A 60,948-nucleotide genomic window follows, 5' to 3' on the forward strand; every position below is an offset into this window, starting at 1 on the left:
CTAGACCGATAGGCCAAGCTTCGCTTGGCATAAGTTTGAAGAACTAAGCTAGACCGATAGGCCAAGCTTCGCTTGGCATAAGTTTGAAGAACTAAGCTAGACCGATAGGCCAAGCTTCGCTTGGCATAAGTTTGAAGAGCTAAGCTAGACCGATAGGCCAAGCTTCGCTTGTCATAAGTTTGAAGAACTAAGCTAGACCGATAGGTCAAGCTTCGCTTGGCATAAGTTTGAAGAACTAAGCTAGACCGATAAGCCAAGCTTCGCTTGGCATAAGTTTGAAGAACTAAGCTAGATCGATAGGCCAAGCTTCGCTTGGCATAAGTTTGAAGAACTAAGCTAGACCGATAGGCCAAGCTTCGCTTGGCATAAGTTTGAAGAACTAAGCTAGACCGATAGGCCAAGCTTCGCTTGTCATAAGTTTGAAGAACTAAGCTAGACCGATAGGTCAAGCTTCGCTTGGCATAAGTTTGAAGAACTAAGCAAGTGCGATAGGCCAAGCTTCGCTTGGCATAAGTTTGAAGAACTAAGCTAGACCGATAGGCCAAGCTTCGCTTGGCATAAGTTTGAAGAACTAAGCTAGACCGATAGGCCAAGCTTCGCTTGGCATAAGTTTGAAGAACTAAGCTAGACCGATAGGCCAAGCTTCGCTTGTCATAAGTTTGAAGAACTAAGCTAGACCGATAGGCCAAGCTTCGCTTGGCATAAGTTTGAAGAACTAAGCTAGACCGATAGGCCAAGCTTCGCTTGCATAAGTTTGAAGAACTAAGCAAGTGCGATAGGCCAAGCTTCGCTTGGCATAAGTTTGAAGAACTAAGCTAGACCGATAGGCCAAGCTTCGCTTGGCATAAGTTTGAAGAACTAAGCTAGACCGATAGGCCAAGCTTCGCTTGGCATAAGTTTGAAGAACTAAGCTAGACCGATAGGCCAAGCTTCGCTTGGCATAAGTTTGAAGAACTAAGCTAGACCGATAGGCCAAGCTTCGCTTGGCATAAGTTTGAAGAACTAAGCTAGACCGATAGGCCAAGCTTCGCTTGGCATAAGTTTGAAGAGCTAAGCTAGACCGATAGGCCAAGCTTCGCTTGTCATAAGTTTGAAGAACTAAGCTAGACCGATAGGCCAAGCTTCGCTTGGCATAAGTTTGAAGAACTAAGCTAGACCGATAGGCCAAGCTTCGCTTGGCATAAGTTTGAAGAATTCTCTTATGAAGCTAGACCGATAGGCCAAGCTTCGCTCATAAGTTTGAAGAACTAAGCTACCGATACAAGCTTCGCTTGCATAAGTTTGAAGAACTAAGCTAGACCGATAAGCCAAGCTTCGCTTGGCATAAGTTTGAAGAACTAAGCAAGATAGGCCAAGCTTCGCTTGGCATAAGTTTGAAGAACTAAGCTAGACCGATAGGCCAAGCTTCGCTTGGCATAAGTTTGAAGAACTAAGCTAGACCGATAGGCCAAGCTTCGCTTGGCATAAGTTTGAAGAACTAAGCTAGACCGATAGGCCAAGCTTCGCTTGGCATAAGTTTGAAGAGCTAAGCTAGACCGATAGGCCAAGCTTCGCTTGGCATAAGTTTGAAGAACTAAGCTAGACCGATAGGCCAAGCTTCGCTTGGCATAAGTTTGAAGAACTAAGCTAGACCGATAAGCCAAGCTTCGCTTGGCATAAGTTTGAAGAACTAAGCAAGTGCGATAGGCCAAGCTTCGCTTGGCATAAGTTTGAAGAACTAAGCTAGACCGATAGGCCAAGCTTCGCTTGGCATAAGTTTGAAGAACTAAGCTAGATCGATAGGCCAAGCTTCGCTTGGCATAAGTTTGAAGAACTAAGCTAGATCGATAGGCCAAGCTTCGCTTGGCATAAGTTTGAAGAACTAAGCTAGATCGATAGGCCAAGCTTCGCTTGGCATAAGTTTGAAGAACTAAGCTAGACCGATAGGCCAAGCTTCGCTTGGCATAAGTTTGAAGAACTAAGCTAGACCGATAAGCCAAGCTTCGCTTGGCATAAGTTTGAAGAACTAAGCTAGACCGATAGGCCAAGCTTCGCTTGGCATAAGTTTGAAGAACTAAGCTAGACCGATAGGCCAAGCTTCGCTTGGCATAAGTTTGAAGAACTAAGCTAGACCGATAGGCCAAGCTTCGCTTGGCATAAGTTTGAAGAACTAAGCTAGACCGATAGGCCAAGCTTCGGCGATAGGCCAAGCTTTTGAAGAACTAAGCTAGACCGATAGGTCAAGCTTCGCTTGGCATAAGTTTGAAGAACTTGATAAGCCAAGCTTCGCTTGGCATAAGTTTGAAGAACAGCAAGTGCGATAGGCCAAGCTTCGCTTGGCATAAGTTTGAAGAACTAAGCTAGACCGATAGGCCAAGCTTCGCTTGGCATAAGTTTGAAGAACTAAGCTAGACCGATAGGCCAAGCTTCGCTTGGCATAAGTTTGAAGAACTAAGCAAGTGCGATAGGCCAAGCTTCGCTTGGCATAAGTTTGAAGAGCTAAGCTAGACCGATAGGCCAAGCTTCGCTTGTCATAAGTTTGAAGAACTAAGCTAGACCGATAGGTCAAGCTTCGCTTGGCATAAGTTTGAAGAACTAAGCTAGACCGATAAGCCAAGCTTCGCTTGGCATAAGTTTGAAGAACTAAGCAAGTGCGATAGGCCAAGCTTCGCTTGGCATAAGTTTGAAGAACTAAGCTAGACCGATAGCTTCGCTTGGCATAAGTTTGAAGAACTAAGCTAGACCGATAGGCCAAGCTTCGCTTGGCATAAGTTTGAAGAACTAAGCTAGACCGATAGGCCAAGCTTCGCTTGGCATAAGTTTAGCAGACCGATAGGCCAAGCTTCGCTTGGCATAAGTTTGAAGAACTAAGCTAGACGATGCCAAGCTTCGCTTGGAAGTTTGAAGAACTAAGCAAGTGCGATAGGCCAAGCTTCGCTTGGCATAATGAAGAACTAAGCTAGACCGATAGGCCAAGCTTCGCTTGGCATAAGTTTGAAGAACTAAGCTAGATCGATAGGCCAAGCTTCGCTTGGCATAAGTTTGAAGAACTAAGCTAGATCGATAGGCCAAGCTTCGCTTGGCATAAGTTTGAAGAACTAAGCTAGATCGATAGGCCAAGCTTCGCTTGGCATAAGTTTGAAGAACTAAGCTAGACCGATAGGCCAAGCTTCGCTTGGCATAAGTTTGAAGAACTTAAGCCAAGCTTCGCTTGGCATAAGTTTGAAGAACTAAGCTAGACCGATAGGCCAAGCTTCGCTTGGCATAAGTTTGAAGAACTAAGCTAGACCGATAGGCCAAGCTTCGCTTGGCATAAGTTTGAAGAACTAAGCTAGACCGATAGGCCAAGCTTCGCTTGGCATAAGTTTGAAGAACTAAGCTAGATCGATAGGCCAAGCTTCGCTTGGCATAAGTTTGAAGAACTAAGCTAGACCGATAGGCCAAGATTCGCTTGGCATAAGTTTTAAGAACTAAGCTAGACCGATAGGCCAAGCTTCGCTTTAAGTTTGAAGAACAGCTAGACCGATAGGCCAAGCTTCGCTTGGCATAAGTTTGAAGTACGAAGCTCCACCATAGGCCGTACAGAATCCTGGACAGAATCAATACATTGAATTTTATGAAAGAACACAAAATTTTCGAAAAAAAAAAAGAAAACGCTTAAAAAAAAAGTCTGCTCTTGGCCTAGGCTTGAACTCATGACCTCGTGTTTACTAAAACCTGCACTCTAACTATTACGCCACCACGACATTTTATTTATTTCTACTATATGGTTAAATTCGTAATATTAATCAAAAAGTATTTATTTGATATTATTGTTATAATTATTATTATTATCAAGAAATTCACATATTAGCTTTAATTTAAATTTGATTTCTGAAAAAAAGGAATGGTTTTTTCGACTTTCTATCATGAGGACAAAAACATAAAATTTTATGTGACAATACATGATGAAAAATATTAAACTCCAAGAAAACATTGAAAAATAGCGTATAAAAGTGTGAAAATGGAAAACTTTATTTTAAAACATTATAAATTATCAAAAAAGTATGAAAAAGAATTGAAAAGTACGACAAAAAAAGTTGGAAAATTCGAGACTTGAACCCTTGACTGGCTTGGAATTTTATAAAAATTATCTTTTTAAGGACTGAAAGAATTACGTACGTAATACGCACGTAATACGTACGTCTTTTTTTTTATAAAAATTAATTAATTATAGCATAACTAAGCTATATTGTGATTAACTAATGCTTAAATATTGCATTGTCATCAAGAATACACATGCTTGAAAAATTTCAGCTCGATTGGAGCAGTAGAAGTGGTCGAAAAATCGATCGCAAGATTTGACCTCGACAAACAGAAAGACAGACAAGAAAGCAAGTTAAGAAAAACGAGGCAAGAACTGCTTAAACTTTATGAATATTATTATTTTATTCTCAAAAAAATATCTCTTGACGTACATTTTAATGTTTATGAAACAATTGCGTCCGATTTTTCTGTTGATTGTTCCTCAAAACTGTTTTAAACACATTCTATTTTTTTGTGGATGGTCATCAAATATTTATTGAGTAAACTTTAGCTTCCATTTCTCACATAAATTTTTTTTTTGCATAGTCATCATAAAGTGTGTCTGAGATGATGCAAATCTCCACGATTGACTGCAAAAATCAGCATTTTAAGAGGATTAAAATAATTTTTTTAAAAGTTTCATACCTTTTGCCCTATTAGCTGCTTCAGTTACACTAAAATCAACTGAATCATCAAAATCTGCAATATAATCCACATTTGGTGCCATCGAAAATGGCAATCTATTAAGATCATCGACACTTTCATACTCAAATGATGACAATTCAGATCGTTGAGTTGTGAAATTTTTATGACTTTTAGTCACAGGCATTGAAGTCACTGTGAAATGTACAAAATAGAAAATTAAATGTTCACTGCTTCTGAAAATTTTGTATTTTACCGCGCAAAATCACTAAGAAAGTGAGAAAAATGATGAATTCTCTTATGAATGTCATCTCAGTGGATCTAAACGGTTGCAAAGTCTGAAAACTTGTGACGATGAAAGTGGAATTTTGAGTGCACGATTTTTTATATAGTTTTTGCAAATTGGAATTAACGGAAGATGTATTTCAAGGTTGAGACACTGTTGATTGATGTCTGAGGTTGATTTAGTTTCTGGAACATTCTGATTTATTTTGTTTACAGTTCTATTTCTCTTGAAGGTAAAGAGACCACTTTTAGGTACCGTGGTGGTCCTTCTGGATCATGAAAGCATGCTTTTGGCCTGTTAGGGTTTAAAGATCAGTTGTGGAGTTCTCTACATCTCTCCAACGCAACGCTTTGCAACAGAATCATGAGCCATAACGTCTAATCTGGAGGCACAACACCCATATTATTATATCAATGGAAGAATTTGCAAATTTGTTCTTCTAAAATTTATAATAGCTATGCATAAAGCTGTAAATATTGAAATAGGAGGCATATTCATGGGTTAAGTGTGCATGGGAGGCAGTCCATCTTCCTTAGTTTTTGCACAAAAATCAAAGAGCACAACACGTTTTTAGTATGCCACTACATCGTCGTATCAACGATAGGTGTACAGTGCCCTAAAGACACCGAGGTTGCTGATTTTGACCCATTTAAAAACAGGATTCATCTTATCACACCGCTCTCAAAGTTATCCAATTATAAGGGGTTTTCGAGAAATTTCCACAAAACAAGAAGAAAGATTTAATTACAATTCCGATACTATAGATAAAGATCATCTCTCCCACTTTCCCCAACCTCTAGTAAATCAGCCTTGACTGCTACTTTTTTTCATGTCAACTCATTTCATTATTATTATTGTTTTTCTTCTGTTTTTAATTTCTCAATCTACCGTAACGGTTCATTGTCATTTTAACCCAATTTTTCATCAAATCATATTTAGCTTTCTTGCATATTTTTGACTAAACCCGAAAAGACATTAAATAAAAATTTCTTTTTATAGCTTTTTACTTTATCAAGTAAACAAAATATCAGATTATCACAGCACCATGACATAATGTCGCCCAGTAAATTGAGGAGAACAAGTTTTGCAAATTAATACACATAAAATGTGAGAAAATTAAGAAGAAAAAATTGTTTATGGGAATTTTTTTACGTATGAATATTCTTCTATTTTTTTTTTCGTCTGTCATTCGTAAGTTGCAGTTTTAAATGTTTTTTTATTTGGGTGTGAAAGAAGATTTGCAATAAATTTTAAATTAATGAGTAGACGGAGGAATTTACAGTAATTGTGACGAATTTTAAAATTTTACTTTCAAAATGTGGACCTTGGATGTGATTTTGGCAAATATTGCTGGGTATCCGATAGACACAAATGAAGAAGGTTCCGACACAGAGCCAAATGGGTGTCATATGCATGCCAAATGAAGGCAGCTTCCATTTGGTGCTTATTAAAGAGCTTTAAATGCTCTGTGGCGGAGCCTTATTCATTTATGTGACTGGAGATATTTCGGCTCGTAAAATAGTCATAACGAGAGAAAAGCTCTGGTTTTTGTAATCATCTGCTAAGCATCTTAGTCCTTTAGAGCCACTAGAGACATAGCCAAGTTTTGAATTTATTCTAGACTCTTGAATTAGAGAATTTTTGTTTTGAAAGTCTTTATAAAATTGAAGAATTTAGTCCAAATCGAGGGGTTCGATAACTCCTCCGATTCCCTACCCCACCTCCTCCTGATACCCCTCTAATAACCACATAAATGTCTTTGGTACCCAAATACTCAAAACTACCTTGTTCCTCTTATTTTCACAATTTTTTTTAATTTTTATCATCATCCCAACACATTTTACCAAATATCTAATGTATCCATATTTGTAAGATATTTCAACAATTTCAAAATCTCACGAAATCCACTTAGTATATTCACTTAACAATTTCATCAAATATCTTTACACCCGGACGCCATATGAATGATCAATTTCATCGTGTACATCATGAAGATTAACAAAATTGCTATTTTGAAAACAACACATTCCATCATCTATTTACGCGCGCTCTACAAAATCAAAAGAAATGAGATGAAAGAATACACAAAAAAATATAAATTCCATTGAGTATGAATCAGTCACAATAAGGCACAATGTAATTCATTGAGAAATTCTACGGTAAACGCTTGGAGGTCAATAAAGGAATGGGAAACAAAAAAAAAAGATCGGAATGTGCGAAAAGGAATTTGTGCTTTTCAGTTAAATCGGAAATAGTCTCTTAGGTTCTCACAATAATGAAATATCAATTTATGAATATATGATGTTGTATAATCGGTATTTAATAACTCTTTTGGCTGTTCAATCTCCGCATAGTAAATGAATTGATTCATCAAACAAATAAAAACCGCTCTTGCTGCTTTCATTAATTTTACGTGTAGGCAGGCACATAAATGAGCGAAACAAATTCTGTTGTGTTAATCTTGTTACCTAAATAGGATTTATTATTAATGGAAATTATGTTAATTATATTTATTTCACATCCTTGGGAACCTTAATAAGATTGCTTGAATTTGGAGGTAAAGAACTGAGTCAGCAGAATCTGTTGCTTGTTAAATAGTTATGTGTGGACATGGTATTTGTTTTTGGATGTTTGTTATGCTGATAAATTGGCATTTTGGTGGGTCTCTGTTGAAATTTTAAGAGAGTTTTTCAAATATTTGCTTTTTTGTCGTTTGCTGCTGGAAGTGTACCGTAAATATGCGTGAATCATTGATTTGAATTTCTGCATTTGTTAACGTAAAATATATTTGTTGGATCAATACCCGAATGGACAAAAATACTTTATAATTACTTGATGGCAAAATGATGCCCAATTGATGACTAGTTCTAACGTATTTTTGTCCATTTGGGATATATATTAATAAATTTATTTAAAGAACGTTAGTGTACTAAATGATGATCAAGCACATTATACCCAATTAGTCACAAAAAATTGAAGTAGGTTTCCTTAACAGACATGGACCTGTTTTTGAGAGCTTGCTAACTTTTAATAAACTAGATGAGTAAGCTCGTAAACGTTACTTTCACTATACTTTGCGATTGAGAGCATGCTTTTTGCATACTAGGATTCTAAAAAATTTAAAGGATTTTTTGATAATTACGTGAAGCTTAGTGGAGGAAGGGGGCTTACAATTTTGCTACGAAGTTCAATTTTCGGTTCATTACTATTGGACTATCTATAAAAGCAATTTTAATTCCTCAGTAATTTAAAAACCTACCCTAACAGCATTCAGAAATAGGTCAAATTAACTTTTAACTATAGCATTTAAATAATTTTTATCGTTTTGTTTACTAGCTCATGTGGAACTTCCAGTAACAAACTTTTCAATTTACATAAATATTACTGACTTACTACCAGAGGTATTATTATTTAACAATTATTTAAATACAATTTTAATACAAATGTTTTAAACAAATGAAGGCTGTGGGCAGCGTTTTTACTACTAGGTGGTGTCGGTGTTGCAATAATTAGATCTAAAAAACTTAACAAATTCGCAACCGACTGAAGTTCAACTGGCTGGACTCAAATTTAAGATATCTTTAATTAGTAATCTACTAACAAATTCGTCAAATTAACTAAAAGACTTGGTAAAGACATGTCAGATTCGATACATGATTTTGATAATTTATAGATGCATGCCATTAAATTTTCCTCTAGATAATTCTAATGGGTTTTTCCAAAATATCATATATTACTAGAAAATCCTAAAAGTGCAGTGTCATAAATATTTTCAAATTATGAGTATTTTTTTGGCTGTAAATAAATTGACTTTAAAATTAATTAATTATCTTTCTACACACAAACAGTTATCCCAGACACCAGAAATAATCAACAAAAAATCAGCATAATTATCTAATATATTTCATAATCGGAAAGCCCAAAAAAAAGTTAAAGTTCTTATTACAATTCCATTTATCAACTTTATAATTATCATTATTGTGAATTGTTGTAAACTTCACACAAATCAGCAAAAGACAAACTTTCCCACTGACGTTTACTTTCAATATTTGTGATATTTATGAATGAACTCATCTCATACGAATTTACTATTTACATTATTCGTGTGAGAAGTGATAAAGATTTAGAAATGAAGTCATTAACAGTCAACAAGCTATCCCTAATAATATTAAATTTAGTAAGATGTTGTAATACTTCTGGACGTTTTCGATATTCTCACTAAATAAATAAATAAATATCCGCAATGATTTCCCTTAACGGATCTTCTAACGTCCAATCTGTTCCATCATTCATCCAGCAATAATTTATTCTATCCACAATGGCATCATTCCGTATGTGAAAAGCTTTCATGTGATGTAATATATTCTAGCTATTTACAAAAATAATAAACAAGCTCGGGTTATGATTGGCATGTGCCAAAAAAATCTATATAAACAACAATCAGATGATTACGATCATCGATATTTAGTGACTATAACTTCATTAATAAATATGATAATGCCAAATAATATTTGATGAAATGTCAACGATCTGTGGACGTCATTGGAATAGCTTATGGCTTATATTATTGTTTTGGTTGCATCGATAAATAGTCTATTGTTTATATTGTCATACGCATGATAGGCAAATGCTTATTGAATCAGATGTTTCAACATGAGGATTAAATAAGCTTTGATAAACTCAATAAGATACTTTTGTAACAGTTTGATTTGTTTTGACATTAATAATGCAAATATAGCATTCATTTACGCATATAACATAATCAGAATTTAGAGTTGATAAACATTTATGTCCTGATTGAGTACCGGTTGTTGTATCTTTTAAAATAGCACGTTAACAATTCCTCAACTGTAAGGATTCTTAAGGTGGGATCTAAATCAAGATATCCTGAAGGTGGATCTCATAATCTGAGGATCACGAAATTTTCTCGAGTCGGGAGTGAATTTTTGGTCAACCAAAGCGCGAAAATTCTCAAAAATTTCAAAATATTCAGAACTTCCTCACATAACTTTTGAAATATCATGAATATCCAATTTATTCTTATGTATCTTAGGGATATTAAAAGATTTCAAACAATTTTAATGTTCCAAAACATAGAGAAGGAGATCAGTGTAAATCTTTGAAAATTCAATCAACTCTATAGACAGGTTGATATTATAACAAAAGTCAAAGTGAACAGGCATCGATAGACTGTGCCATTAAAGACCATTAGAGAAGCTCTATTAAATAACGTCTATGAATTTGACTTTGTAGACAGTATTGTCCTTGGTATTGGGAATTAGAAGGCGGAAACTAGAAATAGAGTCAACTTTAGACACATTTGAGGAAAGCCTTGGATCACAATTGATCTGCACGGCCAGCGATGTTCCAAAACATCAGAAAGCTTCAAATCAGCAGCCAAATTCTGACACATTCCCTAAATGCATCAATGAATCTCCGTGCACTGTTGTCAAAAAGTATGTTAGTTAGATAATCGAATGGCCTTAACCTAGAACAACACATCCGGCTTTGATAAATAAATTTTCTTAACGAAGTCAATAGACTTCGCAAAATGTATTATCTCTAGCCCAGATGTGCATTTACGCAAGCATTGTCTGGTCTAGACAAAATTTCCATCGAATAGCATCAGCATCTGGATAGTTATTATATTTATAAATATTCACATTCCATCATATGAAATTATAGTCTAATAAAATCATATTATATCCAATACAATATATTACAAAATATCAACTTCGTACCATACCAAACATGTTTGTTCATTTACGATAATTTATTTACTCACATTTTATTATTTCATATCCATATGACTTACCATATATATTTTTAGCTTCACATAATATTTCACTTCGATATTCATTCATAAAATAAAAGAAAGAGTCAGCCGAACGAAACAGAAACACTGCGTTCGATTTTTCGTAAACATAATTTCCTATGAATTCTCTGTTACGTCATTATCGGAGTGCGAAAAAGCAAAACCAAAATAAAAGTAATAATTATTAAGGGAACGTGGCGCCGGCTGATAAGGAAAGCACATTGTTATTGTGAATGCAGCCGCGTTATCTTTTGTAAAATAAAAATAAAATTGTAAAAATGATAAGGAATACTATTTTAAGAAATAATTGAATGAATGACTTCAAAAAAAATTTATGAATGAAAAAGCAAGTCGCTGAGTCATTTGTGACCGAGTGTGCTCTTGAATTGGCTCAGATAATCATTTGATCATGCAAGAACAGCAGTTATTTTGGGAATTTTTGATAGTTCCGATTACGTTAGATCAGTGGTGGGTCATCTATGTGATGCGGGACACTTATGTGTCATGCCGCCAATGCCATGCTCCGTTTGTGCAGTTTAGGTCGAGGCTGACCATCAAAGTATGCCACGAATCATAAAAGGTTGCCAACAACTGCATGACAGATTTTATGATCAAGGAACTAATGTCAAAAATCTTGACAGTCATTCCTTAATAGTAATTAAGTTGTATGTTAAAAAATTTCCAGTAAATTCACCGAAATGGCATAAAGCGAGCCGCAGTGCTGAAAACAAACCCGGAGTAGATAAACAATAGAAATGATTGACATTCAGAACATCAAAAATCCATCGCTTCTGATACAATTGTCATGATATATGCCAATGAGAATGCGTCATACCTAAGTACACATGACGTCAAGCACAAAATTACTGGAGGTGAAGAAAAAAAAATTATTTTCTGTTGACTCCAAACAAAAAATTTTTCTTGTCTGTCTTTGATATTTAATTCCATTTAAGGAACTCATAGTATTCGAAGGTATAGCAAAATTACATCATCATTCGAGTGGTTTCGTCTACATTCACAACACGTCACCGTTATGACAGCCCACACATGTCTTTCAATGAGTCTTTTATCGTTATCTTAAAAAATGTCAGTGATTATTATTTTGCAGTAGTTGTAGATACGTAACGTCATAATTTATTTCGAAAGGAGTCTAGAATGCTTAATGACACATAGTGGCACACGAAGATTATATGATAACAAAAAAATTACATTTCTTTTCCGTTGAAAAGGCATTCAGTTTCGAGGAAAATTGATATGACGAAAGCCTTTATATCTTTTGTTATTGAATATGACGAGGCGAATTTAAAATTTTATTTTTTAACTGTCGAAAAAGTTTATGGAAATGATCAACAAATGTTTTGGTGATGTTTCATAGGAAGTTATGAATAAGTTCTCAATTATGTGGCAAGGAATTATTTTATGCAATATTTTGGAATGTTTACTCAGCGATTTTCCGCGTAGTGCAGATGAGCATTAATTGACTATGATGATGTCATGAGATGCCCGCTTGTGGATTAGATTACTATTTAAATTGAATGCATGTGGCTCATGTTTTGTTGCATTTTTATTAAGCGCTATGCATTGCACATTATCTTATCATTTTTGCAGCATTTTATTAGGAACTTTATCATATCAAGGTAGTTTATAATGCCAGTAAGCCAATATGCACAATAAAGTTATCTCGAATTTTATCAGGCTCTTGTTCTTTTAATAATTAATGCCAGTATGAACTGGTTAAGAATCGAAACATAGAATTAAGATTGTGGACTAATTGAGTGATTTATTGCTAATTTAAGGGTAAAGCTCGGAAGACACTTACTTACTTATTTCACCGTACAGATCAATTGTGATCCAGGACTCTTTAAGATGTCACCTGAAGCTAGTTTCCACTTGCCAATCCCCGATTCATAGTGCAATACTATCTCGTTTGACTGCTTAGGACCATAAGTTATTTGGACCTTTACTTTATCTTTTGCCGTTCATCTTTTAAAAAGTCAAATTTAAATATCATAGCTTCAATAGCTCTTCTAAAAAAATGTCCAGTCCACCGAAACCTGTTCACTTTAACTCGATTTACAACGTCTGCATCCCTAAATAACTAATATCAACTAAACATCTATAAACTTTTTCTCTCCTATCAAATATTGATTAACACATTTTTACTACCGAATCTACAGTTACTAAGGCAAATATTTTATGCTAAATAATATGTGTCATAATATGGATGTTGATGGAATAGATTGAGTTGCTTCAAACTGATAGATGCTAATTGGTGTTATTTAGTACAAAATATGATAAGATTAGATTGACCTGCTTATAGCCAAGATTTTTCCAAAGCAGCTCGTTCCAGACAGTTTTAGTTAATGTTAAAATCATTATGATATATTTTTTTTATTTTTAAATGAATCATTAATTCATTAAAATCTCTTAAGTCAAGCAGGAAACAATTTTGAAAATATCGGATGTAATTGTCAAAAATGTTCATTGACAAATGATATAAACTGAGAAAAGATTGTATTTTTAAACACTTATAAATGAAAATGTAATAATGATAGTGAGTTACTTGACTATTTTTAGCAACAACTAAGTTATTAAATTAACCATATCAGTTTAAGAGCTTTAATAATAAATAAATCATAAAATTTCTTAAGAATCAATTGACATTTTAAGTGGATTACTTAATTAATAGATTGCAATGATTTAATTCAAATGATTTAACACTTATCAAAGTCTAATCATGATTTTTCTAAGATTTTCCCTTCAAATATGACAAAGCTTTTATGGTTCTTTTAAGCTAAAATATATGGAGTAACTGCTTTTGGTTCTAAAAATTATTAATAGTTTTTTATTTTACAACAAAGTTTATGAGTATATTATTAATAGATAATGCAGAAGAAAAACGGAAATACATTCCCGAGTGGAAAATTTGACATAATGTCTAGTTTATTACTAGACATACGCATCGTTCCATATATAACATGTCATAAGTCGACCACAGGTCTTGTTATCAACTGGACATTTGTCAACTCGAGATTAGTTCTTTAAAGAGTGTCATCCGGATCGGTTAATCGATACAAAACCCGGCTCCAAACAGACCTGAAATGTTACCAGATATAAATCGAATCCAGCACTAAATCAGGGTTCCATCGGTTTATTGTCGACTAGCCGATTTGTGCTATTCGGGTGATTAAGTCAAATATTTTCCAGTCTGACTGGATGGCTAAGATGACACAAGATTATGTGATGTCCAAAAACTCATGAGAGAAAGCTGTCGATGCACAAAGTATTTGAAATAATAAGGGGGTTAGCTAAAAGGTCATGAATCATAATCGATCAGTAACAAAATAAATAAAAGCTTATTATTGATACTATAGTATTTTCATGCGAGAACAAGATCATTTTTTAATTATCAATTGATTTAGCACCTGAAAATGATCATAACAGAACTGTTGATATTCTCAAAAAATGAAGTATAATTGACCATACTTATTGACTTACGTGGAATTTCCATTTCGTTACATTCGAAAATATTTTAGCAATAATGTGAAATCAATTTATCTACAATTGACACCAAATCGCGTGACTTGTGGCAAATTTTTTAATTGCCCAATAAAAGACATCGCTAATTTTGGTCTAATAAAATTGCAACAAAATTAACAAAGCAAAATAAAAGCTTCAAACGATTTTTTGTGATAAGAAGTGGAACATATGAGCGTGTGACACAAATGTGGAGGACATGAATATCTTATCAGCTTCATTGATATTTCTCTCAACTACTTTTAATCATAATAAGCTTCTTAAATAATAGCTGCAATTAATTAACCTTTATCTAAAATCAGTAAGCAAAATTTCCTGGCATTTTATTTCATAATACTTCAATTTCAATCTCTTTTGTAAGCTTCATAATCTCTCAAGTGATAAGCGGAGTCCCCGGTAATCATACATCATAAAAAGTTGATCACAAAAGTCATAAGTGGCATTAAATGGCAAAATTCAATAATTAGTTAATTGTTCCAAGTAATTCACGGTATAATTCTCGCTATTTTTCAGTATATATGTCTTATCAAATGATTAATTTCGCCATCAGTTGCTTTATTTTTTTTCTATATTCATCATGTCACCAAGTACTTGTTTAATTTTAGCCAAGCACTTATAACTTTGTTTTCTTAATGAAATTGAAGATATAATCTTGACAAGAAAAAGAATTGTGTCGAGTCCGGGTGAACCCCAAATTCTTACCGCTTTAAAATTTTTATTTATAATGACGATAATTTGAGCCAAACATGTACTTATGAGTGGCAACGATAAGGAATAGTCCACATATTGTTACGAAAAAAATAATTGACGAGTTATCAATTTATTACGATTGCTAGACTTTTATATAGCTATAGTCTATTCAGAGCTTGAAGTCGATTCGGATTTTGCATGAAAAAATCAACTTAATTCGATTTTGAGTTCTGGCATTTGCAATTGAAATAAATTTAATGAAATTAAAATTATAACATCATGACTTTGTTATAAATTAGATCCTTAGGAACCTTAAATGGACATATTTTTTATCAGTGAAAATAAATACCTGGAATATAAAGTAACATGATATAACATTGAATGATGACAAAATTTCTGTGTCATATCTTAGTCAGATCGGAAGCCCCCAAAAAGCTGAATCCATCAAAAATTCAGTCCCAGGATGACGTGACTCTGACTAAGTAACGGATTCAGTTAAAATCTGCCACTATGGAAGAGTAACTCTAACAGTTTCGGGTTGGATTTCAGATCGATTAACCCACTGATCAATTAGTCGAAAATCAATTGCTTTGAATTCATAAATTGTTTTATAACGGTTGCTCACTAACTTCTTAAACAAAAGAAGAATATTTTAAAATAAATGCCATGAATCGTCTTTTTTGTTTCTCGACCCTCATATTAGCATCCTTAGCAAAAAAAACACTCCTCCTCCCTCTCATTTCTTCTTTTTTTTATCAATTTCCAAGGGGTTGTTATACCAAAAGATCATTTTAAAACCATCCCATTGCGGAAATTAATTAAAACTTGTTGTTGATCATGGAATATCAATTATCACATCAATAAACTATGAAAGCAAGGATACGGCTTTCGTCCTTAATCATATGCAAATATTGCCATATTAAATTAAGATTCGATAGTCAAATTTAACTAAATTCCAACAAATATTAATATTATGTATGATATAAAAAAAATGAATTAGCCAATCCGGCTTAATTTTAACTTAAGAAGCAATTGAAGAAATTATTATAACACATAGCATCCGAAACCAGCATGTTGTCAAATCCGTCATCAAACCGGAGTCACACCGGCCTGGGGCTAGATATTTGATCGATTTTAACCTTTCAGGGAAATTTCACTAAAAATGAAAACCAGCAACTAATAAAGGTTTTGGGAAAATACGTCATTTTTCTAGATTTAAAATAATTTAGAATTGAATTTAATAGAAACATACATGTGCAATTTCTAGCAAGCGGAAGTAAAATCCATAAAGAACCGAAGACTGAGTTACGTTTCTCGAAACATTACATGAAGTAATAATTAACCCGGAATAACTATCCCAGTCATTCTTCAATAAAAATAGCATATATAAGTAATTCAGTACTGATAACAATCTGCATTAAGAGTCATACATTAACAACCTATTTTTAAATCCGGAATTTAAAATGATTCAAAAATAACCTAACATGTTCATTGGTTATGGATTGACAATACCAAACTTGGTAACAAATTTTCAATTGAAACTCTTTTACTTATTACAAAATTGATAACGCCCCTAGCGATAACGCTCACCACTGAAGCATTTTCTTCGTAACTTGACCGTAGATTTTAAATTGGATTATTAATTGAGTCATTGTTTCGTATTGAGATTACAATTACTTCCTTCCTTCCTTCCGAATTCTTATTATAATCTATTTAATTTTATCGTTATGAATCAAGCAACAACTAATCATCTGGTAATAACATGTTATAAATGATTTTCAATTTTTTCGCACATGTTATTCAATTTTAATTTCAAATTTTATGAATTTACAGCTGATTGTTATCTAACCAAAAAAAAGAATCAATAACGGTGGAATCCCCCTGAACGAGATCATAAAATTAGTGCAATTAACTTATCAGATCACATAAAAAAGATATTAGATTTTTATCAAATTCCTGTTTCAAAAACTTGTATTTTTGAGATATTTTTAGATATTTTGTCTATATTTTTAGACACGAGATACGCATAAATAGAGCATTTATAGCTCTAATTTCAATATATCAGATAACAGAGATTCTATTTTGGAACTGAATGATTTTTTTGTTTACTAACAGTCGTATCTGATGAGCCAATTCATGAATTGCTTAACCCATCCCATAATGAATGGAAAAATTTGGCGCTGTTTGTGTAAACAAAGACTTTTATAGACTCTCAGCTGAGTTTTATGGATCCACACGAGTCAATATGATTGTCAAGCGGAAAAAAAAGTTTGTCCAATAAAAATACAATTTGGAATGTCATGGCTCATTAAAGTTCAGCAAAATTTTATCGTATTATATAATCCAATATGTAATATTAAACAGAATTCCCATGGTCTGATTCTTTATTAATATTTATGAGCACAGATATTTAGATTATGCGTTTCATTAATAAAATTGAACTGTCATACGATATTCATGCAAATTTTTTGGATTGCGATTGGTCGAATTTATGAATGGACCACTTGACATAATGGCTGGTTGATAACTAGACATACGAGCGACTAATGACATTTTCTTCGGAAAGATCCGTAAAACAGGTCGACCGTAGGTCTAGTTGTCAACTAGACATTATGTCGAGTTGTCTACTCAGAATTGATTTATGCTGTTTTAAGATATTTTGGGAATAGCCCTCGAATAGGGACAATATGCTCACATAAGCACCGAATTAACTGTAACGGTATGTTGCACTAATGCCACCATGACTGCTGATTTCGACCCATTTTTGATAAATCAATTATGATCCATAGTCTTCCTCAGATGTCCCATGAACCATTTTCTATCAATATTTGCGAATCCTTGCCAAAATCTTAAGTAGAGTTGTTAGATAAACTACCATGAGGGTAATGATCTACCATGTGAAAATTTATATCCAGACTATCATGAAATTCTAAATTCAAAATTTATAACATTGGAACTTTATTAGGATTAAGTTTTTAAAATTCGAGAATTACTGATAAATTAGCATCCCGAGTAAAAAACTTGACATTATGCCTAATTAGTAACTAAGCCTTTGGTTGACTGATGACAATATAGTTTCAATACAAGGCATTACGTCAACTTGTCCATTTGGGTATCCATGCAAATGCCATAAATTAGTGTTAATTTTATTTTCAAGAATGAAATTACAATTTTCATAAAATTCCTAAACTTAACAATTCCTACTCGTTATTTCATATTTCCAGAATAACATTAGGTTAGTAAAATGCCAAAAATTTTATTCTAAGCTAATTACTATCCACCTCCATAAAACTAAAATCTAAGGATTCTAAGGACGCACGATAACTTTTAAACATGAATGCATCAACAATTTGTGAATGAAGGCAATAAAATTCTATATAAATTACGTATGTAGAATTTGCCTACTCCACCTACATCTAAATCAATTATTTTTAATTACATTTTTATCTTAATATATTTCCAGGAATTTACTCCTTAATTCTGAGATGTCAGGTGGGCATACTATGAAATTGAGTCAGTAATAATTGATCCATATGAATCATATAACGGAGTCATAGGGATGATTTTTAGGATGTCTCGAGAGATGAGATGCCTACACACAATTTCAACATATACATTTATGCGCAAATTTTACTGTTTTTTTTTTTTTTATTTCTTTTCTTTCGTCTACCAAACCTCGTTCGACCAATCAGCATTGATTTTACTTAAAAGGAACCAACACAAAGGAATGATGAGCAATTTTTCCATTCATAAAAAAAGTATAGAAATTCACTCACAACAACAACAAAACAAAAAGCATTTTTATCCACCAACGCACAGGCACGGAAAAGAAGAGAAAACGAGTGATACGAAGAGGTATCGTCGTCATGAGTATGTGAATGTGTTCGTGTAGAGTTTTGCACAAAAATAAAGAAGAAATAATATTGAAAAGGCAACGTGTGAAAACATTAACAATTTTACCGGCACTTACAAATCCCAACGTGGTTCTTTTCTCCTTTTGCGATTGTGAGGCGCGCAAATACAAACAAAGCCACGATGACGCTTGTATACGATATATTGTGTATAACACATATTAATAATGCGAACCATGCGGAGCCTTTTGCTTAATGCCGAGCGAATGTTTTCTTTTCACTCTACTGCTTTAGTATATAAAAGTTGGGTTTATTATGAATTTTTCAAGTCAATAATCAAATGCCAAAGAATAAATATCTAATAATTTTAAGTGAACAAAAAATAAATTATTTTTTTTCTATCCGATATATGAAATTTATTATTGTTCAATACAAATTACATTGTGGATACATTAACAAGGCACCCAGATCAATGGATTAATTTTTATGAAATAAATAAATAATTATTATTATGTGAAAAAAATTAAATTTTATATCCAAAGTGAAATCCGAGAAAGAATTAAAAAATAAATTGGAAAACCCAAAAAAGTATTCAAAAACTCATTAAAAAATATTAAAGTGATCAATTAAAGAAAAATCGAACGGAAAATCATCAGAAAATTTTCCCAACATAAAAAAACACATCTCATCTAAAGTGATTTAATAATTTTTTGAGAAAACCAGACAGCGATGGAACAAAAAAATACAATGAACGGTAAGTGGAAAAGCCGTTAGGGGATACAAATGGGGTTCTAACAGACAGTGAGGATGGTCATCTGAATGTGCGTGGTTATGGATATAATCCGGAGTTTGAAGTCGGCTGTGAATTTTGTATGAAGTCAAGTCGACTTATCCATCCAAAATCCGAGTCAATTTCAAGCTCTGATCAATATAATCAATCATACTCATGAGCACCCTCGTTGTCTGTTCAGTGAAAATTGTAAAAAAAGTTGTGTCATTCAAGATGAGTCAAAAAAAGTTTAATTGTTTCCGGAAGTGAAATGTGATAAGCCACAAATCACAGCTGATAAGCCAAACTATATCAAACTATTGATTCGCTACCTTTGGTCCTCAAGTACTCTCTTCAAGATTAGATATTAGTTCCAAAAAAAATCACCGAATCATTCACTCAAGGTCGCCGACACGCAAAATGCCCTACATCTTATAACGCAGCCAAATAATGCACGAAAAATGATTTTAATTCTGAGAATTTTTTGAAGCCACTTGAAAGGCGAATCTGTAAACAGGGAAGTGATTTGTATTTTTCGGGAATCGTTGTCTATTAAGTGGCCCGTGAATCATTATATTCAGTGTTTGTTTGTCTGAGTGACGCAAGCCACAGTGCTGCTTGCTGCTTTTTACTACCGATCATTAAATTTTCCAATTTTTTTCTCGAGCCGCATTTTCATTTCTTTGAAAAAGTATTACTTTAGTCCGTACATTCAATGCTGTTGACCGTGAAAATCAACAAGTTACAATGCACACGATGCAACAGCTGATTTAATTATGTGTGTGATATAATCACACTTGCTCACTTTTTCGTATAGTCTCATATTGCAAATATTTTGTCTCATCATTATTTACATAATTTTTACTTTCTTCTTTCATTCTCTCTTTGTGCATTACGTGTTAGATCTCTTGCTGTAGCTGATGACATATACTTTTAAAAAATTGTTATTAATATGGTGAAATTTAAAACCTCTTTAAGAATTTCTGATTTTTTTTAATTGTTTTATTTTATTATATCGAGATAAGATCGTGAGGCATTCAAAACACGTGAAAATGAAAATGCAGCAATAATAATATTCTTTTTTTGTGTCTTTTAAGCTATTTAATAAGCTATTTGATAAGACATTTTCTTTGTCGGATCGAATATTTTCTGGGATTTTTTTTCCACTTTTGATAAATCAATTACCAAGTGGTTTTGATATGGTTTATCTGCTATTCGATTCCTTTCAACTTTTTAAACGTTATTACTTTTCTATTGTAATTTGTTTTCAAACTTTTATAAATAAAATTCTAAATATTATTTTGTTTAAAAAAAAGACTTCTAAGGCTTGAATTTTATTTTTTTAAAATTTTAAGCTTCTAATTTTAAAAGAATTTTTATTTTTATTTTTCAAAAATTTTAAATTTGATTTTTAAAATTTTTCAAAATTAAAAATTTCAAAAATCAAATTTAAAAAAAAAATTGGTTTAATTTTTAAAAACTTCAATCGTAAAATATTTCAATTTTTAAGAGTTTTAAATTTTTAAAAATTTTGGTTAAAAAAATTGGTTAAAAAATTTCTTCAAATTTATTTCCCTCATAACAAAAATAATGAAGAAGAAAAATCGAAGTCGATAACTAAATCAAATAATTATTTCATTTTTTTACAAAATCACACAGGTAACAAGTTACCTAATTACGAACACCCACATTATAACAAAATAGCGACGAAGTCAGTTTGTTATTGTTCTTATCATTTTAAAGTAAGATAACAATAATTAGGATTTATTTCATTTATTATTAAATTCTTTTGGTTTTTTTGCAATAATTTGAAGAATTTTAAATTTTTGAAAAATTGAGATTTTATTTTTTGAAGCATTACCGAGTATTGACTCAACCCCATCCCCTTTAGAGCATTACATAACACGCAATTAATATGAAAACATACATCGCAATTAAGTCTTCAAAACCATGCAATTTCTGAATGAAAATGCCCCCAATTCACAAAAACTCTCCTAATTATCACTAATTACTTCATTAATGCCTTGGATTTTCCTCTAATTAATTATCATGTGGGCTTGCATCACATCTTGTCCACGTGTATCACCCACAAATATCTCAAGATAATTAATTCGTCAACCGAGACTAACTTTTCAGACATAGAAAAATGCGAAAAATTTCCTTTTTTTTCCAAATGTCACACGACATCTCAGCTCGGGCCTTCAAATCTCATTTTACTCGTGTGATCGCAATTTTATATTTAAAATAAACAAAATCCTTTGTATATTTATTGTCGCATAAAGGCTCCACACTTCTGTTTATGCTAATGACAGATAGGAACACATAATTTATATTTTTTGACGATTCCAACTGGCGTCTCACTGGATTTATCATCACACGTTGTACATGACACTTTGTTTCGTTCCTATGCGAACCGAGATCTTGTGAGTCATGAATCGGAATTGATTATTAATTAACAACATCAAAAAAAAAATCTGTCTCGACTTCCCACACATCTTTTGTTATTTGATGCGAGCAAATTGATTCTTTCTAGTTATTCCAAAATAATAATCTTTAAGTTTCAAAATAAATAAAAAACAGACAAATCGGAAGTTTCATAAAATTACGTTAAACGTGTCTATTTTTATCGTGTTACGGATTGCCGCGAGGTATTTACGGTGAATCACATTAAAAAAATTGTAAAAGAAAATATAAAAAAAAAATATTGTGTTTACTATAGCTTCGCTGTCTCTTTCGTTTCTGTCGATGTGACTTGTTATCTTCAATACTTTTTTTTTTGTATTTTCGACTCAGTAAATTAAATAATTTCGACTATCTCTCGGTATGCTTTACTCTTCATGTGGACCAATGAAAACTTACTACATTCCACCCACGATTTTGACCAAAAAAATATTTTTATGAATGAAATTTTTTTTTGCTTGCTTGCTTGAACATGCAACAGATGCTATTTGCTTTGATTTATACACACATGACTTGGGTGTCAGAATGTCGTGACGCAATAACTGCTAAATAATTCTTTCATTTGTTGATAAATAATAGATTTTGTAGTGCTAATTGCTGATGATATTTTTTCATGTCCGGTGAAATGCTGGCAAGTAGAGATGAAGAATGTGATTAAGGGGAATTTTTTTTTGAGGAGTAATTAATATGTTGGCAAATAGAGTGGATTTAAATATGGGAAATTTATTTTTGGGTGGAATTAGCATTCAATTGTTACATATCCAAAATCCGGTGATTTGACACAATTCGAATAAGATACTCAGTCAGAGTTACACAGATCTGAGGTATTCGGACCATACTTTCCTGTAAAAAGACAAGTATAAATTGAAAAGATTCAAAATAAAATTAGGGTTTTAAAAATTATAAAATTTAAAACTTGAAAGATGAAGCTTAAATCAGCAAAAGAAATTCAAGGTCAGATCAGAAAATTCATAAAAATTGTGATTTTTTAAAAATTTTAACAATGCTGTTTTTGAACTAAAAATCGCAAATTTATGATTTTTGATTCAAAACAAAATTCCAAATCTAGCACAAATCGATGAAATTTTAAATGAATAATTGGTTTGGCAAAAATTAAAATTTTTTTTGCAAGTGTCTAAAAATGTCCCAAATAGCACAAATCGGTTATTGATCATAAAATTAGATTGAGGTCAGCAGGACTCTGAAGTAGATTTAAACCGAATCAGGCATCAAGTGAGAGTCATCCTAGCGTGTGGCCTGATTCTCAATCGATCAACCGTTGTGTGCGATTTTAGACAATTTTTGACCATTACAAACAAAATTCAAATCATTGAAAATTATTGCCAAACGAGTCATTCATTCAAAACTTCACACAACCTTCTTCCCTCACATCATACAACAACAATAAAATGCCTAAAATAAATTCCATGATAGTACACATCAAATGCCTTATGAATGACAAATCCATCCATACTACAACTACAGTAAAGCCACATTTATGAATGAATAAAATTTTTGTGACTCTTGTGCACTTAGTCAATGAATAAAAAAAAAATATAAAATTTGTCATGCATACATTGTGGATGGAAAAAAATGATTCATTCAAATATTATTGAGAAAAATAGTTTTTTGGTAATTTATGTACGTATGAAGCGTGGCAGTAAGAGAAGAGAACATAAAAAAGCATCACAATTGAATAGCATATAAATGCGTGAGTCAGCAAGCGAGGGAATCCCAAATTCCGCGAAAATTCTTTGATTCACGTTTTTTTCATGCGAAAAATGAAAAACAAACTATGCAAAAAAAAAAACTTTGAGCTCAATTGCTTGTCTCTCTGTCGATGACGTCGGTCTGTGGACGAACTCGAAACGATCGGATGTAAGATGAAAAAGATATATGTTTGTTCCGTGAGAGACAAAATTAACATAAAGCGGAAAAATCTAATTTTGATTTTTTGAACATTGATAAGCACAAATGTTTGCACATTGCAATGTGTTACCGTGAGAAAATTGGGAAAATCCGTAAAAATAAATAGAAATGATTTTTTTTTTTTATTTTTTGTGTATCTAAAAAAGTACGGCCCAAAATCATCATTTCTCATTCTCGCACTCTCTCGGGTTGTGCATCACACGATTCTCTTATTTCTCATTCATATCCGAATACATGACTCGGTGTAAATGATATTGAGTAAGAAACGCCGGTTGTCTATGTATTAGTGAGAGAGAATATAAAGCTTTAAAGTTACTACTTTTTTCCTTATTTTATCGTCAACTGTTCTCACTCTGAAGCTGGACAATTTTGTGTTTTTTTTTTTTTGCTTCGTCTTTTACACAAGAAAAAAAAATCTACAAAGCTGATCATAAACTGACGAAAAGTCAACGTGAACGGACGTGTCTTATTTTATCTTATTCCTTATTTTTTTGTAAATGTTATAAGAAGAAGTGTGAAGAGCAAAATTAAATAATATATTTTAAAAAAAAAAGTCGAAATAATTGTGAAATTAAAAAATTAAAAAGGAAATTTTAAGGAAAAAAAAGTGAAAGGAATTATTAAAAAATTATTGTGAAATTGCAAAATTGTGCAAAAAAAGAAAGAAATATTTAAAAAGAATTAAAAAATCAAAACTTATGCATATGAAATATCAAAACGATAGCGAAAATTGTCAGCACTGCATAGAAAATAATTGTTGGATTAAATCATTTTTACCGAAACGAAGGAAATATCAGACAATATGCAGAGAAGTGCGTGGTAATTAGAAATTAATTTCTAAATTTGTTAAAGTTGCTCAAAAAAATTGTTAAGTGCAAGAACTTTCTCAATTAATTCGCATAGCGCAAACTCATTCAGGTGGCAATGTTGTGTTGTGAAATTGACCATCAATAAATCATCGAACGCATATACATGCGGTTTAATATCTTCATGAATCATGTGTCAAAGTTATTCTTGTGGAAAAGAATTTTTTTTTTATTTTACGTTCAATGCTCTTTTTACCTTTCACCCGACGGATGAAAGGAGTTGACGGGTTTTTTGGTTTTTGGTGTTAACTGTGAGACCTTTTTATTGATGATTGAGTGGATTTTGGAGTTGATTTTATTGGTTTATTGGTTGTTCAGTGATTTATGTTGAAGGACTTTTGTGATAAATTTGGAAAATTAATTTGAATGCAATTTAGAGTTTCAAATTCAATTTAGAATTTTAAAAATTATTTTAAATTCATTTTAGAATTTTTAAATTTAATTTGAATTCATTTTGAAATTTTCAAATTTAATTTAAATTCATTTTAGAATTTTTAAATTTAATTTGAATTCGTTTAAGATTTTTCAAATTTAAAATTAATCATAGAAATTCTGACACAAATTTGAATGAGTCTTAGATTTCAATATTCAATCCTAAATAAGACCTGTTGCTCAAATAATTCACAATTTGCGATCATTTTCATAAAACTTGAAATTTATAACAATAAATTCGATAACAATATTACATTAAATATGATATCAGCATTCAATTAATAGAAAGGAAGTCACAAATTAACCAACAATAAATTGAATATTATTCAATGATTCAAGATCAACTTCTGTGCTAATTTAATCAATTTTGATTCAAAAAACATATTTTAATACATTTTAATTACACTCATCATATGATGTTGACTTAATTGTCATTTGTGGATGACGATATCAATCAAAATTCTGCTAAATAGTTTACACAACTTTCATTAAAACTAGTAAGTTTTATAAAAATGAATAGTCAATGTGAATCAATGAATGAAAAGAAACTTTACAATTAGTCATCGCATAAAATTCGTCATCACAACGTCACTAGACCAATGAATGAATATATTTTTCATTTTTTTCGGCTATAGAGTCCATATCATGTGGAAGAGAAATTGGAAGTTTTGAGTTGAAATTCATTAGGCAATGCGTTGTGAAATTGCGATAAAGGAATGGAATGCATGGCAGGAAAAATAAGTCGTAAATTTTGATTGACGCGATAAGTCAATTTGGAATGGATTTATATGCCCAAAATAATGGCTTTTGTTCCCTTTTTTTTCGCAAAAAAATTACAAATTGAGCATGGAAAATTTCATTCACTAGACTGGAAATATTTTTGAGAACTTTTATGACTTTTTATGCAACTTTAAATTTTATTTTCTAAATTTTTTAAACTAATAAAATTTAAATTTATTTTTATTCCTTATCCAGTTGCCAAAATCATTGCCTGCATCTTGATAGTATCATACCTCACATGTTCAACAGTGGCAGCACCACTTGCTGACAGTTCTCAGCAATCAGGCAGCATAGAGAAAAAACATAATAAGAAAAGTTCAGAAGAGAAAAAGAACATTTTTACAAATAAGGACGTCGAAATGTGGACAAATCCATGCAGCTCTGAAAGTATTATGGATTCAAGCATTTCCGTATCAGACATGAATGCAAATTTTGAAGAGGTAAGTTTTCGGTGTGACAGGATTGAATAGCAAAAAACAAGATTCTTGACACAAATTTCCCTTTTTTCCCATTTTATTTTTCTTGACAGACTTATTCTTTGTTTTCACAGATCAGATTAACAGCTTCTTACATTGATGTTGATTTAAGAGACAATGAGAAAATCAACACAACAAATTATAAAGCATGGGATGAATTTAATGCTCGTGATTATGAATTCTTGCCACAAAAGCCAACGGTAAGTTGAATTTATGAATATTTTGGGGATATATTATAAGAATAAGACATGATAAGACTAGAAGGGCACCCAATAAATCCCAATACCAAACACATAAAAGTCCTCGAAAAGCGATACTTTAGAGAATGAAAACATAATTTTTATATAATAAAAAATTATGGTGATTAATTCGCCAGATGGATTGATTTATGTTTAAAATTGAGTAAATCGGAAAGGTTTCATAAATATTAAAATATATTTTTTTTTCCAATCGATCGCTCAAACTCCTCGTCAATATCTGGGTGAGAGCGAACATAATCATATTTTTTTTTTGTTGCCACAGCCTTCATTCAACCAATTGTCCCGTCGGCGGATGCGCATAAAGTTCGAATGTCTCGCAATTTATATTGTGAATGAATTTTTTTTTTCTTGCTGTGCTTTCGGGCGACTTTCTTTCATAATTTTTTATTATTTTATATATGCAAATTTTGAAAGGCTTGTTGTTGACTGGCGCATCATGTACACCATTTACTCTTTTTTGGTGCGATATATTCACATGATTTGCAATCTTAATTGAAAAAATTCAAAGTAAAAAAAATTACGCAATATTGAAATTGCCCGCAAAAACTATCACGAAAAGGAGAGCGTGAATAAAAATATCAAACACTTATTCCCGTTTTTATCTTACGACGAGTATCAAGATCATAGGCGCTCACACACTTGTATCGCATAGAATAGAGGCCCGATGGGAAAAAAAAAAGTTATTTGCAATATTTTTTTTTGATCGATGCAAGCTGATAAATAGTCAGCTCTGTATGGTGTTCCAATTTAATTACGCAAAAAAAAAAAAAAATTATCATGAAAGATCATTTAATAGCTTGCAATTTACTGCCTGCGCACATTATTGTTATCCGACGACAGACCCAACTTTTGAATATGTATATATGGAACAAGATTAAAAGGATAAAATAATCACCGCAAATTTTCGATACTGAAACGGAGGTGGATGACTGCTGTTGCCGCACCAATAAATATGCTTAACAACAATATGTTATGGCATGTATATGTTATTAAATTATAATTTTCAACATTAATATTTTATCGCATTACTAAATATTGCCAATAACAATAATAAAATAAAGGCTTTAGTGACGTTGGAGGTTCTTGGTGTGGCTTGAGTGACTTGAGCGCATTTTTCATAAATATTTCTACCTTAACAAGTCCAAAGTGCAACAATCACCTTCCATATCCTATCAAAAAGTCATCCACAACAGCAACCATAAAATCAACTCCATCACAAACAGGAGTTGAAAATTTCAACAGTCACTAAATCGATCGCCATAATCCATAAAAATATATATATAAATATTTTTGTAAATGTTTGATAAAAAGGCACATTGAACCTTTCATTCTCATGCATCAAACTTTACATTTCTCCCTCGCACAACAACATAATATCCAATAATAAAAGTAAGAATGAAGTAAGAATTGCGCAGCACAAAAAAAGTTTAACGATCGTTCCCATAGTGTCCATACAATACAAAAAAAATATGCTCCAGGCAGCGACGCATTTATGATGCATTCACGAGTGGGCAGCAATGGATACATATTTTCGGGTAGCAAAAAGCAAAAAAAAAAATCGTGAATTGCACTTGCAACTGGAAATGAAAAAAAAATGAGAAGAGATTCATTCATAGAGGCACAAAGTAAATTGACTGTAGCCAACATCGTTACCAAAAAAATATATATGCCCGTAAGGCGTTCTCGCGGATCGCCTGTGTGAATATATTTCCCAAAATACAAAAAAAAAAAAAGCATCATCAAGAAATTGGATCGTAGTGAAGGCATAATTATCTCTCTATCTCACTCATTCTTGGCTCTATATTTTTGCATTCATAACAAATAAGTTCATTGAGAAAAAAAGAGTGCCTTGCAACGCGGCGTCCACACACAGACACTTGATTCCTTCATGACGAGTCATTCATTACGCTTTATGGGAAAAAAACCTTTTTGATCGACTTTGGGATCAGAATATCCATCAAATGGGGATGATCTGTGATTTGTGTAGCAAAAATTTGCTTTTTTTGTGATGAATTATAAGTCTTGTGGAAGCCCAGCGGCAAAAAAAAAAAAATATCTTTCTTCTGTGAGATTAGACGGTCAGTTTTGCAAATGTAAGGAAAAGAAGACCAAAAAAAAGGCAACTCATAAAGTCTCCTTTTGCCAGAGCATCATAACGGATTTATAATTCATTGCCGCTCTCGCCATTAAAAGCATTTAATCAAATTTATAGTTTCGATTTTTTCAAGACGTTAAGATTTGTTATTAAATGAACATTTTTTTTTATTATGATTATTATTTTGGGTCAAATTGGATTCTTCTTATCCTGTCTTGTTGTCTTATTCCAATTGGAATTTAAACTCGAATAAGAATTTAATAATCTTATAATGTTTTTATTATTATTTCTATTCCAATAGGGTAACCATAGACAGTGGCACTTTGATCTCCAGAAATATGTCGCAACCTTCATCCTCCTCCATAAGAGACAAAAGATTGACGATGAGGCACACAATAACAATACAATGTCAGAAGAGCTAGGAAAGATCTTAAGAGATGCAAAGCACTTGTTGTGTGACATTGAGCACTTTATTAATGCAACATCATCGCAAAAAATTGGCCAAAAAGATTGGATTAAAAAGGGTGAAATGAGAAATTTGACAAAATTTCGTAACATCACAGCAATGTTTTTAAATCGTACATACGCAAAGGGACGCTTCCAAGACTATATTCAAAAATTAATGAATCGTATTAAGCAACAAAGTGCAAAGAATTTTGTTGAAAAAAATGTAACATATCCGAAATTGAAGTCAATCAAGAAGAATAAACAACAGGGAACAAAAAGAGCACGTAAGGGAAATAAGAGAAATCAAAATGGACGTAAAATTGACCAGCAGAATGAAGTGGCAGTAACAAAACGAACGCACATTGTAAGAACATCAAAGAATCCAGCACAGGCCCGCAATAATGTTAATAAAAACAACCGACGACGACAAAGAACTAGAACAACAACATCGTCGTCGACTGTTGCACTTTAAGCTGTTGGGACTTAAAAAAAAAATTGATTCTTTGAAATTGTAGATTTTTTTATATATATTATATTTTCAATTCCTGAATCTCAAAACTTTGAGTTGTGAGAAAGGGGAGCGTCGAACGCAAAATTTGCGCCATTCCAAGTATTTTTATTATTATTATTTTATATAATATGATCGTGTAAGACTGACTTCAAGTCTTGAACTTAGATTACTTAATTATATAAACAATTTTCTGTAAGTTACTTATGACAATGCACTTATTTAATTAGCAATTTGAAATTGCATATGATGATGAAAGAAAAATTTATAATCGGCAGCTTAATGTGTATAAAGAAGCATGTTTCTTAGTTTCTTTAGATAGAGCAAAATGAAATCTGTGATAGTAAATTGATAAGCAGATTTTAAGATTTTTTTTTTAATTATTTTTTAATTTAAATCTCATAAAAAAAAAGATTATTTTGTAAATAGTTTTTTGTCAAATGAAAAAAAGTGCTTAAATTCTATAAAAGAAGTTCCTGTACAATTTAGTTTGTAGATATAATGTCAAAATATTATTTTTAAAAAAATTCAAATGATCCCAGTTTTTGTAGAAAATTTGTTAGTTAGCTATGTAATAATTATATATAATATTAGAGAGCCAATAAGAACTGAATATTGAGCTTAATTCGTGAGCCTTCATTGAAATTTTTTTATAATCAAAAATTTCATAAAATTGAAGAAACTTATGCGCACACTTAATCATTTTTCAAAAAGGAAGAAAAAAAAGACTGTTAAATTTTTTAATTCATTTTTAAAAATTAGTTAACAGTTAAAAAAATTATTTTTAAAAAATTAACCGAGATGATGAAATGATTCCGAGATAATCAAAAGACTAAAAAACCGTTCCGAGACGATAAAAATTTGCCAAAATTTGAGTTCCGAGATGATAGACTTAGACATAAAAATTGATACATTTCCGAGAAGACAGTATTGAAAATATCCTGAATCATGAAAATTGCCAAATATCCATTAATTCATTAATCCATGAAAAAAGTTCCTTTTTGAAAAATTTTCAATCCATTTGTCATCAAATCAACTAAATATCATTAAATCATAAATAATGACACTTAATTAACTTAATTTATTTCTTAAATATAATGAAGAATTGACAAAGCCTTAGCAGTATTAAAAAAGTATTAAATATGGACTTTGGGTTAATTGGATCTCATAAAAAAAATTGTAGTTAGAGATTTAACCCAATTTCAAATTCCAATTTTTTCTCATACAAAAAGTGAATTTAAGTATTAATTGATGCCATTTTTATGCTCTTCCTATTAAATAATTTATAATAATATATGAGAACAATCTTAAGATCTATAAATGCATAGTAATTTATCAGTAGTATTTAAATCCTTTTTTTTGTAAATTAGTTTTTAAAATAATAGAACGAATTTTTATATTTTTTAATTATTAGAGGATTATAAATTATGTGAAAAATGTATGTAAAGATGACAAAATGAAAATGATTTTATGAACGAGAGTAAATGAAAATGAAAATAATTTTGGAAAAATTAAATTATTGACTTTTTATTGGATTTTTTAATTTTCAGATTTAATTTTTAAAATTTCACTAGTTTTCACATTTAAATCTTAGGACCATTTTGCTGTTATGTAAAGCTCAGAGCTCGAAGTCAATATGATTAAAGTCGACTCGACTCTACTTCGAGCTCAGGTAAAGCTTCTTGGAGATAGGGATGGGTGATAGTTAATGAACAACTTCTAAAATGGATTAAACACGTTTTCGGACTCTTCCTTAATACAATGAAAATTATATGGTTGAAAAGGATTGAAAGTAAATAAGTTAGTAAATTAAAGTACACAATTACCTACTCCAAAGATCACAAAGATCAACAACTTAGCTCAATGACCAGATAATGCCACACAATCCACTCAAGAAACTCAATGTTGTCACTAGGGTTCCTCTACGTTGTAGCGTTGACAACAATCCGTAAGGGTGTCTTCATAGCTACATAATGGTACTGATTTTGGTTCATAGTTAGGATTCAAAATAAAATTTGCCAAACTGTGGTGTTTGAATCAACTTCAAATGTCATTTAAGAAGCCGTTCATTTATAATGTAACGCAAAAAATTCAGAGGTTGAAGTCGACTCAAATTTTCTATGAAGTTGAATCTTATTTTCCATACAAAATCCGAGTCGACTTCGAGCTCTGAAAAAACGACTTAAAGACCCTTTCTAAGATTGTTACGTAATAGTTGAACAGTCCCTAAGGGAGATCATAACTCAAACCAGATCCAATGAAGCTGACCTAAGCTAAATATCCTCTAAATTCTTCATTTATATTCAATAAAGATCAAAAACTAGCATCAAACTAAAAGCATGTCGTAACAAGTTCTTAGCAAAAAAATATATAGCAGTAATTTGCTTACTCAGACAATTTTAATAGACCTTCTGAAAATAATAGCTTCGTCTACCAATTTTAAGCTACATTGCTTGAAAGCTTTGGTTAAAAACAAACTTTTTAAATCTTTTGAGACTTAAAATATTTAAATCTAAGTCTACATTTTAATCCTCGGTAGTATAGTGGTGAGTATATCAACTAAAGCAAAGCTTTCACCTTGAATGATCACCAAAAGCTCACTTAAAGTTCACCAAAAGCTTAAAAACTAAGCTTTCAATTCAAATTCTTAAAAACCGTTAAACTTATTTACCAGCAACAAATCTGCATCGTGATTAAACTTTTAAACAGCAATTTTCATTTTCCATTGTTTGAATCTCATCAGCCATTATAAAAAACTGTAAAAAAAAAGATTTCAATTCGAATAAAAAAAAGTCAATTGTTTCAATTTTAATGTCTTTATTTATCTAGGTAAATACAACAGAAGAAAACGTACATGCATAACAATCTCTTGTCGATTTTCACATGAGAAATTGTTAGCCATAAATCTAAAAATCACAAAATAAAAAATCTTCAATTTTACAAATCGATTTCAATTTAATAAAAATAAAATTTTTGTTGTATTCGGATCTCAGCACTTTGATGAAAGTGGCGGTGCAGGCGGCGATATGTTCATTCGTCGTTTGACATTTGTTCTATCACTCTTCGGTATATCAATTAATGTTATTTTATTTCCATTTACTACAACATCATTATTTATCATATTGTCTTCATCATCGTCTGATGCCAGCGAGTTTAAATCTGATGGTGATGGTGATTGTTGAGAGAAATTTTCTTGTTCTTGCATAATTGTACGAAATTCTTGTATTGACTCATTTAACGCCCACAATTGTGATAAAAGTGATAAATCCATTTGACGTAGGCTGTACTGTAAGATTGAAACAGAACAAAAGAAAAAAAATTAAGTTCAAAATGTGATTTGAGAATGTTTCTCATAATTTAAATATTTGTCGACTCAACAAAGGGAAATAAGCCGCACATACTGCAAACTTCATGGAATAGAAAGAAATTAAGAAGACCTTCACAGAACATGTTCATAAAATATACAAAAACAGTATTTTTTTTTTGTTCCTCTCTATATCTTGTCTATTATTGAATGTCCAAAAATGTGCTTCACGCCATTTATTTTACATCAAACTATTCATTATCCATCTCGTAAGCCTAAGGTTGATTCCGCTCGTTCGACAATAAATATGAGTAAGAAATTTATGAGATAATTGAGAAGCTTTTTTTTTGTTGTTGTGTTTTTTAAATGAGATCGTGGGGGAATTTGAGTTATTTTATTTGATTATTAAGTGATTGTTTAGGTGATTATGGTCGTTTGTATATCAAGCTGTCATTTTTTGATCATATTGGATCAGATTTAATGGTTTTCAAACTATATTAAAATTTACTGTTTAGAAAAATCTAGAAGTAATTTTAGGACAGTCCCCAAAGATATACGGATGCGAAGATTCTGCAGCACTCTGATCTGAGACTGGACATCTTCAAATCCAGCGTCAGATCAGAGTAACGATACATAAGGCCAGATTATTCACGTTTGAAACGCCATGTGCCTTCCAGTATTAAAATTGAATATTTAATACAAAGAAGCCTTACTATCTGCTAACCTTAATATTGTAATTTTATTAAGATTATGCGTATTGTACAGAAGAAAGGCAAATAAATTCAAGAATGTTTTGTGTGTCTTTCAAAAATCCCCGATAAGATAAAAATCATGTGAACAAAATATTTTATTAATAACATTAAAAGAGAATTTTTGATGAACAAATTTTAATTATTTTTTTGTTTATCATAACACAATTTGATAACGTTATTGTGTATATCAGACTTTATAAATAAAACAATGCTTTATAGGTAGCCGTTTTTCGCAAATTTCTGATGAAATCAGAAACAATATCAACTTATCGTGGTAGAACCTGTCAAGAGACCAACAAGAGAATCGGACTTAAGGCATCGACAATTTAAATTATTTCATTTGATACAAATTCAAACTATCATCCGGAACAATAGAATCTTTCTTTGTAATTAAGCCAGCAATAGAGTCAGATGAAAGACGTTTTGTAGAAGCCTAGGCTCCACATCGGAGTATGATTCTCGTAAGTCAGTAAGTAATACAATCTTTCATCCGAACAAAATAAATTTCATACAAATGAAAATCAGTATCAATGCCTTGGTCAGACTAACAACGATGACCAATGGGCAATAGAAACAGACTTACAGAAACAAACGATTTGAACAGTTTGAATTGCAGTCGCTTTTAGGACCGTTGGTGCTATCAGCATTAGTACTTGAGCTTCGGTACTTAAGTGTGATATTAAAACTTGGTCAGTAATAGAGTCAGTTTTAGACGCTATAATAAAAAGACATCCGGATAAGTCAGTGGTGTACAGCCTGTGTGCCGCGACATACACTAGTGTGCCATTGAAAATTTTTGGAAATACTATGAATCGTATGCCGTGTACGTTTTCATTCCTAATTTATGATCAAGGAAAAATAAAATTTTGCGAACAGCTGGGCTAAGCCTTACTATTCTTAATTAACTTTTTAGCTACTTAATTTTCTTGGCCCTGTTATCTAGACTGTACAACCGCTTTGTCTGAGTTGTCCTTGACCTGAGATAAATGTATGATTTAAAACTAGACATTAAAACAATAATCTGTCTAAATTTCAAAACACCCAAAATGATAATTTCAATAAAACAATTTTTCCACAAAACCTCGTTTGACGAAAAAAAAATACAGCAAAAAAAATATGTGTATGATTATTGTGATTTGCAAGAGTGCTCGTTAAGCATTGTATGCGCGAAACAATAAAAAGAACTGCTAAAAACACTGGTGTTTAGTAGTAACAAACAGCAAAAGAGTTAAAAAATATTGTTGGGATGGAAAAAACCATTTGACCTCGATTCGGCATAATTCTTTTTTCAAGTCACGACTTTGTGACACACAAAAAAAAAGCGACACAGAATCGACATCAACAATTGACATGGTGGGTAAAAAGAGTAAACGATTTAATATCTGATATGCTACCGAATATTAAATTGTGGGTAGGAAAATTGGCTTCTTACTTGACGAAATAAAGCAAAAACGAAGAAAAAAAAATTGTTAAATGATTTATTTATGAATGGCAGTGCGCAACAATGGAAGAAATCAATGAAGATGCTGATGATGAGATAATTTCTGGCAGAAATAAATTCATAAAGAAAAATCATTTTTTTTTTTCATTATTTGATTATGAAACGATTTAAAAGCAAAAAAGTTATGAATAATAAAGAGAGAAGAAAAATTCAACCACAGCTACATATGATTGGCGTCGAGGCGTAACATACAGGAAATATATATGGAGAAAAGCTCTTTTATTTTTGTACAGCGGTATTTGTTATAAATCATAAGAAACAATTAGCTATCATTATGGCGATTGAAAAATGAGACTTTGGTAGAGTAAATATTGGCAAAGATATAGGTATGTAAGGTAAATTATCGTGCTCTACTCACTTTATATGGATGATTAAATGTGACTCGATTTTTAGCGCATTTTTCATCAAATGAACTAGCGCAAATTGAACTTGTTATCACTTTTTGATAGAGTTATGGTCTTTATTAATTGGCATGCTCAAATTTAGCGATTTTAATGGAAAGTTTCTCGTTTGGCAAGTCTTACTGCTGTTTACTCAAATGTTTGACTCACTAAGACGCAAATGTTAGAAGCAAAATTAATAAATTCTTACTCATTTATCAAAATTAAATTTAAATCACTAAGGTAAATAGTTTTGTGCTCAATTTTAGCGGATATCTGCGATTATATTTAGCACTTTTAGTTTAAAGCGAATGTTAATTATTCATGTCTGGAGCCTTTGGCAAATATTGCACATTTAAATATGAAGAAATATTGGAATATTTGAAGGATAGATGAAATGACATCAGAAGTTGGGGATTTTTTGACTTAAATGTCTCATAATTTCGTATACTAAACCGGATTCGATTTAAATCTAGATTCTAGAATCATGGCAAAATCACTCCGGTCAGGTACTCAATTTGGGATCGATTAACCGATTTATGGCTTCGCTTTTAAGTGCACATCATTGACTTTAATTGACATTCAAACTTTAATAAGCATAAACCGCATGGCTAAGATCGAAGTCAAATCCAATATAACTTGAAGTCAACTCGCCTTCAACTCTGCATCATGCGTTCAAAAAAGACAAAATTTTCCACCACATTTCTCAAAAAAAAAAGTCTTAGTGGCAACATTCAGCAGCAATGCACTACCATTTACAATCTAATTATGCCTCACTATAATTAGTGCACGAGCCCCATCAATTATTTCACTTTACTTTACTTCATATACACACATGCACACACATTATCCATTCATTCAGTTCATTCAGTAACTCGTATAGTCAAGTCAGCCAGCCAGCAGCAAAAGTAAGTTATCGTGTTGATGTCAATTTATGGTTCGGTAAAGTGTCAGTCAATTGAAGCACATTTTTGCAATTGGAAATTTAATTTTTTTTTCTGCATTTTTTTTTCATTCAATTGTGAAATTGCAAAAATGAAATGGAAATGGAACAAGTTGGTGCACCTGATGACCTACAAATTCAATTACAACAGGTACAACAAAAAATGTGCAGCTTTAACATTGCGTCCCGGTATTTGCATTTGCGAAATTTTCACTTCCAGTTCGCTACTTCCTATGAACTTTATGTGCACGCTTTTTGAGTTTTGCTTTTCATTTTTTTCTTCTTTTGCATAACAATTACAATTAATAAGGCTGTTCTGGTTGGGGTCATTTACAACTTCAGAATTAAGTAAACGGCTTAAATCTTTTATTTCTATTTTCAGCTGTGATTCTTAATTAGTTTTATTTTCAGGGTGTGTCAATAACAAAGGCATATAAAAATTTGTTTAAATTAATTTAATTAATTAGTTTAGTTTAGTGGCGAAAAAAGGTTGATATGAAATAAAATAGCTTTGTTAGAGAATTATAATAGTAATTTAAGCTTAAATGCTCTAGTCATGTGGTTATTATTATATCCGGATAAATAAATATTAGATTTTAAAGGTATGTGGTTTTGTTCAGAAATTAAAGGAGTGTAGTCGAGATTTTTTAAAGGTTTAAATTGATTTTGGAATTGTAGATTTGATATCTAATTGGGCAATTTAATGCCCTTAGATATAGCTTTAGTATTGCTTTAAAACTTCTTTAAGCATTCTATAGCAGAATTGACTTATTAAATTGTTTAGGACAGATACTAGAGAATATAAAACTGTAACAAAACGCAAATGAGCCTAGTTGTGGACATATAAGAGCCTCTTCCAAAGCTTGACGTCGTTCGACTAGAACTTTGTATGCAAAAGTCGACTCAAATCGACTCAATTCCATAGAAAATTCGAGAAGACTTCAAGTTTCTTCAAAACTTCAAATTTTCTAATAATACCAATAATTTGAACATAACGTAATAAAACATCCAAAAAGAGGCCAGCAACCACACTTAGATGTATGCAACATGACATCAGTCCGAAAAATTTGATCATGTTTAGAATGTTTGGTATAAACATTTTGCAGAAATTTTAAATTAATTCTATCAATTCTATAAGTAAAAATCATTAGAAAACGGTAAATATGATTTAAAGATTCTATTTTATAGTTTTTTCAATGATTATTTCAATATATTCCACAATCCATGGATTCCATAGATTCAACGGAATCCACCAATTCCATAGAATCAACATATTCTATAAATTTCAGAGATTCTAACATGAAAAAATCATAGAATCCAATTCCACGTGGATTCCATTGATTCCATCAAAAAATCCATAAATCCATGATTTCCTTCCATGGATATTTTCACAAAATCCAATAGTTTTTGATCCGGACACCCGTCTCAACGTATAATTTGAACATAACGTAATAAAACATCCAAAAAGAGGCCAGCAACCACACTTAGATGTATGCAACATGACATCACTGCATTAGAATTATACATCAATTTGCCCAGAACTAGTTCTAACCATTTTCGTCAACTCGAACCAGTAAAACATATAAATAACTTTATATTTCAAAGTTTTCACACCTAGAATCACTAATTAATATGCTAATTGCCAGACAGCAAATTTATTTTTGTTTCCAGAACATTTAACAACTTAATGTGCTATTATAAAAATAATTATTTAAAACCTCAAACTCAGCAAAATTGTTTTTCCCTCAACATGTCACCAAAGACATCCAAACAATCAAATACGCTTACGATAACTTCCTCACTTCTGTCTTGATCATGCAAAATACGCTTTATAAATCATTGCATCAACATGTCATGTCAGCAAAAATAAGATCGTCATTATTGTTAATGATCAATTTAGATTACCACACGACACAACAATAGGAGCACATCCATGCTATACTTTTACTTTTTTCTTTTACATCAAATCATTTTTCATTCTTACACAATCAGTAATTGGTTCCATTACGATGGACACCTTCTTGTATGGTCATAAAAATAATTATTTTATTCATATGATGAACAACTTTTTTCCGCTTAATATTTCGACCTTATGGTCAAAAAAATGTATAGTAAGTATACAGCACAAACAAAAAAAAAAAAAAAACGAGAAAATCTAAAGAGGATTCACGCTAACAAATCCACTACAGCTATAATATTAAAGTCATTGTGATCATCAACCATGAAGTGTTGCTTATTTTATATTATTTGCAACCAGCATCAGTGAATGTGAAAGATATGAGATATTTACTGACTAGATTTCCACTTTTAATTTCCAAGATCATCGACATTTGCTACGATAGCTGGTGTATGTTAAACTATGGTGCATAACCAATCTCATCTTATTAGAAAATACTAAAATAGTAGTGATTCCAAGTTTTCGAATGATGTCAAATTTGATGGTTTTTGGGTTATTTTTGGCTGTAATGGCGATCTAGTTGGGGTGTGAATGAAGATACCACAAGTGTTCCCTGAATAAAATGCTTTGGTTTTAGCTTTGAAGATTGTCAAGGCTAACTTAAAACGTAAATAAAGCTAAACAAATGTGTATTAATGTACATCTTCAAAAGAGAGCCTCTACGTGAGTTCCTGTTCTCAACCTCAACAATATCTAACAGCTTATCCGCCTGAAGGGCTATGCTATCCGAGAAGTTTGAATAGCTTATGATCTACTCTTCAAAGTACTTAGCACAGCACAGCTTCGGTCACCCTCGGTGGTCTTAACTTAAACTAATTAAAAACAGGAAGTATCAAGAGAAGGTGAATTACTTGACGTGTCGAGTCAGATCGATAGCCTCCACAACTCCCCTTACAACCTCCCAACTCCCCAATACAAAATAAGAGTAATATGAAATGCTTATCACGAGTATTAATCAAAAATAATTCCAAGAATCAGTTCGAACCCCTCAACAAATTTGAATTCACTTAATCAAGCGCCATTCAACAAGCTTCACCTTTTTTTCTGACGAAAAATTTCAAAACATTTGTATCCAACAATATTTTCCTGCATTACAAACTCAAATAATCGTGAATACCACACAAATATCTAAAACAACATGAAACCTCTACAAGAAAGCCCGAAAGAAAACAAGAAAACTGAATTAAACTGTAAAAAACAAATAATATTTAAATCAGAGACGAGATAGAAAAATTATGTGAAAGTGATCAGAAAAGCTTATTTTCCTTCTTGCACAGCAGCATCCAGAGCAGCAAGCCATTTACAGAAGAAATATTGCGCAATTGAAATCGTTACAAATTATTGTTCTCACATTAAATGAAAAAATAAAAAGAGGCAAAAAAAAAAGTCTCACACAAGGTGTATTTGAATAGATTGTCAAACATGATCAAATGGTGGCTCGCTGAAAGGTTGCTGACAATAATAATAAAAAAAGAAGGAAAACGACAAAAAATAAAACTTTTTCTTTTCGCTCATTATTGTTCTCGTTGACACAGTAACATGCACATTGTTACTTATAAACATCTATTTTATTATGTTGTTGGACATTTTTAAAGGGAAATGGGAGAATCGACTGGGCATTTTGTCTTGATAAGGTTTAGGAATCAATGACAATCTTCATTAAATCCTTCCCATTTGAATCCGCATTTACCCCCCAACTTGTTTCTCATATTTATATTTAAAATAATAATTAAATTAAATCTCTAATAAGAATTTATTGACATAGTTTTTATTTGCAAATCTGGAGTATGTAAATCTTATTGCATGTATAATCTTAAGCCTTGATTTTAATGTAATTCCAGATGTAATTCCAGAGCATTAACAGATAATGTTAATGCAATTAACTGGTCTTAAGAAGAAGTTTAATGTAGGATAATATTCAATTGGGCTAAAAAAATTGGCGACAACCTCTTTTAATTAGAAAGTAATGAGGATATAAATCAAGAAAATTAGATTCTAAGTAGCCATTTTCGTGTCTAATGTTCAAGATATGGGCGATTTAGCAACTCTTGGAACGAGGTTGTCGATAGAGATTATATTGCACTTGGCATTGGGAATCTGGTAAGTAGAAGCCAACGATAGAACCTGCTTCCGATCGATCAAGAATCACAATCGATCTGTACGATCAGCGAAGGAAGTAGTTCAATTTATTTTGAATTGCACAAATCGGTTAATCGATCAAAAATCCGGTCCCAACCACTCTAACATGGTAAAGTCATACTGACCTGATGCCGGTTTCGAATCAATTAACCGACTTGTACTACTCAAGTTAAGTATCAAAATCAAGTTTCAACAAATATTAAACTTCAAATGACCTTAATAAAACAAATTCTATTAATTTAGATTAGCAAGAGCTCAATGCATTTAAAGTTCCCCCCAAAAAAAGATTTTCCTATAAAACAGTTAATGATGCATGCAAGCTTAATGATCTTAATGAAGTCTTGAAATCATTAGAAAAAAAATCTGTATATTTTTTATAAGAACATCAATTAAATCATACATTTAAGTTAAATGCGCCTCAATATCGCATCTCTTTACCACATAATCTCAACCTCATTATGCTTATGCTTCCATGCTGCATAGGCCATACTAATGAACTTTCCGTGTGTTCTCTATACACACTAGACATTACAATTGCGTGTATTTGCTAATAGATCGTGATTTTGATGTCAGTTCTTTGATTTCTTCAAGTCGAAAAAACTAAGAAAAAATATTAAAAGAATTATGATGCAAGAAGTATAATAGCGTGATTCCATTAATAGTTAAAAACAGAGCACGTGAGTAGCATGGGAATCAAAGATTTGAAAAATGCATTTCTTACAAAAAAAATATTCATAAATTTCTTTCTTCATCATGTGATGCAACCGAAAAATATATCGAAACATGCACGATATTGGATTGACTCTGAATATCAACAGAGATTAATCGTGAAAAATTAAATGATTATTAATTTTTTTGTTGTTCATTTTCACAGCATAAGTCAATTAAATTATCAATCTGATTTGGTTGCATGCAGCTGGATTGCTACTGAAATTTGTGATGATAATTTTTTGTGTTTCATTCATTTTAGTTTCGAAAAGGTCAAAAATATATCTGGGCGATGATTAATGAAAATGAAAATTTAATGATTTATTTGAGGATTTTGTGTGCTGATCAGTTTTGTGATTAATTTTATATTCATTATAAGGTCTTATGACTGTTTCTATTACCTTTGATATTTTCAAACTTAAATCGCAATTGGAATATATTTCAATTGTAATTTAATATTAAAGCTTATAACTAGCTAAATAAAGTAATAAATCGAGGACGTTTGTGCTAAAATTGAGGGGATCAATCGTAATAAAATTGTGGTTGATTAAGTTAGTGGTTTTGACAGACATTGTAAAGGTTTTTAAATCAATTGTAGTTTATAAATGCTTAATTTATTATATCGATTTTGGTTTTGTGAAGCTTTTTATGATATAAAGATCATAAAATCAGCATTTGAATTTTTTGACTCATAAAAAATGGCATCGAGGTCAAATTTTTGGCAACATCCCGTCAATTTTTGAATATTTAACAGTTCTGCTTCGATCATAAATCATCATGTATATCCGAAGTTATATTCATTAGCAATTTTTTCTCATAATCAACTAATTTTACTCCAAAAAAGACATCCAAAATCCAACGCACAATTTTTTTTTTGTAAGCTAATCAAATAATAAAATTAAGAAATTCCAATTTAAGTCATTCCGATCATCAATGCCACATAAGGTTCAAACTAATTTGTCCAAGACATCTTTTTACGTAGGAATAATTGAAGAAGTCTCAATCCAAATTTGAAGATGATTCGAAAGCAATTGAATGAATTACAACTGTAAAGAACTTGTCAAACTTGGAGATAGTTTTATTGAGAACATATAGTCACGACTGGTTTTAATAAACATGAATGAAAGATGGAATTTTTTCTTTAGAATTCTACAGGTGAATAGCATTGAATGAAGAAGATTCTTTTGGAAAGAAGCTTGATTCTGGTTATTGCACGTTCTTGTAAAATAAGCTGAATAATATTAAAATTCAGGGGACGTTCATTCATTACATTACACAAAAATATGAATTTTCTGACTTCCTCGCCCCTTTCCCATTCTTCTAAGAATAGTAGCCATAGACTAAATAGACCCTCCCTTTCCCCCTAAAGTATTGCATAAGTTGAGCACATAGAAACAAGAACATAAAAATGCAAAAATTCTACAGTTTTATGAACAGTGTCTAACCCTTGCACAGAACTGCCTGTTTCATCAAATATGAATAATCAGATGCTCATCATAACTCACAAATATGACAGACACTTCCTATGACTCATCATAATAAGCTGAGAATCAACTTATCAATGAAAAATTTACAACTACTATCACTTAAATGTGCTAGAATTCACATGCTTCCTGTTTTAGTATTGGAGATACACATATCAGTTTACGTTGTTGCTAAAACCAAAGAAAATTGCTTCATTTGATTTGAATTACATAGTTGCAAAGATATTTATTTCCTGGTGTATTGACGATTCAATGATTATTGATTATAAATTAGATTAGATTACGATAAACCAGATAAATGTGAACAGTAATATGTAGCTGAATGAACTAGATTAAGCATATTAGATTCTTGAATACAATTTCATAGTTAGTGACTAGAATTTAATGATTTAGAAATTCATTTTGAATGCTATAAATATTTAAATTGTCAAATTCGATTTTTCCCCAAATTTTTACACAACAGATCATTTTCATGTGCTCATTTCAAAATCACTTTCCTCATAATTCAAGCATCTTTACAAAAAAGTATGCAATAGCATTACATGAGTCAAATCTCAAGGAAGCAATCAAGATTCCACCATTATCGTTATCAGATACTCAACTTAAGTATTATTTACGAAACCTCAAAACTAAAATCAATTTGTGTGGTATATTTGCCTATTAAAAGCTCTTGCAACACACTCATCATCGTTTGAGCTTCTAAGACCTCATCAAAAAGAAGAAAAAACAAATTAATTAACTGTTTCCAAACAGAAAAATATTGCATCAAAAATAGCTTCATCATAAATTACTCCAATTCAATCAAATAAGAAGCAAAAAAAAGCGACAATCATAAAAATTTCATTATCAATCAAAATTGATTTCAATTAAAATATTAAATATTTTGTGAGCAAACATAATATTTACTGTAATTAACAATCAATTTTAAGAAGTTAATCTGCTTGCTGCTGATGTTTTTGTGTGCTACATGCACACAAGCTATCATCGCCAATATATTGCAAATTACCAGCGATCAAGATTGAGGCTCACATGGAAGTCATCATCGCTACTAAAATTAAGACATTAACGTTGTAATTTCTTTTATCACATTAACATCAACAGTAACAGTGTAATAAGGTAATGACCATAACCATAGCGGCATAAAAATATTTATATTTAACTTCTTCAAAAAATAACATTCGAATTTCCTCATACCGATTTGATTTTTAGTGTGTATATATTTTTGCTGCTGGTTTTACTGACTTTATTTGAGAAATTTCATACCATTTGCTAATCATTCGGCATGTCATAAAAACAGCATTAATGAAAAAAATATAAAGATTATTTCGTTTATCGTAAATGTATATTACGTATACGAATGGCAATTAAATAAAAGAAGAAAAAAATAATAATCCAAACTGTGATATTGTCGAGATGTAAAGTGAAACTGGATGGTAAGAGAAGCAAGTAAGAAAGTTATCACGGATGGTTGACTTGAGATTTGTTTCTACCTGGATGGTGCCATAAAAATTACAAACGAATGAGAAAAATTAATTCAAGGTTGAGTGTAATAAAGCCATAAATCAAGGTAGAAAGTTCTATTCATATTTTATTATGCTTAAAACAGAAGTGGATGAGGGATTTATTGCACATCCTTTAGTCTTGAAATATATGACTTTTTATTGTATTTGAGAAAAATAGCTTTGAATCAACATCTTGTAGTTTGAGATCGTAAAAGTCTTGTTTTGTTTGATTTTTTTGACATTTAGAATTTTGAGAATTCTAAAGTTCTACACTAAAATTGATGATTCTGTTTGACAGAGAGGCTATTTGCTAATTGCGTAACTCACTTTTATTTCTGTATTTTCATAACTTCAATATTAAAATGTATTGTATATTTTAAGAGTTCAAGCAGCAGTTTGAATAGCGGCAAATCGCATTTTTCCCTTAAAAAACGAGGTAAAATGGGTCGAAAAATGTCGTCAAATTGCCGCTTGAGAAGCTTTGCGTCTTGCCGTTAGTACGACGAAGAACCGGTTCCCCCGCGAAAGCGCTTTGCAATTCAATGACGTTTAGCTTCTTTTTTACCCTGCAGAATTGCATTGCCCAGAGTATAGCAGAATCGCAATGTACCTAGCCACAACATGTGTGTCGTGAATGCACAAACCGAATAGGTTTGACTATGAAAAAGCACCTGAATTCGACTAGACCATCCCTGAGATTGAACCCCGGTCTTTAGTGTCGATTGGTTAATTTCATTGATTTAAGTATTTTAGATTTTCTGAACAAATTTTGGTACAGGAAGGGAAGTCAAAAATGCCTTTTCTACGCTTTACGTAAGCGAACTTAATCGAAAATTTCAACTAATCAACAAGAATTTGCTAAAATTCTAAAAAATACTGTTCCAATTAAATTTGCACACATCATGCTAAAACCCAATTTTGTTAATCCATATGCTACATCAAACCATTCTTTATTGATTAATCATTCTCCTCAACAACACCCAATTTAAATTATATCAGACTCTATTACGAGTGTAGAATACAAAAACTAAGACAAAACGTTCAAAGCATGACTTTTCAATTTTACTAAAAAATTCCGCTTGATAGAAAAAAAAAATTGCACCAGCTATAAAAAGCAGTTAAAAACATCTCAATATCAATGTGATAACATAAGATTTCAACTCATGAATAAATTAATTATGAATACAGTTTAAATTGATCACCGCTATAAACCTTGACCAAAATATCGATCTACACCTACTTGAAAAACATTAGCATGAAAATTGAAAAAATGTAAAGCATATGGAGATGTTTAACATACAAAAGAAAAATAAAAACTACAAAAGATAGAGGAAAGAAGTAAAAAATTTTTACAGATGCTGCACAATTTTGCATTTAAACAGCTATGAATCTTGAATAAATTTAGAAACTCATCAACGCATGTGATTCACATCATCTTCTCATAAATCATGTATTTCTATTCTATTCCTCATTTCCAGTAATGCATTATACAATTCAGCCATTTTTTTTCGTAATTTGCCATGCAACCTGATATGCCTGTTCGTGATTAAAAATGGTGCAATTGTTAAATACCAACACAAATCATTAATGGCAATAAAATGAAGAAAAATTGAGGTAAAAGTAAGGTGCAATGCCGCTACAAAATTTCTACACCTATTGCCATTTCAGCACAGTGAGCGAGAGAGGAAAAAAATATTTGAAGCACAAAAATTGGAGCGGCAGTGGAGATAAATTATATGATCACTAAACACTGTAAAGTCCTTGACGTAATTCGAGTCGGAATTTTTTTTTTTTTTTTTCTTCATCTCAATTACACAGCAATAGCTAGATTGCCTTTTATGAAGTAAGAAAAATAATCTATTTTGTGTTATTTTTTTGGGGAGAGGCTCAATTTACTGGGCGCTGGTCTGACATTTAAATATTTTTTTTTCCTTAATTTTTAAAAATGTATACAGATTTATGGTGAAACATATACGTTTATTTATTTTTCACAATTGCTTATCGCTTTGTTCCTTAATGTCTTTTTTTTGTGTGCAACATAATCGACTGAATTTCAGTCATAAAAGAACAACTGAGTTGAAATAGTCATCACGAAATTATGATTCATTTGATTGTTTTCTGGGTTTTGTTGTGGCGGTTTTTTGAAGCAAATTATTAAGGTCATAAGAATGAATTGAGATTTAGTAGAAAAAATTAAAGGTGTTGCGAGAAAAAAAAAATCAATTTACGGCACTCAATGAATCATTCAAAGTTCTTGTTGAAGGTTTTGAACACGTTGCTTCAAGAAGTGATTTCTCGAGGAGACAAGAACATGTTAGATCTTGATATTAATTAGTTACGACGAATTTTTGTCCAAAAATAATTGATATGGGCTTGGATTTAAGTTTTCTTAAATAACACGAATTATTTAATCGATCAAAGATCAGGCACTGATACCAAATCAGAATTACGCTGGGTTCTGTTTAAATCCCGCACCAAACTTGAGTCACTGAATCCAGTGTAATTCTGACTTTGTTGAATGGCAGATTCAAGGTTTAGTATTAAGTTTGGAGCCGAATTTTGGATCGATTAACCGGCATGTGCTATTTAAGTGAGCTTTACTTTTGTTTGTGTAGATTAAGGAATGTATCAAGGGCATAATGTTCTTCAATTTGTTAGAGATTGTCGAGAAAGAAATCCAATCAGTACCTCAAAATTTTTAGGTTTCATACAAAACTATATCTAGCACTGTCAAATCGATTAAGAAGTCATCAAATTTTCGATTAAAAAAAAACAATAAACAGCATTTTACACATGCTTTTTAGATCCATTTGATATACAAGTAGCCATATACTCATTTAGCTATTAAAACCTCTCAACCATCCACATCCATCATAACCTATCAAAATTCTTATAAATTCCTTCGCTATCAATCAACATAATAATAAACTCAAATCATAAAACTAGACCTAAAAGCTATCAAGTAGTCACTATCAAAATATTATGATTACACTATAAATGTACCATCGTTTGACATGACTCATTTCTTTAATGAGCAAACCATTAGTGAAGATTATAGATAAAGAAACATTTATTCATACGACAAAAAACAATTAAGTGTCATGTCATTAAATCCCCACGTCACTTATGTATATGCTGTAAGTGCCACCAAAAAAATTATATTATGTGTATGTAAAACTGATGTTGAGATAGATATTGAGTTGAAAAACAATGGAATTAAGAAGAAATGAAAGAGCTTTCTTTATGTCTTTGTATATTCACTGCCGTGACATCACTTGAATTGCTTGATATGATCGACGGTACAAGAAAACGAGCATAAATGAGCATAAAAAGAAAACACAAAAAACTAAAATCGGCGAAACGAAAAATAAAATAATAATAAAAAAGAGAAAAAAATATAAAAAATTATTAAATATTTTTTTGACGTGTTTACAGTTACCGTGATCACATACGTATGGTTTATATTCAGGGCTACAATAATAAATAATGTAAAGAAAGGAATGAAGAAATGAGGCAGTGAACGTATATGGTGATAGAAAAGCAAGTTCTTTGTAATTGTTTATAGAAAATTAAATATAGAAATGGAATAATTACTCGAAAGTTGTAGGAACAGGTGATGTGAGCGCATTTTATGGAATCTAATGAGTATATAGTAATTACTATGACTTTATTTTATATTATGTGTTTAACATAGTTAGTGACCAGTATGGCTGGTAATCAACCAAGAACATTTCAACAATCCTAAAGCAATTCCAAAGACAACGCATCAATTCCGAGTGGGACAATCAGCTGTCACGATGTCATCAGGGCCATTTCACGTCTCATCGTTAAAACAGCAACCTAGCGATGCCCTAGGAAACACGTGCTCCCCGGAATTTATTTTCTTTACGCATTTAACCTTATAAAATAAATTTAATTAGCCCCAAGTGATAACAGTGAAATCTACTCAATGTCAAAAAACAATTAAACTGACAAATATAATTTCATTATCGTCACAATTCATCACATTACACATATTTCATTATTAAAATAGAATTCCATGAGATTTTTTTAATCATCGGCTTTGAGGCAGAAGAGTCAAAAGATTAATCAAAAAATTTGGGTTATCGCATTAAGTAATTATGAAAAAAAAAAGTCCAAAATTGGATGATTTATTCATTCGAGTTCTGGTTTTTAAATCGATCGGAAGTGAAAATTTTTTGTTTTAAAAAATTCTTAGTTCAATTAGAATTTTTCTTATAAACAAAAGGAAACTCGGTTAGATATACAAAGAAATAATTAGAAAATCTACAATGAAAGCAATAATTCAGCTGCTGTTCCTGTGTGCAATATTATTCAGTCAACAAGTAAACTGTGGAAAAGCAAGTTGTTCCTATAAATTTACAAAATCAAGAGATTATATTTGCACAATTAACTTCACACTTTCGGTTGACGAAAACTTCAATAAATCCATTCCTAATGTTTACACCGAAATTTCTGGAGAACATAACGGAGGTTCAGACAATTTAGTGACAGCATTAGGAGGTTCCGAGACAGATTCTCGAATGTTTCCCGGAATTTTGTGCAATAAGTTTAAAAATTTGAAAAACATTAAATTTGCTTTTTCAAAAATTGAAAAATTAACCGAAAATTGTTTTCCAAGTTGTGAAAATTTGGAAACTTTGAGTTTTTCAACAACTGAAATTAAGTGGATTGGACAAAATACACTCACATATTTGAGAAAATTGGAAAAACTATTAATTAGCAATTCGAAACTCAAACACATTTCGGAAAATTTATTTAAAACAAATCATAATTTGAAGGTATTGCGACTTAGTTCAAATGAGTTAAGCATATTTAGTGAAAAACTATTGGAAAATCAACAAAATTTACAAATTTTAGTTTTGTCATACAATAAAATTGAAGGATTTCCAAGATATTTCTTTAGAAATCTCAGAAACTTAGAAATTTTAGATTTACAAAATAATTTAATCATGAACATCACAGCTGTTTGGTTTGAAACACTTGGAAATTTAAAGGAATTGGATTTGAGCAGCAATTTGATTGAAGATTTACCGAAGAATATTTTTAGTAGACAAACAAAATTAGAAAAGCTGAATTTAGACTCAAATGCAATCAAATTCATTCATGATGATTTATTTTTTAACCTGCCGAACATTATAAAATTGATGAAAAATCAAATTATAGGAGTGAATGAAAACTTTATAAGAAAACTAGTCATTGCCGACAGATCAGTCTTATTGTCTGGTAACAATTGCACTGAAGAAAGTCAAATTCTATCTGAGAGAGAAAATGTGCCAGACGAGCAAGTATCAAGTCCTATTGATGAAATATTTCTGAGAGAAATCGAGCCTTGTTTTTACTCTTATATTCCACGTAATGAAAATTATCAAGAAGGTGAGAAATTATTTGTATTTATTATTAATTCTAATTTTTAATTCTTATTTATTTATTTGATAGATATTAATATGAAGCTGGACTTCCTTTTTGAGAAAATTAGTTTAATTTCTATGCTTTTTCGGGTATAAAAATGCGATGAATTTTTGAATAATTTCTAATAACATTTTTAAATATTTTGAAATAAACAAAATAAATATTTTTTAAATCACTTCTATTTGCTTTTACTTAACTTTTTGCTATCTCTCTTCAAATACTAAGGTCAACAGAATCATTCAAAATATTATCAAGCAAGAGTTTATTTTTATTTCTTTAATCATTTGTCGCTTAAGCTCTTGCTTGATCAGATCGTACCCGAGTGACGCAAATGAAAAAGTTTCACCAAGAAGCCTTTAAGGCTCTACTAAAGCTCTTTTATTAACAGTTCGATGTATCATTCCTTGATCCTCCCTTTGTTTATGCTGTTGCAATATCGTGAAGCAACCACCTTTCTGGGGTTCTCCTAAAAAGCGAAAACAATGAGACAACCCCTTAAATGAGTACAATCTCCAAAATATTTTTTAGTCGTGCTACGCTTGTTTGCAATATACAGCTTGAACCAGAGCTCGAAGTCGATATGGTTGAAGTCGACTTGAGTCAAATGTAGTCGACATCGAGTCGGTTTGGTTTCTTTTCTTTGCGTCGACTCAAGACAACTCGAATCGACTTCGTGCTTTGGTTTGAACAGCACTGGCTTAAGCTGTTACAAGATCCTAGATTATCAACCCCATCCAGGGGCCTCCCCCAAAAACCGAACCTAATAAGTGAACGATCCCTTACAAAATTAAAGGTATTACGAATTTATCTTGACAAATCAACCAATCTCAAAGCTACAATCACTCTAACCACTTAGCCATAACACAATTAATCACACATTTTCTCCAATAAAGCAACTCCGAGCAGAGCAAAAAAATAAAAAAAATAAAAAATCATTCTCGTATTGCACGGAAATATTTTTCAATGAGGCATTCAAGGCCAAACATTAAAACAAGTTAAATCAATGTTCTGAATATCCCCATCGCAAGTGACGGATTTCAAGCGGAGTTGTTTCTCCTTTTACATGCCACAATAATTAAATATTTAAATAAATTTAATTCACAATAAGTGTTGAAGCATGGTCATTTTTAATGATAGACGTTGTACGACTTTAGAATAAAAAATATAAAATAATGTTCAACTAGAAGTAAAAAAATGTTAAAGCACACAAAGTAAGAGAATAAAATTAAATTTCACTTGCAAATATCATCAGTTCATCACGCGAACCTGTTTCTGCGCAACTGACTTCGATTCGCTTGATGATTCACGTATAAGAATTGCAGATTACGAGTCAAGAAGATGAAAACAGAAAAATAACAAGAAAAGAAGAAGAAAATCTAATAAAAAGTAAGTATTTCTGTTCCATCAAGAAGTAGTTTTATGATGTTGATGACGTAACTCAATATAGAATTGAGAATTCAACAAGATTCACTCGCAAATACGTTTTACGTGAAGTGAATCATGCAGTTTAAGTGTGCAAAAATAAAACCGAACGATTCATCGATTTGACATGTGAATTGAATAAAACCTTGAACTTATAGTTCGTGTTCTATCTTGTGCAAGTCGATGCTTCAAAGAGAGTGAATTTCTACAAGCAGCACAAATTCATTAAAGATAAATTACAGTATTGTAAAAATAGTATTGAAGGAGAGATTGAGGTCTCATACGTTGCAAATACTCGATATGTCTAATTAAAGAGAAATAAAATGTTCTATATTGTGGTGATTTATTGATGACAAATGAAAAGCTATGCCAACTATCGCTTACATTGTGCATTCCACTGAGGATTAAATGAAGCACTTTATGTGTCCCTTTCGCTACGAATCAGTTGTAAACTTTCATCCAATTATGTAAATTTACTTTGCAACTTTTTTTCGTGTTCTCTTTTAAGGTAAGCGCATTCAACCTGAATCACATTTTTTCCTCATTATGGTAGCGCTTTACTTGCATTTAAGGTAAAGCAACAAAAAAAAATTAGTTCAGTTGTTCATTTTGTCTTGATTGAATATGTAAGGCATGATGAAAGTTATTGATAAGATTTGTGTTTTTCGATAAAGAATTCGGAACATAAGCATGGCTATTAAGGTTGAATATATATGTTAGTTAATGCTTGCCAATTTTTTGAGCAAAAATATATGTTCTGTTTTTCAGGAATTAACATATTTTTGTGAATTTTCGGAGATTTACTTTTTGAGGTGAGGAAAATTTAGGGGAAAATCAACCTTAAATAGGTCAAACTTTAATATTTTCTAGTAATTGACAATGTGAGTATTTTTAGGTGATTTACTAAGCAATTATCTATAATATATCCCATAACAATCTCAAAAATCAGCTCAACCAAATGCGCTTTCTCAACTAACTAATTTCCATACAAATTCTACATAATTTTTTGACACAAATGCAACATAAATGGCATCGCATTTACAAAGTAGTAACAAAAATCGTTAAACATTAAGCATTCATCACACGAAATTGGAACGTACAGAAGAACGTAAAAAAATTGAATACATGAAAAGAAATCGGGAGCATGTTGATGTGGATGACATTAAAAAAATTGCCAAAAAAAAAGTTATATATAGGCATAAAAATGTAAACTGTCATTAAGGCATCAACTACTCATCTTCTTCCGCTCACTCGAATTCATCGAACAACAAGAAAAAAAATGTATGTTAATGTATCGGAGCTGTAAAAAGTAGGTAGAAAATGCCAAAACGAGATGTAAGAGAAATTGCCGTATATATCACGATACTTGGTAGATGATGAAATTCTGATTGCGTAACTAATTAAAATTCGCAATTAAGATCAACATGAAGTAAGAAGATCAACATTGAAGCTAGACAGTTCAGTTATAATGACTTAAGACAAAGTTGTTTGTCATGCAAATGTTGTAGGAACCATACACACAAAAAAAGTATAAAGATAAAAATTAAGCAAATGCATGACGATCATAAAATGTTTATTTTTTCCCCTCCCGAGAGACTAGCCATAAAGATTGTTGATCTTTCAACCAATTAAGAATGATGAATGGAAATAAGCGGATGGATTATGATACGGGATATATATAAAAATTTAATCTCATGTCTATCTCTTTCTCATGACAATTTTACAATATTAAGTAGCCCGAGCAGTTTGTTTGCGGCCTTGGATACACCTTAGTATGATTACCATATAAAGAATTGACATTGTGTCGCTCGGGAATCACTTTATCTCATCTTTCGTTTTCTTTAGTCTTTTTTCGGTCATACAGTAATTAAAAAACATGAAACTCACCATTTCACGTCTCAAAATTGCCAATTGAGTGTCTAATGTTGAGTCTGTCGTACGATTATCTGATGTTGTTAGATTAACTTGTCTCTGTTGTGATCTTTGTAATTGATTTTGTTGTTGACTGATTTCTATTCCACTAAGACTTTTCGGTAATGGAGGTAATCCGGGAAGTGACATATTAATGCTAGAATACACAAAAGAAACGAAAAATCGTTAATTAAATTTGAGTTTAATCAATATCAGAATTTTTTGTTTTATTAGCACATTAAATTGAAGTGTAAATTAAGAAGTCTTGCAGATTTTGCTTGAATGATAGGTATTTCCAGATCCATTTAGAGCTTACCTCATCGTCGATTTAAATGTCAGAACTAATTTAACTACATTTTTAATAATATAATGAACAATCACAATAAAATGAATCATTTCAAGTCAAAAATGTAAACAAAACTGAGATGACAAAAAAATTTCCAAGATGACTTGATGACTTTTGTAGAAAATTCAAAATTTACAAAACCGTTACAAATATTGTAAACATTAATTGATTTCGAAATTTATTATTAATTTCTCCAAAATTCAGCATGTTAAAGCTTACACTTTTAATCACTCTGTCTATCAATTATAAGCTAACTATTTAGACTTTGCATTCAACAAACAAAAATAGCAAGAGATGAAAGATTAAGCAGAGAAAATCAGCTTATAGAAGGTTAATGCTTTCATAGATTAAAAATGCTAAACATCCAGCATTTCCTACTTTTTTCAATGCCTAAAATTTCATTTAAACAGCAAAAAAAAAAAAAACAAACCAGTTCTTACCGATTTTGCATATCTTTACAGCTATCCCAAGAATCACCAACGCCGGATGACGAGCAATCATCAGCTTTTTCCTCATCTTCCACACCACTATCTTCAAGACTAATAAGACATGTTGTATTACCATTTCTATTAATTTTAACATCATCTCTCATTTCCATTATTGTCATCTGTTTATTACCACTCGGCGATAAATCCGAACATGATTTTGCCAAACTCAATCGATGATGATGATGATTATTTGTGTCATTTCCGGCTCTACGCATTTCAGATAATTCTGAAATGAGCATTTCATGAAACATCACTTTTCTATCTTTTGACTTTTCATCATGCGGCAACTTTTCACCAATAGAATTCCGATCATTGAGTACATCAACTGATGATGATCGTTTCAAGTTACATCCATTGCCATTATAACGTATATGTACATTTGACGCTTCCACAAGACGCCCACTAAAAATTTCATTCATCAACTTTTCTTTCAATTCATCATCACGACTTGATACATCATTATTGATGTTATTTTGATCAATTTTACCGCTTTGTTTAATATTCAATTCACATTTTACTGGTGCTGGATTTTGGTTTTGCATCAATAACCTTGTATAATTGTTATTCTGCTGTTGTTGATGTTGATGTTCCGTTGTCGATAAATTTTGATGTTTTATATTAACTATATGATCTCTATTTGGCAACAGTGGTGGTGTCTTAAGACGTGGTCTAGGCACGGGAGATTTATGATGAGTTATTGGATGTTGACGATATTCCTTATTTAATAAATCATTTCCTATGTTTGTCATTTTTGCGGGTGCATTAATTGGTGGCTCATGTACACGTGCTGTGTTGCCATTTTGCCTTACAACTGATGGTATTGTTGTTGTTGTAACAATCACCTTCAAACCGGTTGATGATTCATTCAATTTGGTGTCAAAACATTTATTTTCACAAATGCTCGAGTGCTGCTTCTGTTGTTGTGGCTGTTGATGGTCTATGTGTTGTTGACCATTCATATTATTATTAAGTTTTGATGTATAAATAACTGTTCTGCCTTTTGCTATGGGCACGACCGGCTGTGGGAAATTGTGAGGCACAATTCGTGACTTTTCGAGTGCTTTTTGGACGGTTGAGATTGGAGGACGTGGTGGTACTGGTGGTCCAACCTTTTTGCTTGATGATGATAAAATACTTTTAAGTTTTTCCATTTTTTGAGGTTAATTTTTATTTTTTTGGAGAGATTTTTGTGAATTTGTAGAGATTTTTCGGAGACTTTTGGTAAAGTTTGCTCTGGATTTTGACGAATTTAACGGATGTTATAGAATTTGTTTGTTTTTTTTGGAGACTTTTATAAAGTTTTGTTCTGGATCTTCAAAAATTTAACGATTTTTTGTAGAGTTCTTTTGTATTTTTTTCGAAGACTTTTGTTCTGGATTTTCAAAAATCAAATAATTTTGTGGAATCAGCTTGTATTTTTTCAGAGACTTTTGGCAATCTTTCTTCTGGACTATGACAAATTTAACGGTTTTTGTAGAATTTGATTATATGTTTTGTAGAATTTTTGGTACTTTTATTGGATTGTAACAGGTATGTGTAGTTTGTAGACTTTGTAGACTTTGTTCAGATTTTGATAAATTTTAAAATATTAGAATTTTTTTAGAACTTAACACATTTCTTGTAAAATTTTTTAAATTTAAACAGTTTTTTTTTTTTGAATTTTTCAAAATTTTGTAGATTTTTTTTTTTTTAATTTTTAGTAGATTTTTTGACTTTTATCAAACTTCACAATACTTAATAGATTCCTCAACTTATTCACTATATTCGTCACACAATATTATTCATTTATTATCATTAATAATTTCACAATTGTAGTAAATTCTCTTATCAACTTCTATGAGCATCAACTCACACAATTTGGCTCACACTACAATATTTCCAAGAACGTCTATGACAATCTACTCTGACTACTGTAATTAGATAATGGAAATTTCACATGATCATCATCACAACATGTTGTTGCGATTTTAATGCACAATTAGCAATGATTTTTATAAAAATTACAGAAATACACAAAAAAAAAATTAATAAACTTTTCTCACGCAAGCACTGAACCTTATTCTCTTGTTAATTCCACAGAATTGGATAGTATAATAGACGAAAATTAAAATATTTTTTTTATTTTGTTGAGTATATTCGAAGAAAAACACTGATTTGCGTTTTATTGAAGCGAGAAAAATATATAAATTGACGAGATTTATGACTATTCGTGTGCTGTGCTACTGCCTTCCCTGACGCTATATTGTATAACACTCAATGCAGGGGGAAAAAATATTCAGATTTTTTAATTTTAATTACTAACTTTCTTTCATGTCTTTAAAGTTTTTCATCTTCACACACGGAAAATTTTCATCTCATTTCACTATTTTTTTTGTCACATTTCCCCGGTATTTTTATAAAAGAATTCTCGACACACGCGTGAAATAATCTAATTAAGATTATTATAAAGTTCATTGAATGTTCTTGTTAACTTTTTATTTTTTGTGTCTAAATATTTCTATCTGCTGTTTTTTTTTCACATACACACACAGCACGCATTCAACAGCGGAAATTTCTTGCATGCGAAACTACACAAAAAAGTCTATTTAATTACAGAAATTTGCATATTTCACATGAACCTTTTTCACCAACGGCGCAAAATGTTTTTCGCTTAATACTTTTTTTTATTATTATTGCAAATCTAACAAAGAAAATAAAAAAAACTGCGATCCGAGCAATAAAAAAAACCAGCAACGATTTGAACTTGTCGAAAGTCAAACGATGACTGAATGTATACATGAAAAAATCATAAGACGGCATGACTGCAACATGAACACATGAAAGAAAAAAATGTCTTTGTATTGTGTGTCTACATGCTGTAAAAACATCAACACAGACGCATATGATCACGTACCATAGAATTTTTCCAGTGCTGAAGGCCTTGCTCAATATATACAGACATAAGAACTGAATGTCTATTGAAATTATAAACAATAACATTCGTTTGGAATGTCCATTGGGTCAGGCATTTAGTTTATATTCAATTAAAAATCATCACGCATGGCTGAGTAAGTTCGGTGGACAGTACAACTTATTTTACAGGGAATTTCAACATGTGACTCATTTGCGAATTTTTACTTTACTTTATTTCTTCTTTTTTTGCGCATGTTGGTGTCGTTATCGCAGATGTAAATGAATAAATATTAATTTTTGCTTATAGAATAAAATCTGCAAGTTGACAGGCTTCCTGTATCCAAAATAAATTAAGACGCATTTTTGAGAATTTGCTACAATTTCTGATCATTGACTCACTTTTTATCTTTGTGTAGCACTGAGTCATGTTATGAATATATAAGTAATAGGTGTCATTGTTTGTAGTTTTCGAAGAAATTGAAGATAATTCTAAATAAATTGTTATGCAGCTTGGGGGGTCATGAACATATCGACTGCAAGTAATTCATGAATCATGTGATTGATGTGGATTATGGTATGTTCTTATTGATTATTAATTTCTTTTTGGTTGATTCATGTTTTAATGCGTTGGTTCTCAAACTTTTTTAATGATTTATTGAAAGGTTTTGAAATTATTGGAGGGCTAGTGTTCGAAACATATCAAAATTGTCTAGTTGAACTCAATTCATATCAAATTATTAAAATTTGTCCAAAATTATCAAAATCTTATTGCCGGAATTCTATAACAAAAGTCAGTTAATCGTTCCAAAATCCAGCACCAATCTAACGTCACTCTGGCATTCAAATCGGATCCAGGACCATCTCAGAGTCACACCAGCTTGGAACCGGATTTTCGATCGATTTACTGATTGTAAATCAGTTTCATTTTGCTGCAAGAGACATGTTTTGACCCCGAAACCCCCTGATCATGTTAGAATTCTGAAAGAGACGATTTTTTAATCAAAATATGATTTTTGAATCACCAAATTACAACAATTTAAAACAAATTTTGAAGGAAGTTGTTAGGAAAAAAGAGCGGATATTGCTCTTAACTTCACGACAATGCCGAATTAGAGTGAATGTGTCAAAATCCAGCAAATTCCATCAAGGTCATTCAAAATTGCTACTAAATCGTAATTTCGTGATTGAAATGCTTAAACTTGTAAACTAGTGAATTAAGAAATCATGGTTGAGCACTACTGGTTTTATCATAATCTAATAAAGTTAGTTTACCCAATAAAATACTTTAGATTTGCTTAAAATCTACTGTAGCTCAATTTTTGGCAATTGGCAGGGGGAATCTGGCGATAGAACCAACTTTAGGCGACATCTGAGGGAAGCCATGAATAACAGTTGATCTGTACGGCCATCGAAGTATATATACCTCAAGTTGTCTTAAACGTCAATAATCCCGTAACAACCAGTCTCTAGAAATACAGAAGTTATTACTCAAGAATTTACTTTAATTACAATTCCACAGCAAAAATTAAGTCACGCATGCGGGCTCAACTCCAAAATAATGTATGTTCAAATTTTGTTTGACATAGGTCGTCAAATATGACTCGTCAAAAAAATAACAAAACGTGTATTTTAGACCAATTTCGATTTGCTTCAACAATTTCCACATTTTATGTTTTTTTGCGACATCATGTTGATGGACTTGCTCACATTTTACAATAATCAGCTTTTTGAGTAAACACCGCAAGTCACCGTTTTTTGCACCATTCAATTTCATTTGAAATAAAATGCTTAGTAATGCCTGAGATCAAAATAACTGAACTTGACTTTACTAAAAAGTAAACATTCATAACCTTCAAAAAAATCCAATGGAATTTTTATTACACGAAAATAAAATGTAATAGACACAAGAAAAAACTGTAATTTTAGCTCCTCACTTCCGACACAACCCTAACAAATATAGCGCATAGCATGAAGCTTATCATTGTTCCGTAAAAAAGGGCAGTTGTTCAAACAAGAAAATACTTGAAATGAACGACAATAATGATAAGAAATTTCCTCGATAGCAGGCACTCACGAGGCATAGCATATGCTTTATCGAATGCTTAAATGCAAATTGTTTTACTGAATGAAAATAAAATTGTCAGTTGCAGCACGAACACAATGTTTATTAAAATTCAGTAGTTATATACATATGGAGTCTTTCATGTGTGACGTCGGAAGATTTTAGGGAGTTGATAGGGACAGGTAACATCAGGGAAGTTTGGTTAAAATGTGAAGCCTAGCCGGTAAGCATTTACTTACTTACTTACCTACTTTGCTGGTCGTACAGATCAATTTTGATCCATGACTTCCCATAGGGGTCGTCTGATGTTGACTCTGTCGTTGCCTTTCACTTGCCAATTTCTAATACCGACAAGTATCAGCAGTACAAACATGGCTCTGATTCCAACCCAGATTCGATAGTCTGACCTAAAGAAAGAGTCAATTTAGTATAGTTGGGGATTTTCGACCATTTCTTCGTCAAGTACCTTTCAGGCTATTCTAGTTTACTTATTGAGTAAGAAAGGTGCTTGCTGAGCACTGATCGTACTGATCAATCAGGATTCTTGGCTTCCCTAAGATGGTATCTAAAGTTAGCTCTATTGCTAGCTTCAGTCTTCAATTTCCAATACAAATTGAAATACTGTCCGATTCGTACTATTTAGGATTGACCAGAGAACTACAGTTTTGTTAGACGTCACATCCAATTGACCCTATATCCAGTTATATCGATCAAAATTGCACAATTTCGGGATTTTACTGTTTATTAAACTTTCTAAAAAAAAGTCCACTCATCATGAAGTCTTTTTTTATGGTGCACCATTTTTGGGATTAACTAAAATGGTTTTTGACCGGCTTAATATAAAAATTATTGTTGTTGTTGCATTATGCGATTTCAGTTGCTGTCCAATCATGAAAGAAAATAAAAAAAAATATTCGCGCAACTGAAAACGGCATTAGCTAATAGTTTGTAATTATACTAAAACGGTTATTTAATCAACAACCGCCGGACCACGAAAAACAAGCTACATTATTTTTCTCAATAAAAACAAAAAAAGTATGCTGCAGGTAGGAAATGTGAGAGTAAACGATACGACGTAAAAATCAATTCATAACTATATAATTTCATGATTATTTTTAGAAGAATTTGCAAAAAAAGAAAAACATGTCTAGGAGGCACATATGTGATCTTCTCGCAATTCCCATGATTTTCTTATTCTCTTTCTCATTTTTTTGGTACAAAAATATACGATATAAAAACATTCCCAGACATTTTGATGATGATTATTGGCACCGCTGCTACTGATTTTTTCTTATTCATTAGAATCTGTTTTGTGTATCTCAATCATGGTCATATCAATTTAAACTCAATTAATACAAATTTTGATTATGTTCACTTTTTAATATTTTTTTGTAGTTCAAGTTTCTTACAATCTTAATCTAATTATTAGTCGTAAGAAAAATGTTCAAGCACGGTGTGAAACTGTAACTTTGAATGATGTTTTGACACGATATTTTGACAGTGTATGAGGGTTTGTGTTCAGTTTGTCTCTAATTGGAACTGAAGTTGTAGAAAAATTAATTCATTTTTTGCTTGAATAATCAAATGTTTTGAGGCTTATGAATAGACATGTTTGATTCTTGCCACTTTTTTGAGTAACAATTTATCACATTTAAGTTTGTTAATCATTTTTGGAGTTTGCAAATACAGAAAAACTTTTTGAGGTGGAGAAATAATTGTGGATAAATTTTTCAAATTTTGGAAAACCGTTAAAATTTATTTTGATAAATTTTGCAATGAATTTTAGAATTTTTTGATGAATTGTTCACTTACTATATTGAGACGATGCAGAACAGAA

General features: G+C 31.5%; 2 protein-coding genes across 4 annotated transcripts; one reads left to right on the top strand and one right to left on the bottom strand.

Annotated features, from left to right (window-relative positions):
* The first annotated feature begins 19,496 nt into the window (after nucleotides 1-19,496).
* On the top strand, nucleotides 19,497-30,219 carry LOC139089152 (uncharacterized). Of its 3 annotated transcripts, none has more exons than XM_070638595.1 (4): nucleotides 19,497-19,619; nucleotides 26,297-26,541; nucleotides 26,652-26,777; nucleotides 29,234-30,219. In XM_070638595.1, the coding sequence occupies exons 1-4, from the start codon at nucleotides 19,595-19,597 to the stop codon at nucleotides 29,849-29,851; spliced, it is 1,014 nt and encodes a 337-aa protein (XP_070494696.1). In that variant the 5' UTR covers nucleotides 19,497-19,594; the 3' UTR covers nucleotides 29,852-30,219. The 3 variants fall into 3 exon arrangements, with proteins under 3 accessions (XP_070494696.1, XP_070494695.1, XP_070494697.1); XM_070638594.1 differs by lacking the exon at nucleotides 19,497-19,619 and adding an exon at nucleotides 24,674-24,842; XM_070638596.1 differs by lacking the exon at nucleotides 19,497-19,619 and adding an exon at nucleotides 24,674-24,835.
* A 2,465-nt stretch (nucleotides 30,220-32,684) lies between these two features.
* LOC139089103 (putative leucine-rich repeat-containing protein DDB_G0290503) lies at nucleotides 32,685-55,782 on the bottom strand. The gene is made up of 3 exons (XM_070638536.1): nucleotides 54,110-55,782; nucleotides 53,300-53,480; nucleotides 32,685-33,173 (listed from the first exon to the last, which is right to left on the bottom strand). The coding sequence occupies exons 1-3, from the start codon at nucleotides 55,306-55,308 to the stop codon at nucleotides 32,877-32,879; spliced, it is 1,677 nt and encodes a 558-aa protein (XP_070494637.1). The 5' UTR covers nucleotides 55,309-55,782; the 3' UTR covers nucleotides 32,685-32,876.
* Nucleotides 55,783-60,948: the final 5,166 nt, after the last annotated feature.

The sequence above is a fragment of the Chironomus tepperi genome, unplaced genomic scaffold (genome assembly GCF_022539635.2).
Source record: "Chironomus tepperi strain 1889 unplaced genomic scaffold, CSIRO-AGI_Ctep_v1 contig_175, whole genome shotgun sequence".
Lineage (NCBI taxonomy): Eukaryota > Metazoa > Arthropoda > Insecta > Diptera > Chironomidae > Chironomus > Chironomus tepperi.

Excerpts from the sequence above, each read along its gene's own strand:
- LOC139089103 (XM_070638536.1), bottom strand. The coding sequence starts at position 55,308 with ATGGAAAAACTTAAAAGTATTTTATCATCATCAAGCAAAAAGGTTGGA. Across the intron at positions 53,481-54,109 it reads TGTAAAGATATGCAAAATCG|CATTAATATGTCACTTCCCG; the intron begins GTAAGAACTGGT and ends TGTGTATTCTAG. Across the intron at positions 33,174-53,299 it reads CAATTTTGAGACGTGAAATG|TACAGCCTACGTCAAATGGA; the intron begins GTGAGTTTCATG and ends TCAATCTTACAG.
- LOC139089152 (XM_070638594.1), top strand. The coding sequence starts at position 24,722 with ATGCATATGAAATATCAAAACGATAGCGAAAATTGTCAGCACTGCATA. Across the intron at positions 24,843-26,296 it reads AATATGCAGAGAAGTGCGTG|TTGCCAAAATCATTGCCTGC; the intron begins GTAATTAGAAAT and ends TTCCTTATCCAG. Across the intron at positions 26,542-26,651 it reads TGAATGCAAATTTTGAAGAG|ATCAGATTAACAGCTTCTTA; the intron begins GTAAGTTTTCGG and ends TTGTTTTCACAG.